This window comes from Epinephelus lanceolatus, chromosome 3, assembly GCF_041903045.1.
Source record: "Epinephelus lanceolatus isolate andai-2023 chromosome 3, ASM4190304v1, whole genome shotgun sequence".
NCBI classification, from domain to species: domain Eukaryota; kingdom Metazoa; phylum Chordata; class Actinopteri; order Perciformes; family Serranidae; genus Epinephelus; species Epinephelus lanceolatus.
The window spans coordinates 14,995,565-15,065,412 of NC_135736.1; the positions used below are offsets into that span (position 1 = coordinate 14,995,565).

At 39.2% G+C, this 69,848-nt stretch overlaps 7 protein-coding genes across 13 annotated transcripts in view; 4 read left to right on the forward strand and 3 right to left on the reverse strand.

Annotated features, from left to right (window-relative positions):
• The first annotated feature begins 1,806 nt into the window (after positions 1–1,806).
• Positions 1,807–5,952, forward strand: LOC144461869 (uncharacterized). The gene is made up of 7 exons (XM_078165548.1): positions 1,807–2,042; positions 2,656–2,745; positions 3,028–3,102; positions 4,408–4,476; positions 4,717–4,859; positions 5,014–5,114; positions 5,315–5,952. Exons 1-7 carry the CDS (start codon positions 1,925–1,927, stop codon positions 5,457–5,459), a joined length of 741 nt encoding a protein of 246 aa, XP_078021674.1. The 5' UTR covers positions 1,807–1,924; the 3' UTR covers positions 5,460–5,952.
• A 4,516-nt stretch (positions 5,953–10,468) lies between these two features.
• Positions 10,469–15,876, reverse strand: LOC144461870 (CD209 antigen-like protein C). Its single transcript, XM_078165555.1, has 7 exons — positions 15,692–15,876; positions 13,958–15,086; positions 13,620–13,709; positions 12,807–12,890; positions 12,474–12,616; positions 12,128–12,228; positions 10,469–11,682 (listed from the first exon to the last, which is right to left on the reverse strand). Exons 2-7 carry the CDS (start codon positions 13,998–14,000, stop codon positions 11,535–11,537), a joined length of 609 nt encoding a protein of 202 aa, XP_078021681.1. The 5' UTR covers positions 14,001–15,086; positions 15,692–15,876; the 3' UTR covers positions 10,469–11,534.
• Positions 15,877–23,132: 7,256 nt separating this feature from the next.
• On the forward strand, positions 23,133–27,290 carry LOC117254720 (uncharacterized). The gene is made up of 7 exons (XM_033623113.2): positions 23,133–23,368; positions 23,982–24,071; positions 24,354–24,428; positions 25,734–25,802; positions 26,043–26,185; positions 26,352–26,452; positions 26,653–27,290. The coding sequence occupies exons 1-7, from the start codon at positions 23,251–23,253 to the stop codon at positions 26,795–26,797; spliced, it is 741 nt and encodes a 246-aa protein (XP_033479004.1). The 5' UTR covers positions 23,133–23,250; the 3' UTR covers positions 26,798–27,290.
• Positions 27,291–38,180: 10,890 nt separating this feature from the next.
• Positions 38,181–42,770, forward strand: LOC117255867 (C-type lectin domain family 4 member K-like). Its single transcript, XM_033625098.2, has 7 exons — positions 38,181–39,068; positions 39,766–39,855; positions 40,144–40,218; positions 41,273–41,341; positions 41,632–41,774; positions 41,872–41,972; positions 42,139–42,770. The coding sequence occupies exons 1-7, from the start codon at positions 38,951–38,953 to the stop codon at positions 42,290–42,292; spliced, it is 750 nt and encodes a 249-aa protein (XP_033480989.1). The 5' UTR covers positions 38,181–38,950; the 3' UTR covers positions 42,293–42,770.
• A 4,747-nt stretch (positions 42,771–47,517) lies between these two features.
• LOC117255235 (CD209 antigen-like protein C) lies at positions 47,518–51,148 on the reverse strand. Its single transcript, XM_033623923.2, has 6 exons — positions 50,983–51,148; positions 50,645–50,734; positions 49,652–49,735; positions 49,320–49,462; positions 49,087–49,187; positions 47,518–48,633 (listed from the first exon to the last, which is right to left on the reverse strand). The coding sequence occupies exons 1-6, from the start codon at positions 51,023–51,025 to the stop codon at positions 48,486–48,488; spliced, it is 609 nt and encodes a 202-aa protein (XP_033479814.2). The 5' UTR covers positions 51,026–51,148; the 3' UTR covers positions 47,518–48,485.
• Positions 51,149–52,429: 1,281 nt separating this feature from the next.
• LOC117255233 (centrosomal protein of 95 kDa-like) overlaps positions 52,430–69,848 on the forward strand; it is a 21,620-nt gene continuing 4,201 nt past the window's right edge. Inside the window, exons 1-18 of one of the 2 annotated variants that reach the window (XM_033623919.2) lie at positions 52,430–52,648; positions 53,375–53,503; positions 54,157–54,264; positions 54,470–54,580; positions 55,759–55,879; positions 57,347–57,465; positions 58,394–58,626; positions 59,619–59,688; positions 59,946–60,013; positions 60,520–60,716; positions 61,003–61,129; positions 61,362–61,479; positions 61,583–61,782; positions 62,443–62,538; positions 63,535–63,685; positions 68,635–68,804; positions 68,942–69,016; positions 69,190–69,342. In XM_033623919.2, the coding sequence (XP_033479810.2) occupies positions 52,462–52,648; positions 53,375–53,503; positions 54,157–54,264; positions 54,470–54,580; positions 55,759–55,879; positions 57,347–57,465; positions 58,394–58,626; positions 59,619–59,688; positions 59,946–60,013; positions 60,520–60,716; positions 61,003–61,129; positions 61,362–61,479; positions 61,583–61,782; positions 62,443–62,538; positions 63,535–63,685; positions 68,635–68,804; positions 68,942–69,016; positions 69,190–69,342 (2,433 nt within the window). In that variant the 5' untranslated portion in view covers positions 52,430–52,461. Of the gene's footprint in view, positions 52,649–53,374; positions 53,504–54,156; positions 54,265–54,469; positions 54,581–55,758; positions 55,880–57,346; positions 57,466–58,393; positions 58,627–59,618; positions 59,689–59,945; positions 60,014–60,519; positions 60,717–61,002; positions 61,130–61,361; positions 61,480–61,576; positions 61,783–62,442; positions 62,539–63,534; positions 63,686–68,634; positions 68,805–68,941; positions 69,017–69,189; positions 69,343–69,848 lie in introns of both variants that reach the window. The other variant, XM_033623918.2, reaches the window with a different exon arrangement.
• Positions 62,871–68,271, reverse strand: LOC117255234 (uncharacterized). Of its 6 annotated transcripts, none has more exons than XR_013490459.1 (4): positions 66,796–67,446; positions 65,600–65,621; positions 65,143–65,191; positions 62,871–64,391 (listed from the first exon to the last, which is right to left on the reverse strand). XR_013490459.1 is itself a non-coding variant. In XM_033623922.2 (4 exons), exons 1-4 carry the CDS (start codon positions 68,080–68,082, stop codon positions 64,028–64,030), a joined length of 441 nt encoding a protein of 146 aa, XP_033479813.1. In that variant the 5' UTR covers positions 68,083–68,271; the 3' UTR covers positions 62,871–64,027. The 6 variants fall into 6 exon arrangements, 4 of the variants coding, with proteins under 4 accessions (XP_033479813.1, XP_078021702.1, XP_078021698.1 ...); XR_013490458.1 differs by lacking the exon at positions 66,796–67,446 and adding an exon at positions 65,813–66,777; XM_033623922.2 differs by lacking the exon at positions 66,796–67,446 and adding an exon at positions 68,077–68,271.

Here is a 69,848-nt window from a genome sequence, read left to right on the forward strand (position 1 = left end):
TTATTGTAGGCTTAATGTATTTTGTTCAAAAATGAGGCAAATACGTACATAAGAACATGAAATGACGGTAAAACACATTGATTTCCGATCGCAGTGACAGCTGACTGGACAGATAAGGCACCAGGCTAAACTAAGCCTGGTTGTTAGCCTGGTCAGGACCAGGCTAAGTGCACAGAATAAATCTCCATGGCAACATATGTGCCTCTGCTTTCGAACAACCGAATCAACGCTAAATTAAACCAGGATAACCAACATATCCCGGCTCAATCCCTTATCTAGGTTTCGCACAACAGGCCACTGATACTCAGGCAAGCCCAGACTATAGCTCTCCTGGTCCAAAGGACACCCCTGATGGACTGTCTCAAACTAGGTCTGGTAAAGTTGTTAAACCTGTTCAGAGACTTGATCTGTGAAGGACATTATGGTCAAGCTGTTAAAATAAACAACCAAACAAACAAAAGAGGTTTAACTGTTTAGTGAAATAAGTTAATTATTATCTGTTTGATAAATGAATAACAAATAACTTTGTGTTTTGTTTTTTTTCTTGGAAAAAAGAGGAGTTTTGTTTAAGAATACAAAATTATATATGGTTGTTTTGAAGGGAAATACTATACAGAGTTGTTTGATGATAAGACACTCTATGGTTGGTGAATATCTGTTTGTAGACCACAATGAGAAGCTGCTGTTATTCACAATTCATGATCTATGTTTCTAAGCATCAGCATGGATGCTGTTTAAAAGGGGGAGATGCCAGAGAATATGTTTTACGACATGCGTTGCGACAGTTACGGCAGTTTTTGATAGTTGCATGTTTTTGACGGCAGTTCGTGTGTGTGGGGAGATCTGTTAAGAGAGTATGGTGTCAATAAAGAGTCAACGTGCTGAAACTACAAGAACTCTCTTTACTTTAAAATAAACCAACACGTTTATTAGCCTACACAAACGAAGACTGTGTGGCAGTAAACTACCATGGTAACAAAAAAAGCTGGAATGATTTAGAATGTTTTACTGAAAACTTCTGGATCTGTGAAAAGAAAATGACTCTGTAAATCTGGACAAAACCAAACTGGTGTTGTTACATCATTTTCAACTGTGATTTGTAAAAATGTTTAAGACACAAACATGTTTTGATCTTTAATTTAAAGGACTTGTTGCACTTTTCAGTGTGAAATGTGTAGGCCTACATATATTTTCAGTGTGTCTGTACATGTTTCCTTGGTTTCTGTTGTGTCTTCTCACAGTCCAAACAGACCCCAGGTTAAAATCAACAAGGGTTTTGGGTTTTTGCTCGTGCTTGCTATCTTTGAATCCCTCTTGTATTATCTGGTGATACAGATGCAGTTTTTGTTTTCCTTTGGGCCTTAATATGGTTGTGTTTGTGGGTTTTTGTGTTGTTCTTGTTTGTCTTTTTTTGCATTTCACATGTTTTTTTTTTAAAGTAGCATTTATTGCTCAAAGAGTGCCATGTAAATGATAGTATGATATTGTTGTTTTACCATTGTTGTTTTCTTCTTTTCACTTTAAATCTTATTTCCCTGTGTTAGAACAACAGCTTCAAAAGTTGGTGTTCTCAGAATTCAGAATAACCTGGTTAAAACTTCTTGATTAAGAATATGCCATTTAGTAGCTACTGATACAAATTAGAGGCACTTTTGTTTTTTAAGATACGCTTGTATGAAACTGAGAAAAGATCTGATTGATAAAATTTCTATATATAGGAGGAAGTTTATTTTTGTGGCCACTTTTCTACTTTCTCACCTCTGTAGAAAGAAAAACATGATGTCAATGAAATAAGTGTGGGGAAAAAAAACATTTACTCTTAAATCAGGAAGTACATGAGTGCTTTGCAGTTTAAGCAGCGTACAATAGAAGAAGCAGATCACAGAAACCATCAGTAAGACATCCATCACACTCTGAGTGAAATATGGCCGTCTATGAAAATGCATCAGAGATCACTGTGGAGATGATGAACCTCTCTGATGCTTCAGCCAGGACTGCTGCCTCCAAAAGTCACAGTGATGAAGATGGTACCACAGTGCCTGGTGAGACAGAATTGCTATCAATGTTTGGCTGTTTGAAACATCAAAGTAACATCACAAGGTCACACAGGGTATACTGTCATTTAGAGATTTAAGAAAATATCATCCAGAGAATCTGTGTTTGTAGGTTAAGTGTAGAAGTGGAAACGTCCTTTTAGTTTCCTGGTCTCTTATTTATTTATATTTATCAACTCTGTGACCATTTAAACATTGTTGTATTTTCATTTATTTTGTATGAATGTCATGTTTACCTTTTGACGGACAGTTTACCCATTTCAAAGATGATATTTAATACTAGAATTTCGATCACATGGCTGTGACATTATACCAACGAAACCTGTTTGATGTCTGACAGAAAGTCAAAAAAGAGTCTGACAACCAGCAGTCGTCCCTTTTTATTCTTCTCGCCTTATTGTGATAGTTGTATATGGTTAGTGTTTCAAGTCCTGCCAGAACGGTGCTTTGGTATTCTTATTATTATTTAGGCTTCAAGGACTTTGAGTGAAGGAAATAGAACACAGTCAAGAAAACTGTTAATCAGGCAAAGCACTGAGTGTGTGTGTGTGTGTGCGTGCGTGCGTGCGTGCGTGTGTTTGTGTGTGTTTTCCATACACAGGAGGAAAACTGCTCAGACGTGTTGCCGTGAGCTTTTGTCTCCTGTGTGTCCTACAAGCTGCTCTAAACATTTCCCTCCGTCTTGCTCTCTGTGAGTTTTATTAAATTATTACATCATATATTAATTAATAAGAATTAATTTTCTAACAGCAGAGTTGAAGTTTGTCACTACAGGCGTTGCCATTTCCTGTGTGATACCATGGTTGTGTGGTTTGTCGCTGTATGACAGAATTGTTTTGTTTAACAGATACATTTAACTTATAAAAATACCTACAGCTTTATGGAAAGATTCATGTTATATGGAAATTCTGTGTTAAAGTGAATTGTCTCTTTAGTTGTGAACATAATCTGATTCTGTTGCAAATGATGTTAGCCCCTCCACCAGGGATTGATGCCAATATTAAAAATCTGACTGAGGAGAGAGACGAGTTGAGGAGCATCAACCTTCGTAAGTACGATGATGAAACTACTTCAGTAATTTGGATTTAATGGATCCAATACTGTGCATATAATACAGTGTTACAAGTGTTACATGCCATCAGAATAATCCCAGTTAAATCTTCTCCCAAGAGGACTGTTATGATGATCCACTGTTATAAATTACACCTGTAAGTTATTGTTGGACATCTCACTCTAAAACCATGGGTATGAATATGCTGCTCTAACAGCCTCCATAGGGAAATTTGGAAACTGGCTGAAGAGATTTTCTTCAATTCAGTGAGAAGATTAACTGAATGAGTAAATACTGGTTTAGTAGGTGGTCAAAAAGACCGCTCCAAATCAATGCTTACTTACACAGGAGCATTCAAAACATTTAAAGGCTACAGGAAAGAAAGAAGAAAGCTCACATCATACTAGAAGAGAGGATGGGCCTTTCTATGGTTGAATTCATGATTTATTATCATGCAGTGTTTTCAACAGGTAAACCTTCCTGAAGTCTAGTGTACATTAGGTGACAGTTTGCGTCTCTGGTCTGTAGCTGTCTGAGAGAATAGTTCTTTAAATGCTGTAGTTAGTAACTTAAAAAAAATACATTGTGTAATATTTGCTGAAACTGTCACTTATCCACAGTGTTACATAAGACAGATAGTCTGTAAATAATATCAATGCTCTCTGCTTCCTCATATTGCTTCTAATGGCAGTACCACACAGTATCATGAAAACAACCAATCAGAATTGAAGGGCCTCTAACGCAGCTGTCAATCATGGCTGTTGAGCTGCTGTCAAACTTTCCAACTAGGCAGCGCAGATCAAATGTGAATCAAGATTCTGTCACTGCATTGTCTCATTTTCACATCAGATGTTTTCAGAAACATATTTTAGTGTGCTGTTTAGCTGTAAAATGAGAAAGATAGTTTGTGACCTGGCTGCTATGTTGGAAATAGCCAAGTCAAAAACAAAGCACAGCCCAGGAGCTGGAGCAAATTTTCCATTTTACAGCTAAACACTGAAGCACAAAAACTTCAGAAAACATCTGTGGCAAGAAATAGGCAATGCGGTGACAAAAACGTGGTTCATATTTTATCAGCGCTGTCTGAACCTGATTAGATCATGTGTCTTATCTACTTCTGTGTGGACGCAGTTACATTTTCAGTGAATATGACAATAAGTTATTTTTACTAAAGTTACAAACTGTAGCTTTAATGACTAACTGTCATTAATAGATCAGTTTAATGTGGACATTCTGTTTGAAAGTAAACTTTCTCTTTAGTTGTGAACATTCTGGTGTAAGTGACGATAACCTCTCCACTAGGTATTGAGGAGAATTATAAAACCCTGACTGAAGAGAGAGATGAGCTGAAGAGGAAGCTGAGTAACTTTGGTGAGTGTCATAAGGAAACAAAAAAATAGTCACATGCTTTTACAGAGTATGTGGTCAGGCCTCAGAATGTTCTAAATAATGTGTTTCCAATACGTTCGAGACAAGCTTTCATCAGCTTGTGACTAAAATTGTTTTGTTTTCAGCAGGTAAATGTGCACACGTGCATTCAAAGTAGTTTTTCAACGTATTTTGTTTGTTTATTGAATAATAAGAAATGTCTGTTCTTTCCTCTAACAACAGATCATTATTTGAACCAAGGATGGGTGTATTTCAGTGGTAGTTTCTACTATATTTCTTCAATCGAGAAAACCTGGCAAGACAGCAGAGATGACTGCGTGCAAAGAGGTGCAGACCTAATGATTATCAACAGCGAAGAGGAACAGGTGTGTGTGTGGTGTGTGTGTGTGTGTGTGTGTGTGTGTGTGTGTGTGTGTGTGTGCGTGCGTGCGTGTGTGCGTGTGCGTGTGCGCGCACTTACATGCATGAGACATTGTTTAAATATGAATTTACTATTGTGTGTTTCTCTTGTAAAACAAGAATTTCACAAGACAATACCAAAAGATAATGTGGATTGGACTGACTGACAGAGAGACAGAGGGGGTATGGAAATGGGTGGATGGCACTCTAGTGACAACAAGGTACACACATTACTCTTTTATTTATGTTCAAGCACAATAGTACCTGGGTAGACCCTGGAGTTTTAAGAGATTATGATTTCACTGTCAACAAAACTTAATATTTAATTGTTGTATTAACTTTAACTTGTCCACATTCTGTGTGTTGCTGTTCATGAAATGCTTGTGTTTTGTGTTAAAAGCATATTTGTGTTTACTTTCAGCTTCTGGAGATCTGGGGAACCCAACAATAATGACGGAAATGAAGACTGTGTAGAAACAAATGACAGTGATCACCGAAAAATGTGGAATGATGCAACATGTGAAACAAAGAAATTCTGGATATGCGAAAACAAAATGGCTGTATAACTCAGAGCATAACCAAACCCTTATGATGTTGTCTCAACATAAAACAGATTTATATTCCACTGTGATTTAAAAAAAAACAAAAAAACTGAAGGCACAAACAAATGACATCGTCCCACACAGGCGGGTGTCAGATTAGAAAATGCTTCTTTGTGTACAAACAACATATTGTGTTCTTTAATTTCAGGGGCTGATGTGCCTTTCAGTGTGAGATTTGTACATATATTTTTAATGTGTCTGTATTTGTTTCTTTGAGTGCTATTGTGTCCAGATAGACTCCATCAGGTGATTGTGTTTTTGCTCATGCTTGCTATCTTTTAAACCCCCTTGTTTTATCTGGAGATACAGATGCATTTTTATTTCTTTGGGTCTAAATGTTGTTGGATTTACTACTTTGATGTTGGACTGTCTTGCTTCTGCATTTCATTTATTTCTTTAAAGGTACTTTGCATTTGATGCTAGAAAAGTTCTGTGTAAATAAATGTATGAAATTATTGCTGTTTGGTTCTTCTTTACACTTTATGTGCATACATTTTATTTCCCTGAATTAAAACAACAGCTTCAATTCACCTTGATGTTCTCATGGTTCAGAATAACCCCATCAGTTATTGTGGATCCTAAATGATATTGACAAATTTCACCAGAACACTTTTTTTATGAAGAGAAATTAAATACATACATATATTATAATCATAACCTGGCTGCAATTCTCCCACAACAGAAGAGAATATTTTATTTTTTTATACACTCAACAAGCAAGTTTTCTAACAAAATACTGACATACAAAGACGTAGACCATTTTTTATTGAGATATGAAAATATGTTTTAATCCATTACCCCCAAAAAATTAAAGTTATGTAGAGAAACCTCGTATACTGAGTCCAGTGTATTTTATGATTCTATTCACAGCAAAATTCATAATACGAGACAAAATGGAAAGGCACCTTTGTTCCCTTGGCACTACACTGTTTTGATGTCTTCCAGTAAGGTTTCTGACCACACAGCACTCAGACTGTTCTTGTTAAGGTCTTCAGTGACATCCACATAAACACAGACAGTGGCATAATTTTATTTACAGTATTACTGGATCTCAGTGCTGCATTTGATACGGCTGACCACCAATGTTCCCTCTAATTTTGAAAACTCCTGAGCAGACATTCAGCTCCTCTGATCACCTACTTGAGTGACTGTGTGCGACATCTGACGGGTACACACACTGCATCCACATAGCGGTGCCATGGCATCACCTCTCCAACCCCAAATATCATTACAAGTGAATATTACTATAAAGATTAATAATAAGATTATTTTAACAACATGAACTACTGAATATCTACTACTGAAAATGTGCTCCATAAAAGTCACTTGGAGACAATACACAAACATTTAAGAGTTATGGCAACACAAAGAGCAAACAACTCTTTGGAATACAAAATAAGTAACACTCTTTAATAGTAATTGCCAACTACTCTAGGCCTCTAAACTGCAACAAATGTAATATGCTAGATCAAAAACTAAATGTAAACTTAAATTGTAGTTGTACTACTAAATACAGTGCCACTGTACTGGATGAAAACATTTTCCTGGCAAAAAATATTAGTGGCCAGGCAGCGCAATGAGTGCATGTAAACATACATTGTAAACAAAAATTGTAGGAGCGCTACTACTACATACAGTGCTGTACTGGATGAAGTTTTTACTGGTAAAAACATATTGCTGGCCTGGACAGGTAGTGCAGAAAAATATCAGAATATGTTTATGTTGTGTTTGTGTGCATACATATTCTGTGTGTGTGTATGTGTAAACTCGCCTTGTACTTTTGCTTCACGTCTTGCACATCTCGCAAACAACTCCATTCTCGCTTGAAAAAGAAAAAATATCGCAGCGTTTCACCGTTGGCGTTCGCTCGTCTGTTTGTATATACTCCAACAGACACTCCACCTTAAACGACACGTTTTTTCTTTAGATTTCCAGAGGACGAAGCGCCACAGCCCACACATTTAGCCATAGCTACGATGCTATGGCTAACGGCTAATAACAAATACGACAGCAGCGAATACCCAGCATAATGCCATTCATTGGCTGTCATGCTGAACAACTGTTGCAGGTATTGGCTGGGCAGCGCCTGGTGGGTGTGTTTTTTTAATCATCACTGACTGACAGTTCACTCTCATCTGTCATTCATTGCACAGACAAACACCCACAGTGGAGTACGTATTTACTGTTCAAGTCACAAGACAGCGCATATTAGAAAAAATAAATAAAAATAAAAAACAGTAGAAGCTGGTCAGGGATATTTGAGCACACAACTTTTTTGTTGCTCCTGGGGGATCCTGAAGTGTCAGCAGGGCCAGATAAGGTATAATCCCTCCAGCATGTTCTGGGTCTACCCCAGGGCCTCCTACCAGTTCGACCTGCAGGAGACATCCATGAGACATCCTGTTTGATGGCCAAACCACCTCAACTGGCTCCTTTTGACACAAAGGAGCAGCGGCTCTATGCTGAGCTCCCCTACGGATGTCTGAGCTCCTCACCCTATCTCTGAGGCTGAGCCTCAGGAAGCTCATTTCTGCTGCTTGAATCTGCAATCTCATTCTTTCTGTAACTACCCAAATCTCATGACCATAGGTGAGGGTTGAGACTCAGATGGACTAGTAAATCAAAAGCTTCGCTCTCTGGCAAAGGTGAGGAAATAAAACAAAATGTTACCATAATTATGCAGATGACACACAAATTTACATAACCATATTACCAGGGACTTTGGTCCAATACAAGCTCTGACTGAGTGCATTGAACAGATCAATTATTGAATGTGTGACATTTTTCTCCAATTAAACAAAGGCAAAACTGAGTTAACTGTTCTTGGAGCCAAGAAGCAACAATTAAAAGTCAGTGCTCAGTTGACGGACCAAGCCAGAAATCTTCATTTAGTCATGGACTCAGACCTGAATCTCAATAGCCACATTAAGACAATTGCAAAGTCAGTCTATTATCACCTTAACAACATATCAAGGATAGAACGACTTGTGTCTCGGCCAGATTTGGGAAAAAAAAACACTGTCCATGCATTTATTTTCACTAGACTTGACTACCGTAATTGTCTTTGCTGATCTCCCTAAAAAAAACTGATCAGACAGCTGCAGCTGATTCAAAACGCTCCTGCTTGAGTTCTCACTAAGACCAAGAAACTGGATCACATCTGTCCAGTTCTGTTCTATCAGTTTCAAAATACTACTGTTGGTTTACAAAAGCACTGGATGGTTAAGGTCCGATTCAATTTGAAATCAAAAGCTGCATTTAAGTCTGCCTTGAGAGATGTGGGGGAGCATTTGATGACTGTGATAATGAGACCAATTTCTCAAGAATAAACATTTGTTTCCCAACCACAGAAGTGTAGATTTAAATGTCATGATTCTCTACATGCAGGATACCTGATTACAGACTGAACTTTACAGTCTTTCACAGTTATGAGATACAAATCTGCATGTTTCCAAATTTCTTGTGATAACGTCAACACAGCAGCAAAAAATGCGCTGCCTGAGGAAATCAAAGGAAGTGGAGGTTTGTCACTGAGAGTGATGAACATGATACTTTAATGATGGAACTCACTAACACTAGAAAAGAAGTTGGATGTCGACCTGGTGTTTAGACGAGGACACATATGAGCACACATATGTATTATATTACATCATAAACCTATGGCAGTAAGGGTAAGGACATCCTTATGTTGCTGTGTCATTTTAAAAACACACACCTAGTGTCAACAACAACAACAACAACAACAACAAAAACCTGACTTCATCAGTCTCTATTTCTTAGGCTAGATCTCCTTCTTTTCTATACTTTGACAAGAGAAATCACATTTATTCAGGGAAATCATTAAGGGATGATGGCTTTTAGACATCATTTTGTTATCTGTTTCTCTGAACACTGAAGGTACAGACGACAACTTGATCAAGAAGTTAATAGAAGGACATCATCAAAACACACAGACAAATAGTGTTTTCAGATAGATCAATTAAACAAACTACAAAAAAGATGGAATAGGCTTTCCAAGACCTACCAAAGAATAACAAAATGATAATGTATTGGACACCAGGGACAGTGGTGACAGGGGCAGTTGAATTCCTTTCAATAAGAAACAAGTTGGAGTGATTACATCACTCTGCACATATTCAGTGAGATTGTCTTCTTGTTTACAAAAAAGCAGCCACATTTAAAAATTCCCAGAGAAAATAATTGGCAAATGTTTTGTGAATGGGTTTGTTTGTTTTTTGGTGTTATTTGTTTTTGTTGGGTTTAGTTTTTTGTTTTGTTTTTTTCTTTTTTTCTTTGTTTGTTTTGGTGTTGTTGTTTGTTTGTTTGTTTTTAGGTAAAATTTTAACTTTGGATACTGTGCTGAGATCAAATGTCAAGGAGTCCAAACAAGTCTCATCAGAATCAGCGTCTTTCAAGCTAAAAATAAAAATGATACACATTTGTTAAACTAACAGTCAGGGTAGTTTACAGTAGGTGAGGCTGGGGATACTGGGACAGTTTTAACGCCTTGTTACAACCATCTCTGAACCAAGTACCTCCATTTGTATTTAAAAAACCTGAAGACCTGAACAGACTTGATTACATGCTAAGTTAATGATGATCAGTTGCATGCTAAGTCAGTGGAAAAGCAGGTCATAAGATAACAGGAAAAAAACAGCAAGAGGCAGAACATTTCCTGAGGATGGCACAGATGGAAAAAAAATCAGTGCCAAATAATTTTAACTGTGCTGATAATATTCAGTATAACAGCACGACCTCCAGTGTGATATTGCTTTTATACAACAATTCTACAAGCACCATTTTAACGATAAAAAGCCGCAACAGCTTATGATTTGTTTGTTTATTTAATGATATATTTAGCTCCACCAACACACATAGTCCAGCAACTGGAACAATACTGTTGCCAAGCAACACACACAACACTCCTGCGCACAAGCTTGCTACTTAGTGTAAGCTAGGTCTACACTTTACCACAGACCAGCTACTTTGTATCATGTAAGCTACATCTGTGTGTTTCCATTTATTTTGCGACCAATGAATGAATAGTCACAGTAACATGAACAATAAATAATCTTTTCATTTTGAGTATTTGTTTGATTAATTATGTTTATTTATAGACATGTTACAACCATCCCTGGCATATGTGACAACTGTCTCTGTACACTGGGAACAGTGGAGTACACAGTTGTAACAGTGGAGTGACTGTATTTAAAACAATTTTGCAAACTGTGCATAGCTCAGAAATCCAATAACTCCATTGTTTTAGTAGCTGATGCTTCAAAGCTTATAATATAGCAAAATTGGCTCTTTCAGGATAAACGGTTTTTGATTTATTTTCTGAATAAATCAAAAACCATTTATCCTGAAATAGCCAATTATAATATAAATGCAAAATCAACTTCTAACCTATCATAAAATAGATACAATTTATTCATAAATACACAATGTGTTGGGCTGTACACAAAGCAGTGAGTAAAGCAATCATAGATTTACAAAAGCTCCTCTTGACACTGCTGATGAGTCATTAAAGGGTCTACCGAAGGTTAGACAATTAAACAAATGAAATGTATCTGCACTCTGATGTGATTATATACACTTTAAAGACTTGATGTTGTCAGAAGTGATTGCAGAGTTGAACTTGTGACGATTGCAATATAATCAGGTTTTATATGAAGATGATAATGATGGCTACTGACAAAATAATTAATTTAGTAATGAATCGATCAATATATTAATGATATATTTCTGTCTTCACTAATTTTTTGAACAATAGCAGACATTTTGACTTGTCAGGAAAGCACAGTGTAACACTAATGGCTCTGTTCTATTCAAGTGTCCCAACAAATGGTGACACTGTGACAGTGAGCCAACACACCAGGACCCTGAAAGTGAAGCAGTTACATGGACTTTAGCCATCATTCATTTTATTATTGACACCTGTGTTTTTCCTGTGGTGACATGTTGGTGTTCGTACATGATGATGAGACACTTCCCCTGCAGCTTATCGATCGCCAGTCTAGGGCAGATTTGGATGCTGAGTCATGGAGCCACCACCTTCTCACAGATCCAGAAGTTTTGCTGTTTACATGGTGAATCATTCCAGTTGTATTCCCTGTCATAAAGCCTTATTTCTCCACAGTCTTCATCAATGCCTTGATAGCTGTTGGGCTCCCCAGCGTTCCAGTAGCTGAAAACAAACATCAAAGAATGTTCTTAGCAGGAAACACAACCAAAGAAGCTGGAGTGAAGTCTTGGCGGGTCGCCTGAGTGTTTCAGCATTACAAAAAATAATTTTAGTTTTTTGGTGACCCAAGGTGTAAAAGAGTTTATTTGAACAGTGGTGCAACAGCTTGGCCTAAAGAAAGTTAAACTGCTCAAATCTTTGATCAGCCCTGAATGAAACACCTAGAAGAAGCTGAGTGATTCATAATTTCCACCTCTGCAACACATAAAATCAAAGGTGGTGCAGGACTTCCTCCCCACTCACCTACTGGAGTGCTGCTCAGCGGCAGTGCACTCAGTACTGCCACCAGCTGGAAGTACTGGTGGCAGTAGTAGGAAGACCAGTTCCTTAATATATAGCAATACTACATATTAATCATTATCTTTAATAAAAAAAGGAATTTATGAACCTTGTGTTCAGTGCAGTCCCATCCACCCATGTCCATGTCCCCTCTGTCTCACTGTCAGTCAGTCCAATCCACCTGAGCCCTTTGAACTTTCTTGCAAATTCCTTGTTTACAGTAAGAGCGAGAGAAAGAGAGAAAAAAAAAAAAACAATATAAAACATAAATGAAATATTACAATTTTAGCCACTCTCCACCCAATCTGGAAATACATCGGTAAAACAAAAAAAAAAAAAAAAAAAAAAAAGGATTTTTTTTCTTCCTTTACAATGTAAATTGCAGAATCTGTCTTGAGAGATTACTTGACCTTTGATTTGACTTCCCCTTTTTCTCTCACAGCCAAATTACTCACCTGTTCTTCTCTGCTGTTGATAATGATCAGGTCTGCACCTCTTTGCAGACAGTCGTCTCTACTGTCTTGCCAGGACTTGTTAATAGAAGAAATGTAATAAAAACTGTGGTTGAAATACACCCATCCTTGTTGGGAGTGATTATCTGTTGAAGAAAGCAAAATAATAATAATGATAAATAAAAATGATGCTAATAAAGTTCACATAGGAAGTAGTATAAGAATATAAGAACAAAAAAACATGTTGGCCTAACAGGAGGTAGAAAAACATTTTTATAATGCATCTTTTTATTCCCATGTTAATGAGAATGTATTTGGTTTCTTCCTCGTACTCACCAAAGGTGATCATCTTCCTCTTCAAATCTTCTCCCTCTTCAGTCAGATTTTTGATAATGGCCTCATAATCTAGCATTTTTGCATCTGTAAGAGCAGAAAGATACATTTGTTCTACTGTAGTTAACCCTCCGTAATAAATGCTGTGTTTTAGTTGGGTGCCTCAACACACATGAATAAACCTGAGCTCACTGAATAAAAGAGAGTCTCAGATTTCCATTCATACCCAATTTATTCAATACCAAGACTGTTTAGGGACCCAGGATGCAGAAATTAGGCAGAACATAACATGTTTATACTGCATGATTTTTGCCCCAAACTGCATCATATCAATATAAAGGGAACATGTCTGTAAAGAGGAGACTCGTGGGTACCCACAGCTCCCATTTTTATTCAGATATCCTGAGGTGAGAGGTCGAGGGACCTCCATGAAAATGGTCACGCCCATCTTCCTCTTTGCCGAGAAGGTGGCGTGATATGGTCGATAACACTGGATTCCTTAGGTACCTATAGTCCCATATATCCCATATATCAACACTGAGGTTAGGGTGTCATGGGAAAAGACACCTACTCTTGTGTTAATTCTAGTTTATGTACACACCATACAGTATGCATGTGTATGTTTGGTGTGGGGCTGTGTTCATTTCATCTGCAATTCATTACTCCTGAAACTAAGTTGGCTCCACACTATACAGTATGTCACATAATCATCATAGCTGGTAAGTGTGTTTGTAGTTCCAAGCTTTGGTCTTGTAATGTTGAGATGGTGAATTTAAGTCTCAGGGTGAAATTACAGAGAAATGTAAGATCACTCACAGAGAGCAAGACGCAGGGAAATGTTGGCAGCAGCTTGTAGGATACACAGGAGTCCAAAGCTCAGAGCAACCAGTCTGAAGAGTCTGTCCTCTGTGTGCGGAAAATCAAACATGCAAAACCACCATAATTATTATTAGGCAGTCAGGTGTGATATTGTGTTCTCTGATCTGCTTTCATTTCACTTCTTGTACACCCTCTCCTCATTAAATAGATTAAAAATTAACTTCATATGTAGCTTGTTGCCTAATTATGATATTTTCTGAATCAAAACCCCCACACCTGACTCTGATAAAAATGATGCCCTCCAAACTCACGCTCTGTTACTGAAAATGACTTACTCCTGGATGAAGCATCAGGCACGCTGTCATGGTCCAAAGTCATCTCAGCCTCCTCTTTGAGACAAAACTCAAAATATTTAACACACCAAAATATGACAAAGATGTGTAACAGTGTCTTCTGAGAACTGCGCTGAACTGCTTCTTCTTCTTCTTCTTCTTCTTCTCTGTTTCTGATTACCCCAGAGATAACACATTTATCACCTCCGCCCTTCAGCAACCTCACTATCTCTTACACTTGCACATTCAAGACGATTTCCTCCATAGATTCATATCAAATAAAAACATCACAAGGTCATCAGGACGCACACACATCCATAACTTATTTATAGGTGCTTTAATTAGGTAAAAGTTAACTTTAATTTAATTTAATTTATGGATACATTTATATACTGTAGGTAGAATAAGTATTATTCGAATTACAACCTGCAGGAACTGAATCAGAGTAGCAATAATATTATCACAATCTTGTAATGATTCTCAGTGATCGAAGCAGTGAAACCAGCAGTAAATGAATGTGTGTGTTTGTCGAGGCTTATCTGTTTGTGTCTGTGTTAATGAGCCACTTTATGAGCAGCTTGTTTATAATCAGTGTTTCAGTTGTCTTGGAGTTTGGTGGCCAAGTTTTAAGACCACTGTCTTTTCATAGATCCAAAGCCGTTCATTATTTTAGCTTTTTTAATCATCATAGAACTTTATTTCTCTTCATGTCTGCCTTCATGACTGTTGGTGCCCCAATAGCTGACATCTTTAACATCTTTGACCTGTCTTTTTTTATGATCTTTCAAAGGTTCATATGATTTAACTACACACTTTCTGACAAACTGTTTCTATAAAGGTTAAGTCACTTCAAATTACATTATAACACATTCATAATTTCATCAGAGTAGAAATGTCAATTTTAAAAAAATCCTTCATAGGTTATATGAAATTTTAGAAGCAGGGCCGTGCCTGACCAATTTGGCACCCTACGCAAGATATTTGCTGCACTTTTCTCCACTGGCAGTTTGTGTGTGGGAGGGAGATCCACTTGAGGCTGCATCACTTGGTGCTGAGGTGGATGAGGTGGCTGCAGTTACATTAGTAGGCCCAGGATTTGCAGAGGTGGGGGACAAATACTTCAGAAGTGCATCTAAAAAGAGGTGATACATATTTTTGACAAACTGGGCTTTTACAATATATTAATCAAATAGCTGTTGATTGTGAAACCATCATGGCATAACCATAATAGCACCTAACATTACAGCCTGCCTCGATCTAATGACATTTTAAACACAGCAAACAGCCAAAATATAAAAAATGGAACTGTAACATCACAAATTGGACAAATCTGAAAATTGGAAAACATAAATATACAGTATATGAATATATGCCTGGTTGGTAAACAGTGAGTGGTTTGTGCAGCAGCACACTAAACATTAAAAGAAAAGATAGGCCAATATATTCAATTATGTTGCTTATTCATTCCATCAAACACTTTGAGTCTTTCTTTCCAGCTTTCTCTAAGATGGGAGCAACATTAACTGACATTAACTCTAGATGAATGCTTAAAGTATTCCTCAAACAAGTGGCTAATGAAGTCGCAGTAACACTGACGTTACGTAGTAACGTTAGTAGCCTAACCGCTAACCATTAGCGGCTAATGAGCTGATGTTAGCTTGCAAGTGCTTAAGTAACTGTAACTTACGTTGTGTTTCTACCATTTTAAATGAAGTGTTCATCACATCACATCATTACCTCGGTCTCGTTCACGTTTCTCCTCCTCTTCTTGTATTTGTTTTTGTACTGCGCCCCAGAGAGCTTCTGCCTCTTCATGACGATGGCACCCGGCTGTCAGTTTGTCACTCAGCAGCATCACATTACAGAAGACGGCAGGTAGCGGGGGGAGGAGGAAAGGGGCGCGGTTAGGGACCGTGGCGAAATTGATGCTGCCTGCCAGAGAGGTAGAAGGATGCCAAGCAGGCAGAAATTTAAATTAGAAATATTATTTCATCATTACTTAAAGACGTATGGCTATATGTACTGTTGTTGTTTTGTAGGGTATTCTTGTCTATTTTTTCGAATAGAATGGGAAAGAACAAAAAACACCTCACTCCCTGGCGCCCTCTGGCATGCTGGCGCCTATAGCATTTGCCTGACCTGCCCTATGGGCGGTACGGCCCTGTTTAAAAGGAGTCCTGCTCAGGATGACCCTGACAATGTGCATGTCAAATTCCATATGATTTTACTGTAATTTTAATTTGAATTACAGTATTTTTAAAGGGAAAGGCAACTTAAATGACACTAGAGCAGTCATAATTTCCTCATGTTCATTTATCATAATCCCCCTCTGATTACATCAGGTGCAGGACAATGACAACAGCATGACTCTGTTTGTTGTAAGGTTCCAATATGAGTTGCTCAACAGGTCATGTTAAAGATTATGTGTATGTATATTGTTTTAAAATAGTGTTTTATGTACCCCTTAACTTTGGGCACCTGCCCCTCTGAGGGTGTCTGCATGGGCCTGTTATACACAGTGTCACCAGCAGAGGGCGGTACGCACCCATCTAAGGGAACTTCCAGAAACAAATGGGAACGTCCAATCAAACAAGACTTCAGTTTTAAATGAGAGACAATAGTTCCTTCTCCCTGTTACTGAAACCCACAACAAACACCAAAACTGACCCAACGGTGTAGGAAAACAAACTTTCTGTTGAGGGCGTCGAAGGAGAGGATTGAGAGTGAATCACCTTATCATCTTACTTCATCTTTGGTTGTTGGATTCAGTAGTTTTGGAATAATCTGATTTGTGACTGAATCAGAATGGCAAGTAGTAGGCTAGTGGTTCATTGGTGGATGATGAAACGGAGGCTGAATGGACACAAATTGTGAGTAATGGGAGAGAAAGTAGGTACAGAAATAGCCAGATGACACAGTCAGGAAAAAGGGCATTAGAAGAGGACGAGGAAAGGTGAATTGTGAGAAAAAGATTATGATGGAAGAATTTAAGGTAATTCTTATATAGAAGGTGGGAAATGAGATAACATCGGTCAGCCCAATTACTCTGACGAACGGTTTGAGGAAGGCATTTGGAGATACTGGCCTACTGAAAACACAACCTGTGAAAATTGCACTACAAGAAGATGTTCAGCCCTATGTAGTGGCCACGGCACGCCGAGTCCCTATACCCCTGTTAAAGGCAGTGAAGGAGGAGCTGGACAGGATGGAGGCCAACGACATCATTGAGGCTATAACAGAACCAACTGAGTGGTGTGCGCCGATGGTGGCTGTCCTGAAAAAGACTGGAAAATCATGCATATGTGTTGACTTAAAGAGACTGAATAAAGCTGTCAAGAGAGGTTCATTCTGCCGACATCTGAAGAGATGATAGCTCAGCTGAGTGGCTCCACAGTTTTCTCTTCCTTGGACACAGCTTCTGGATTCTGGCAAATCCCTCTGGATAAGGATAGCCACAGGCTAACCACGTTCATAACACCTTATGAAAGGTACTGCTTCAAACGTCTCCCATTTGGGATTACCAGCACCCTAGAGATCTTTCAAAGAAAAATGGTGGAGACACTGGAAGGGTTGCAGGGAGTTGCAGTCTACATGGATGACATTGTTATCCATGGGAGGGATATGGGTGAGCACAATGAGGGGCTGCAGAAAGTCATGGACTGTCTAGAGTCAGCAGGCCTGAGGTTAAACACAGAGAAGTGCATGCTGAGAAAGACTGAGTTACACCAAAGAGCATGGATACCAAGAGGCGACGCTCCGTTACATTTCTGCTAACAGCCACTAGGGGCGCTACCCGCCATTTTGGGCTGTTGAGCTTGGACTGTTGCGCCCAGACAACATGGAAGATGTCAAGGAGAGAGGAGAAAAAAAGTAAAAGAAAACAGTGTAGTGCAATTAACTGCAACAACTATCGGTGGAACACTCCGCACCTGGCCTTCCACCGTTTCCCGAAGGATCCCGACAGAGGTGTACGTTTTAAAGTGTTTTAATATCAATTTAATATGCCAGTTTTGGTGGGAAGATATATGTATATATATATATATATATATATATATATATATATATATATATATATACATATATCTTATATCATATATCTATATATATATATATATATATATATATAGGTCTATATATGGCCTCTTGGACCATTTATATCAGAACTGATTGCTGCTTTAGCATTAAAATATATCATATTAAAATAGCTTATATATTATTATTATTATTATTATTATCATTATTATTATTATTACTGTCCCCTTACTGTACAAACTGTAAATAAATCTTTATTCCTGACTATGTGACGTCACCATTAATGTGTTTCTAGTTAAAATATTGATTTTTTTTTTTTTTATTGATTTTTTTTTTGGTAGATTGGCTTATGGGGTGATTTTGAAGGAGTAATTAAGTTAATCTTCTCATAAGTGGATGTAATATGTAGAGATGCCATCTCGGCCGTTTTTCCTCATTTTGTTTTTTTTTAAAGTCTATATTTTGCTGTGAAAAAGCAGCTGTGACCAAGCTATCACGAGATGAGTAGCATTGTAAACATAATTAATAGCAATATTCTTCAGTTTGTCTGTGTGTTTTTGTATGCAAGTGGGTCTGCTGCGGTCTGCTGACGGTCCAAAATGGCGGCGGTAGGACGAAACCATGGGCGAGTCTGTTGCTATGGGGTGTTCTATTGAGCTTCGCCTTTTGGTATCCATGCTCTTTGGTTACACTTCCTGGGTCAGGTGATCAACAAAGATGGCGTGCGACCTGACCCAGTTAAAGTGTCAGCAATCAATAAGCTCACCCCGCCTGAAAATGTCCAAGAGCTAAGGAGAGCCCTTGGAATGATAAACTACCTGTGGAAATATATTCCTGACCTCGCCACAGTTGGTCAACCACTGTATGAACTGTTAAGATCAAAATCAGTTTGGATGTGGGGTCCCGTGCAGCAGGCAGCCTTCGATAAAATCAAAGCGCTTCTCACAACGTCACCTACCTTAGTGTATTATGTTATGCTAACAGGAGCACAGTGGTCTCAGCTGATACTAGCAGCTATGGGATTGGGGGCATGCTGTTGCAGCTCCATGGTGAAGATTGGAGACCAGTCTGTTCGAGGCGACTGAGTGATGCTGAGACAAGGTACGCTCAAATAGAAAAAGAGTGCCTGGCATCTGTGTGGGCATGTGAGAGATTTAAGAAATACCTTTATGGCCTGCCTGCATTCAAACTGATCACTGACCACAAACCATTCATTCCACTAATTAACTCCTGAGACCTTGATAACACACCAGTCCGCTGCCAGAGACTCCTCATACGGCTGATGAGGTTCAACCTGGAGGCTGAATACGCTCCGGGGAAAACACTTGTTGTGGCGGACATGCCATACAGGAGCCCGTGGATGGCATCTGAGCATAGACAGCCACTGATGAACAACTCCAAGAGGTAATCAGGTACATTAGGAATGGCTAGCCTGAACACATAACACACACACAGAGCTGTGTAAGAGAGTATTTTCCTGTGAGAAATGAACTATCTGTGCATGATGGGTTGGTACTCAGAGGGAGCAGGATAGTGATACCTGGGTCCATGAGGTCAGAAATGCTAGAACGAATACATGATGGTCATCAAGGGCTTAACAAATTCAGAATGAGAGCAGACACTTCAGTGTGGTGGCCTGGTATCGCTTCACAAATCACACACAAAGTGGAGAACTGCATGTACGGGAGCATAGGAGAGCACAGAACAAGGAGCCTCCCCTGTCAACACCTCTCCCAGACAGGCTGTGGAAGAAAATTGACATAGATCTATGTGAAGATGACAAAGAAAACTTTCTTGTCATAGCAGACTACATCTCCAGATACCTGGAGATACTCCACATGCCAACCACAGGTAACTGCACTGTAACTGTAAGTGCACAGGTAACTTTAAAGCTTAAAGCTACATTTGCCTGGTATGGAATACCGGAAGAGGTTGTCAGTGATAATGGGCCGCAGTTCAGCAGTGATGCTTTCAGAGACTTTGCCTGTGAGATGGACTTTAAGCATGTGACCTCTAGCCCCCACAACCCACAGGGCAATGGATATGCTGAACCTGTAGTACAAACAGCCAAGAGAATACTGAGACAAAAAGATCCTCTACTGGCCCTTATGCTTTACAGATCCTCACCACACAGCAGCACTGGTGTCAGTCCGGCTGAACTGTTTTCACAGAATTCACAAACTGTCAGACAGCTATATGCTACTCATCTGAGGAAGCAAATAGCCCTGGCAGATGTCAAGCTCCAGTGTGAGAAGAGGAAGCTGCAGGACATGGAGCTTGATAAATTAAAAGAAAAACCTTAAGGAAATTGGACTTAGAAATTAAGAAACTAGAGAAAGAAGTAAGTGATTTTAATGCACATTGTAAGCATGAAGCAATGTATTAATCAATGTTATTTCTCTCTTTCTCTCCCCAGCTCCAATCAGACAGTGACTGATCACATTATTTCTCATTTAATAACTGCTACACTTTTATAGCTCGTTTTTAGTTAAAATAGCTGCCTTTATAACGTGTTTTGTTAAAATAGCTGCCTTTATAAGGTGTTGTTAAAATAGCTGCCTTTATAAGGTGTTTTGTTAAAATAACTGCCTTTTAATGAGTTTTTTTTGTTGTTGTTGTTAAAATAGCTGCCTTTTATAGCAGGGTTTTTGTTAAAATAGCTGCTTTTTTTGCAGTTCTTATTAAATAGCTGCTCATAGCAGGGTTGTTCAAAAAAGCTCCTTTTTGCAGTTTCATTAAATAGCTGCTTATAGCAGGAATGTATTCATGTTTTGATTTTTTAAAAAGTATAAATCGCTTAAGATAAAAGCAAGTAATCTGAGGAAGCAGATAGCACTGGCAGATGTCAAGCTCCAGTGTGAAAAGAGAAAGCTGCAGGACGTGGAGCTTGACAGACAAAAGAAAGACCTTAAGGAAACTGGACTTGGAAATTAATAAACTAGAGAAAGAAGTAAGTGACTTTAATGCACATTGTAAGCATGACTGTGATGCAATGTATTAATCAATATTATTTCTCTCTTTCTCTCCACAGCTCAAAGCAGACAGTGACTGATTTTAGTATTTTTCATTTAAATAAAATGAGGTCACAGAATATTGTGGTTTCATCTTCATGTTTTCATTCATTAATGTAAAGTACACTGGAGTTATTGGTCCAGTTAACTGGGAATATAATTTGGGAAGGTCATACAGTTATGACACCTAACCACTAATTGTGTTAATGCCAAATACACCTACCTGTATGTTTATTCCAACAATTAATCCTTATATTGGTAAGGATATGTGCATGTCAATGTATGCTTGGGCAATGACAAAAAGAATGTTTTAAATGTTAAATTTTTTATTATTGTAGGCTTAATGTATTTTGTTCAAAAATGAGGCAAATACGTACATAAGAACATGAAATGACGGTAAAACACATTGATTTCCGATCGCAGTGACAGCTGACTGGACAGATAAGGCACCAGGCTAAACTAAGCCTGGTTGTTAGCCTGGTCAGGACCAGGCTAAGTGCACAGAATAAATCTCCATGGCAACATATGTGCCTCTGCTTTCGAACAACCGAATCAACGCTAAATTAAACCAGGATAACCAACATATCCCGGCTCAATCCCTTATCTAGGTTTCGCACAACAGGCCACTGATACTCAGGCAAGCCCAGACTATAGCTCTCCTGGTCCAAAGGACACCCCTGATGGACTGTCTCAAACTAGGTCTGGTAAAGTTGTTAAACCTGTTCAGAGACTTGATCTGTGAAGGACATTATGGTCAAGCTGTTAAAATAAACAACCAAACAAACAAAAGAGGTTTAACTGTTTAGTGAAATAAGTTAATTATTATCTGTTTGATAAATGAATAACAAATAACTTTGTGTTTTGTTTTTTTTCTTGGAAAAAAGAGGAGTTTTGTTTAAGAATACAAAATTATATATGGTTGTTTTGAAGGGAAATACTATACAGAGTTGTTTGATGATAAGACACTCTATGGTTGGTGAATATCTGTTTGTAGACCACAATGAGAAGCTGCTGTTATTCACAATTCATGATCTATGTTTCTAAGCATCAGCATGGATGCTGTTTAAAAGGGGGAGATGCCAGAGAATATGTTTTACGACATGCGTTGCGACAGTTACGGCAGTTTTTGATAGTTGCATGTTTTTGACGGCAGTTCGTGTGTGTGGGGAGATCTGTTAAGAGAGTATGGTGTCAATAAAGAGTCAACGTGCTGAAACTACAAGAACTCTCTTTACTTTAAAATAAACCAACACGTTTATTAGCCTACACAAACGAAGACTGTGTGGCAGTAAACTACCATGGTAACAAAAAAAGCTGGAATGATTTAGAATGTTTTACTGAAAACTTCTGGATCTGTGAAAAGAAAATGACTCTGTAAATCTGGACAAAACCAAACTGGTGTTGTTACATCATTTTCAACTGTGATTTGTAAAAATGTTTAAGACACAAACATGTTTTGATCTTTAATTTAAAGGACTTGTTGCACTTTTCAGTGTGAAATGTGTAGGCCTACATATATTTTCAGTGTGTCTGTACATGTTTCCTTGGTTTCTGTTGTGTCTTCTCACAGTCCAAACAGACCCCAGGTTAAAATCAACAAGGGTTTTGGGTTTTTGCTCGTGCTTGCTATCTTTGAATCCCTCTTGTATTATCTGGTGATACAGATGCAGTTTTTGTTTTCCTTTGGGCCTTAATATGGTTGTGTTTGTGGGTTTTTGTGTTGTTCTTGTTTGTCTTTTTTTGCATTTCACATGTTTTTTTTTTAAAGTAGCATTTATTGCTCAAAGAGTGCCATGTAAATGATAGTATGATATTGTTGTTTTACCATTGTTGTTTTCTTCTTTTCACTTTAAATCTTATTTCCCTGTGTTAGAACAACAGCTTCAAAAGTTGGTGTTCTCAGAATTCAGAATAACCTGGTTAAAACTTCTTGATTAAGAATATGCCATTTAGTAGCTACTGATACAAATTAGAGGCACTTTTGTTTTTTAAGATACGCTTGTATGAAACTGAGAAAAGATCTGATTGATAAAATTTCTATATATAGGAGGAAGTTTATTTTTGTGGCCACTTTTCTACTTTCTCACCTCTGTAGAAAGAAAAACATGATGTCAATGAAATAAGTGTGGGGAAAAAAAACATTTACTCTTAAATCAGGAAGTACATGAGTGCTTTGCAGTTTAAGCAGCGTACAATAGAAGAAGCAGATCACAGAAACCATCAGTAAGACATCCATCACACTCTGAGTGAAATATGGCCGTCTATGAAAATGCATCAGAGATCACTGTGGAGATGATGAACCTCTCTGATGCTTCAGCCAGGACTGCTGCCTCCAAAAGTCACAGTGATGAAGATGGTACCACAGTGCCTGGTGAGACAGAATTGCTATCAATGTTTGGCTGTTTGAAACATCAAAGTAACATCACAAGGTCACACAGGGTATACTGTCATTTAGAGATTTAAGAAAATATCATCCAGAGAATCTGTGTTTGTAGGTTAAGTGTAGAAGTGGAAACGTCCTTTTAGTTTCCTGGTCTCTTATTTATTTATATTTATCAACTCTGTGACCATTTAAACATTGTTGTATTTTCATTTATTTTGTATGAATGTCATGTTTACCTTTTGACGGACAGTTTACCCATTTCAAAGATGATATTTAATACTAGAATTTCGATCACATGGCTGTGACATTATACCAACGAAACCTGTTTGATGTCTGACAGAAAGTCAAAAAAGAGTCTGACAACCAGCAGTCGTCCCTTTTTATTCTTCTCGCCTTATTGTGATAGTTGTATATGGTTAGTGTTTCAAGTCCTGCCAGAACGGTGCTTTGGTATTCTTATTATTATTTAGGCTTCAAGGACTTTGAGTGAAGGAAATAGAACACAGTCAAGAAAACTGTTAATCAGGCAAAGCACTGAGTGTGTGTGTGTGTGTGCGTGCGTGCGTGCGTGCGTGTGTTTGTGTGTGTTTTCCATACACAGGAGGAAAACTGCTCAGACGTGTTGCCGTGAGCTTTTGTCTCCTGTGTGTCCTACAAGCTGCTCTAAACATTTCCCTCCGTCTTGCTCTCTGTGAGTTTTATTAAATTATTACATCATATATTAATTAATAAGAATTAATTTTCTAACAGCAGAGTTGAAGTTTGTCACTACAGGCGTTGCCATTTCCTGTGTGATACCATGGTTGTGTGGTTTGTCGCTGTATGACAGAATTGTTTTGTTTAACAGATACATTTAACTTATAAAAATACCTACAGCTTTATGGAAAGATTCATGTTATATGGAAATTCTGTGTTAAAGTGAATTGTCTCTTTAGTTGTGAACATAATCTGATTCTGTTGCAAATGATGTTAGCCCCTCCACCAGGGATTGATGCCAATATTAAAAATCTGACTGAGGAGAGAGACGAGTTGAGGAGCATCAACCTTCGTAAGTACGATGATGAAACTACTTCAGTAATTTGGATTTAATGGATCCAATACTGTGCATATAATACAGTGTTACAAGTGTTACATGCCATCAGAATAATCCCAGTTAAATCTTCTCCCAAGAGGACTGTTATGATGATCCACTGTTATAAATTACACCTGTAAGTTATTGTTGGACATCTCACTCTAAAACCATGGGTATGAATATGCTGCTCTAACAGCCTCCATAGGGAAATTTGGAAACTGGCTGAAGAGATTTTCTTCAATTCAGTGAGAAGATTAACTGAATGAGTAAATACTGGTTTAGTAGGTGGTCAAAAAGACCGCTCCAAATCAATGCTTACTTACACAGGAGCATTCAAAACATTTAAAGGCTACAGGAAAGAAAGAAGAAAGCTCACATCATACTAGAAGAGAGGATGGGCCTTTCTATGGTTGAATTCATGATTTATTATCATGCAGTGTTTTCAACAGGTAAACCTTCCTGAAGTCTAGTGTACATTAGGTGACAGTTTGCGTCTCTGGTCTGTAGCTGTCTGAGAGAATAGTTCTTTAAATGCTGTAGTTAGTAACTTAAAAAAAATACATTGTGTAATATTTGCTGAAACTGTCACTTATCCACAGTGTTACATAAGACAGATAGTCTGTAAATAATATCAATGCTCTCTGCTTCCTCATATTGCTTCTAATGGCAGTACCACACAGTATCATGAAAACAACCAATCAGAATTGAAGGGCCTCTAACGCAGCTGTCAATCATGGCTGTTGAGCTGCTGTCAAACTTTCCAACTAGGCAGCGCAGATCAAATGTGAATCAAGATTCTGTCACTGCATTGTCTCATTTTCACATCAGATGTTTTCAGAAACATATTTTAGTGTGCTGTTTAGCTGTAAAATGAGAAAGATAGTTTGTGACCTGGCTGCTATGTTGGAAATAGCCAAGTCAAAAACAAAGCACAGCCCAGGAGCTGGAGCAAATTTTCCATTTTACAGCTAAACACTGAAGCACAAAAACTTCAGAAAACATCTGTGGCAAGAAATAGGCAATGCGGTGACAAAAACGTGGTTCATATTTTATCAGCGCTGTCTGAACCTGATTAGATCATGTGTCTTATCTACTTCTGTGTGGACGCAGTTACATTTTCAGTGAATATGACAATAAGTTATTTTTACTAAAGTTACAAACTGTAGCTTTAATGACTAACTGTCATTAATAGATCAGTTTAATGTGGACATTCTGTTTGAAAGTAAACTTTCTCTTTAGTTGTGAACATTCTGGTGTAAGTGACGATAACCTCTCCACTAGGTATTGAGGAGAATTATAAAACCCTGACTGAAGAGAGAGATGAGCTGAAGAGGAAGCTGAGTAACTTTGGTGAGTGTCATAAGGAAACAAAAAAATAGTCACATGCTTTTACAGAGTATGTGGTCAGGCCTCAGAATGTTCTAAATAATGTGTTTCCAATACGTTCGAGACAAGCTTTCATCAGCTTGTGACTAAAATTGTTTTGTTTTCAGCAGGTAAATGTGCACACGTGCATTCAAAGTAGTTTTTCAACGTATTTTGTTTGTTTATTGAATAATAAGAAATGTCTGTTCTTTCCTCTAACAACAGATCATTATTTGAACCAAGGATGGGTGTATTTCAGTGGTAGTTTCTACTATATTTCTTCAATCGAGAAAACCTGGCAAGACAGCAGAGATGACTGCGTGCAAAGAGGTGCAGACCTAATGATTATCAACAGCGAAGAGGAACAGGTGTGTGTGTGGTGTGTGTGTGTGTGTGTGTGTGTGTGTGTGTGTGTGTGTGTGTGCGTGCGTGCGTGCGTGCGTGCGTGTGTGCGTGTGCGTGTGCGCGCACTTACATGCATGAGACATTGTTTAAATATGAATTTACTATTGTGTGTTTCTCTTGTAAAACAAGAATTTCACAAGACAATACCAAAAGATAATGTGGATTGGACTGACTGACAGAGAGACAGAGGGGGTATGGAAATGGGTGGATGGCACTCTAGTGACAACAAGGTACACACATTACTCTTTTATTTATGTTCAAGCACAATAGTACCTGGGTAGACCCTGGAGTTTTAAGAGATTATGATTTCACTGTCAACAAAACTTAATATTTAATTGTTGTATTAACTTTAACTTGTCCACATTCTGTGTGTTGCTGTTCATGAAATGCTTGTGTTTTGTGTTAAAAGCATATTTGTGTTTACTTTCAGCTTCTGGAGATCTGGGGAACCCAACAATAATGACGGAAATGAAGACTGTGTAGAAACAAATGACAGTGATCACCGAAAAATGTGGAATGATGCAACATGTGAAACAAAGAAATTCTGGATATGCGAAAACAAAATGGCTGTATAACTCAGAGCATAACCAAACCCTTATGATGTTGTCTCAACATAAAACAGATTTATATTCCACTGTGATTTAAAAAAAAACAAAAAAACTGAAGGCACAAACAAATGACATCGTCCCACACAGGCGGGTGTCAGATTAGAAAATGCTTCTTTGTGTACAAACAACATATTGTGTTCTTTAATTTCAGGGGCTGATGTGCCTTTCAGTGTGAGATTTGTACATATATTTTTAATGTGTCTGTATTTGTTTCTTTGAGTGCTATTGTGTCCAGATAGACTCCATCAGGTGATTGTGTTTTTGCTCATGCTTGCTATCTTTTAAACCCCCTTGTTTTATCTGGAGATACAGATGCATTTTTATTTCTTTGGGTCTAAATGTTGTTGGATTTACTACTTTGATGTTGGACTGTCTTGCTTCTGCATTTCATTTATTTCTTTAAAGGTACTTTGCATTTGATGCTAGAAAAGTTCTGTGTAAATAAATGTATGAAATTATTGCTGTTTGGTTCTTCTTTACACTTTATGTGCATACATTTTATTTCCCTGAATTAAAACAACAGCTTCAATTCACCTTGATGTTCTCATGGTTCAGAATAACCCCATCAGTTATTGTGGATCCTAAATGATATTGACAAATTTCACCAGAACACTTTTTTTATGAAGAGAAATTAAATACATACATATATTATAATCATAACCTGGCTGCAATTCTCCCACAACAGAAGAGAATATTTTATTTTTTTATACACTCAACAAGCAAGTTTTCTAACAAAATACTGACATACAAAGACGTAGACCATTTTTTATTGAGATATGAAAATATGTTTTAATCCATTACCCCCAAAAAATTAAAGTTATGTAGAGAAACCTCGTATACTGAGTCCAGTGTATTTTATGATTCTATTCACAGCAAAATTCATAATACGAGACAAAATGGAAAGGCACCTTTGTTCCCTTGGCACTACACTGTTTTGATGTCTTCCAGTAAGGTTTCTGACCACACAGCACTCAGACTGTTCTTGTTAAGGTCTTCAGTGACATCCACATAAACACAGACAGTGGCATAATTTTATTTACAGTATTACTGGATCTCAGTGCTGCATTTGATACGGCTGACCACCAATGTTCCCTCTAATTTTGAAAACTCCTGAGCAGACATTCAGCTCCTCTGATCACCTACTTGAGTGACTGTGTGCGACATCTGACGGGTACACACACTGCATCCACATAGCGGATCCATGGCATCACCTCTCCAACCCCAAATATCATTACAAGTGAATATTACTATAAAGATTAATAATAAGATTATTTTAACAACATGAACTACTGAATATCTACTACTGAAAATGTGCTCCATAAAAGTCACTTGGAGACAATACACAAACATTTAAGAGTTATGGCAACACAAAGAGCAAACAACTCTTTGGAATACAAAATAAGTAACACTCTTTAATAGTAATTGCCAACTACTCTAGGCCTCTAAACTGCAACAAATGTAATATGCTAGATCAAAAACTAAATGTAAACTTAAATTGTAGTTGTACTACTAAATACAGTGCCACTGTACTGGATGAAAACATTTTCCTGGCAAAAAATATTAGTGGCCAGGCAGCGCAATGAGTGCATGTAAACATACATTGTAAACAAAAATTGTAGGAGCGCTACTACTACATACAGTGCTGTACTGGATGAAGTTTTTACTGGTAAAAACATATTGCTGGCCTGGACAGGTAGTGCAGAAAAATATCAGAATATGTTTATGTTGTGTTTGTGTGCATACATATTCTGTGTGTGTGTATGTGTAAACTCGCCTTGTACTTTTGCTTCACGTCTTGCACATCTCGCAAACAACTCCATTCTCGCTTGAAAAAGAAAAAATATCGCAGCGTTTCACCGTTGGCGTTCGCTCGTCTGTTTGTATATACTCCAACAGACACTCCACCTTAAACGACACGTTTTTTCTTTAGATTTCCAGAGGACGAAGCGCCACAGCCCACACATTTAGCCATAGCTACGATGCTATGGCTAACGGCTAATAACAAATACGACAGCAGCGAATACCCAGCATAATGCCATTCATTGGCTGTCATGCTGAACAACTGTTGCAGGTATTGGCTGGGCAGCGCCTGGTGGGTGTGTTTTTTTAATCATCACTGACTGACAGTTCACTCTCATCTGTCATTCATTGCACAGACAAACACCCACAGTGGAGTACGTATTTACTGTTCAAGTCACAAGACAGCGCATATTAGAAAAAATAAATAAAAATAAAAAACAGTAGAAGCTGGTCAGGGATATTTGAGCACACAACTTTTTTGTTGCTCCTGGGGGATCCTGAAGTGTCAGCAGGGCCAGATAAGGTATAATCCCTCCAGCATGTTCTGGGTCTACCCCAGGGCCTCCTACCAGTTCGACCTGCAGGAGACATCCATGAGACATCCTGTTTGATGGCCAAACCACCTCAACTGGCTCCTTTTGACACAAAGGAGCAGCGGCTCTATGCTGAGCTCCCCTACGGATGTCTGAGCTCCTCACCCTATCTCTGAGGCTGAGCCTCAGGAAGCTCATTTCTGCTGCTTGAATCTGCAATCTCATTCTTTCTGTAACTACCCAAATCTCATGACCATAGGTGAGGGTTGAGACTCAGATGGACTAGTAAATCAAAAGCTTCGCTCTCTGGCAAAGGTGAGGAAATAAAACAAAATGTTACCATAATTATGCAGATGACACACAAATTTACATAACCATATTACCAGGGACTTTGGTCCAATACAAGCTCTGACTGAGTGCATTGAACAGATCAATTATTGAATGTGTGACATTTTTCTCCAATTAAACAAAGGCAAAACTGAGTTAACTGTTCTTGGAGCCAAGAAGCAACAATTAAAAGTCAGTGCTCAGTTGACGGACCAAGCCAGAAATCTTCATTTAGTCATGGACTCAGACCTGAATCTCAATAGCCACATTAAGACAATTGCAAAGTCAGTCTATTATCACCTTAACAACATATCAAGGATAGAACGACTTGTGTCTCGGCCAGATTTGGGAAAAAAAAACACTGTCCATGCATTTATTTTCACTAGACTTGACTACCGTAATTGTCTTTGCTGATCTCCCTAAAAAAAACTGATCAGACAGCTGCAGCTGATTCAAAACGCTCCTGCTTGAGTTCTCACTAAGACCAAGAAACTGGATCACATCTGTCCAGTTCTGTTCTATCAGTTTCAAAATACTACTGTTGGTTTACAAAAGCACTGGATGGTTAAGGTCCGATTCAATTTGAAATCAAAAGCTGCATTTAAGTCTGCCTTGAGAGATGTGGGGGAGCATTTGATGACTGTGATAATGAGACCAATTTCTCAAGAATAAACATTTGTTTCCCAACCACAGAAGTGTAGATTTAAACGTCATGATTCTCTACATGCAGGATACCTGATTACAGACTGAACTTTACAGTCTTTCACAGTTATGAGATACAAATCTGCATGTTTCCAAATTTCTTGTGATAACGTCAACACAGCAGCAAAAAGTGTGCTGCCTGAGGAAATCAGAGGAAGTGGAGGTTTGTCACTGAGGGTGATGAACATGATACTTTAATGATGGAACTCACTAACACTAGAAAAGAAGTTGGATGTCGACCTGGTGTTTAGACGAGGACACATATAAGCAATATATTATATTACATTATAAACCTATGGCAGTAAGGGTAAGGACATCCTTCTTATGTTGCTTCTTATGTTGTGTCATTTTAAAAAGACACACCTAGTGTCAACAGTAACAGCAACAAAACAAAAAACCTGACTTCATCAGTCTCTATTTCTTAGGCTAGATCTCCTTCTTTTCTATACTTTGACACAAGAAATCACATTTATTCAGGGAAATCATTAAGGGATGATGGCTTTTAGATATCATTTTGTTATCTGTTTCTCTGAACACTGAAGGTACAGACGACAACTTGATCAAGAAGTTAATAGAAGGACATCATCAAAACACACAGACAAATAGTGTTTTCAGATAGATCAATTGATCAAACTACAAAAAAGATGGAATAGGCTTTCCAAGACCTACCAAAGAATAACAAAATGATAATGTATTGGACACCAGGGACAGTGGTGACAGGGGCAGTTGAATTCCTCCAATAAGAAACAAGTTGGAGTGATTACATCACTCTGCACATATTCAGTGAGATTGTCTTCTTGTTTACAAAAAAAAGCAGCCACATTTAAAAATTCCAGGCAGGAGTCAAACCCAGGCCGCTGTGGCAACAGCCTTGTTCATGAGGCGCCAGCTCTACCACTAAAGGCCAAAACACACCGGCGCCAGACGACGTGCATCAAAACAGCCGCTCCCATTATTTTCTATTTACAAACCCACACCGGCGGCGGCTCGACGCGTGTCGACGTGCCGCACCGCGGCACTTTACGCTATTGTCCTATTTTTCCAGCGTTGCCACCCTTGAAAAAGCGCTATTTTGTACTTCCCAGCTCCCGCGGACTGGAGTGTGCAATAGACATCCGGTTGACGCCCCGCAGCGTGACGCTTTTTGTGTGTGTTGGGGGCGGCACTTGACTCGCGTCAATGATGCCACCGTCATATGACGCCGCCGGTGTGTTTTGGCCTTGAGCCACCAATGCCCCAAGGGTTTGCTCGTTTTTTTGGTGTTATTTGTTTTTGTTGGGTTTAGTTGTTTGTTTGTTTCTTTTTTTTCTTGGTTTGTTTTGGTGTTGTTGTTGTTTGTTTGTTTCTTTCTTTCTTTTTAGGTAAAATTTTAACTTTGGATACTGTGCTGAGATCAAATGTCAAGGAGTCCAAACAAGTCTCATCAGAATCAGCGTCTTTCAAGCTAAAAATAAAAATGATACACATTTGTTAAACTAACAGTCAGGGTAGTTTACAGTAGGTGAGGCTGGGGATACTGGGACAGTTTTAAAAACCTGAAGACCTGAACAGACTTGATTACATGCTAAGTTAATGATGATCAGTTGCATGCTAAGTCAGTGGAAAAGCAGGCCGTAAGATAACAGGAACAAAAACAGCAAGAGGCAGAACATTTCCTGAGGATGGCACAGATGGAAAAAAAAATCTGTGCCAAAGATAATTATAACTGTGCTGATAATATTCAGTATAACAGCACGACCTCCAGTGTGATATTGCGTTTATACAACAATTCTACAAGCACCATTTATTAACGATAAAAAGCCGCAACAGGTTATGATTTGTTTGTTTATTTAATGATATATTTAGCTCCACCAACACACATAGTCCAGCAACTGGAACAATACTGTTGCCAAGCAACACACATAACACTCCTGCGCACAAGCTTGCTACTTAGTGTAAGCTAGGTCTACACTTTACCACAGACCAGCTACTTTGTATCATGTAAGCTACATCTGTGTGTTTCCATTTATTTTGCGACCAATGAATGAATAGTCACAGTAACATGAACAATAAATAATCTTTTCATTTTGAGTATTTGTTTGATTAATTATGTTTATTTATAGACATGTTACAACCATCCCTGGCATATGTGACAACTGTCTCTGTACACTGGGAACAGTGGAGTACACAGTTGTAACAGTGGAGTGACTGTATTTAAAACAATTTTGCAAACTGTGCATAGCTCAGAAATCCAATATCTACATTGTTTTAGTAGCTGATGCTTCAAAGCTTATAATATAGCAAAATTGGCTCTTTCAGGATAAACAGCTTTTGATTTATTTTCTGAATAAATCAAAAACCGTTCATCATGAAATAGCCAATTATAATATAAATCTGGGTTTACAGCATGTCACATATGCAAATGAATGTACGATGGCCCTGTTAAAATGCAAAATCAACTTCATAAAATGGATACAATTAATTCATAAATACACAATGTGTTGTGCTGTACACAAAGCAGTGAGTAAAGCAATCATAGATTTACAAAAGCTCCTCGACAGTGAATGAATCGATCAATATATTAATGATATATTTCTGTCTTCACTAATTTTTTGAACAATAGCAGACATTTTGACTTGTCAGGAAAGCACAGTGTAACACTAATGGCTCTGTTCTATTCAAGTGTCCCAACAAATGGTGACACTGTGACAGTGAGCCAACACACCAGGACCCTGAAAGTGAAGCAGTTACATGGACTTTAGCCATCATTCATTTTATTATTGACACCTGTGTTTTTCCTGTGGTGACATGTTGGTGTTCGTACATGATGATGAGACACTTCCCCTGCAGCTTATCGATCGCCAGTCTAGGGCAGATTTGGATGCTGAGTCATGGAGCCACCACCTTCTCACAGATCCAGAAGTTTAGCTTTTTACATGGTGAATCATTCCAGTTGTATTCCCTGTCATAAAGCCTTATTTCTCCACAGTCTTCATCAATGCCTTGATAGCTGTTGGGCTCCCCAGCGTTCCAGTAGCTGAAAACAAACATCAAAGAATGTTCTTAGCAGGAAACACAACCAAAGAAGCTGGAGTGAAGTCTCGGTGGGTCGCCTGAGTGTTTCAGCATTACAAAAAATAATTTTATATTTTTGGTGACCCACGGTTTAAACCAGCAGCAGTAGAAAGGCTGAACTAAAGTGCATTTGAACAGTGGTGCAACAGCTTGGCCTAAAAAAAGTTCAACTGCTCAAATCTTTGATCAGCCCTGAATGAAACACCTAGAAGAAGCTGAGTGATTCATAATTTCCACCTCTGCAACACATAACACATAAAATCAAAGGTGGTGCAGGACTTCCTCCTCACTCACCTACTGGAGTGCTGCTCAGCAGCAGTGCACTCAGTACTGCTACCAGCTGGTGGCTGGAGGGTCAATCAATGAAGTGATGAAAATACAAACTGTGTGTTAAAGTTACAATGTGTAATTTACGTGGTTGTTTATTAGCAAATATCAACTATTGCTTTCATAAATATATATTTACTAAAGTGTAATGCAATTCACATACAAATGGAAGCTTTCTCATAGGCTTAGAATGATTTCTCTACATATACACAAGCAGGGCGCGGTCTGCTGGAGGCTGCCCTCTTGCGTCGCCATATTTGAATACGGTGGTCGAAAGGGATGTACGTGCTTCGCCTTTCGCGTTTACCTAGAACTTGCCGTCACTGGAGACAGAGAAGGTGAAGCTCCGGGGCGCTTCTGCGTGAACCTACTTTGTACTTTTATGATTCTGTCGCACTTTAAATGGAGGACCACACATATGTTTTGCCCCGTAACAGGGCAAAACATATGTGGAGATTCGATCCTGCCCACCTAAACCCAAACCTATTGGTGGCAGATCCTTTTCTTTTTAGCCTTTTCCCATCTGATCCAAATCTATTGGTAGTAGGCCCCTTGGGCCCTTGCCCAAACATGACCTAGGCCTGGAAATCCCCAAATTCTCCCACCATTAGATTTGAGCCTGGTTTCACTTTATTTTTTAAAAATATATAAAACTTGGGGACTTTCTCTATACAGTCCCCTGTGCGTTTATGCAATGTGAGCTTAGAATGTGTGTCGTGCAATACAAACATTAAAGAGTGTGTGTGTTATTATTAAACAATACATAGTTATTTAAACAATACATGGTGTGGTGTATGTGTGCTCTTCAATGTGAATGCAAAACCCTGTGTTATGAATACATAAACTTGTATAACCTTATTTTATCACATATAGATGCATAACAAACAGTTTTATAGGAACTGGTAACATAAAACATGGTTATATGAACTTCACTCTTAATCAACTTATGCAGTTTAACACTTTTATCTGATTAAAGATTAAATCTTACACTACACAAACCACTGTTTATTACTGAACAGTACAGGTTACTGTTGGCTGTAACCACGCCAAAACAACCAACAAACAAGAACTTAGCAGTAACTCCAACTGTGCACTGCTGCTCTCTCCTCCAGCTCGCTCATACACACACCAGCACGCGCACTCACACAGCCCTCATCCCCGTCACACTCACACCCCGCCCCCCTACCTATATTCATTCAATCCCAAACATGCCATTAACTCACAGAACATTGACATTATAAAAGAACATTTACTGCAGGGTCGCTACAATGTCGTAATATGATTTAGATTCCTAAATAAATATTCACCTCATCGCTAGATAGGCCTACTCCTGAAAAACTTGAAAAACTCGTGGATGATGCCATCTCTGTCTGCGCAAGGCTTTTTGTCCTACGAGGCCACCGTCACTTACCCAACGGGAGGGGTGAGCGAGTGAGCGCGAGCGAGCCCTGCAATCTAGAATTTGATCGCTGATGTCACTGTTACTCACCATTTTTACACACTGAGGCTTTAAAAAAAAGAAATTTTGGAAAGAAGGATTATTGGTGAGCAGAAACGAGCTGGGGGAGTGATAACAGGCATCCCCACAGGAGAAAACCTAGACGAACTCAGAAAAGTGTTGAAAGGAGGGAAAGTAACAGGAATCAAAGATCAAGATACTGTAAATGTGAGAGGTATGGTCATACTGCTCATGTATGCAGAGGAAAACAGATGCGGATGATGTGGAGGTGAGCATTCGGACGGAAAATGTAGTAGCAATGATGAGATTAAATGTGTAACTGCGGAGGAAACCACACAGCAGCTTATGGAGGGTGCACACTCAGGTAGCAGGCAGAAGAGATGCAGCAACTGAAATCAGAGTGGAAAATAACATGCAGAGCAGTATAGATCTACAACACTAAAGGAGGAGAAAGTGGGGTCAACCAAACCAAGGCCGATACAACAGCAGGATCAGGACAAGCTCAGAACAACAACACAAGAATATCAATGGACAGGTTAGTGCTATTTTTAGCTTACGTCATCAACTGCTCAGAACAAGCAAAAACCAAGACAGAAAAAAATCTAAATCATAGTTACAGCAGCAGCCAAATCCTAAATATGAAAGACCTATCATTGGAAAAGGAAATGGATCAGATTTCAATGGAAATGGAGGGGGGGGTGCAATATTTGCTTAAGACAGTATAAAGTGTAGAGTTTTAAAGATAAATCAAGAATTAGAGCGAGTAGTTATTGAAGTGTGGGATAGGTGGGAAAGTGTGGAGGTAATACATTGTTATAACCCGTGCATAGATTAGAGAAAAGACAACTATAGAAGCAATATTGGATCACTGGAGAGGAAATATCATCTGGTATGTTTAAATGATGGGTCAGGTACAAGGATGAATTTGGTGAAGGGATCAGAAATAGCAATAGAGCTCACCGCGGTATCACAATCTTTAGCTGGGAAAACTAGGTGGGAAGTACACAAAGGAAGCACTATAGGAAGTGATCATTACCCAATATTAATAAACACAGGAGTGGAATGGGAAAAAGCACAGGATGAGAGAGAGGGAAGATGGATATTTCATAAAGCGAACTGGAATAAATTTAGAATAATAACTGAAAGAATTTTAGGAAAGGTAAATATAAACCAAGGAGCAGCAAGGGAATCAATACCAAAGAGCAATGAGAATAAAAGGAAAAAGATAGTTCCATACTGGACTCAAGAACGCACTGCTGTAATTAAAAGTCGTAATAAGGCATTTAAGGTCCTGAAGAAAACACATCATTTCCAGAATTTAATTGAAAATGAAAGAAAGCAAGTGGAGGTCAGGATAATAATAAAAAAGTTACAAGAGATTATTGGAAGACTTATTGTAAATCTCTAGGCAGAACTGCATTGTTAGATCATGTGTGGGGTACGGTTATGGAGATGTTTGGCAACAGGAAAGAATATGGGTATGTTACAATGAAAGATGGAGAAAACACTGTGATCTGTGAAAAGAAAATGGCTCTGTAAATCTGGACAAAACCAAACCCAGTGTTGTTACATCATAAAACAGATTTATTTTTAACTGTGATTTGTAAAAATGTTAAAGACACAAACATGTTTCGACCTTTAATTTAAAGGACTTGCTGCACTTTTCAGTGTGAAAATTTTCCGTGGTTGCTGTTGTGTCTTCCAATGGCGGATTGGCCGGGGTCTATCCATTGGTCCGACATCCCATTGTTCCGACCATATTAAACCCATTGTTCCAAAGTCCCGTTGTTCCGAAATCATCATGATGCCCTGTGGTTAAGGTCTTTTTAGGTTTAGGCACAAAAATCACTTGGTTAGGGTCAGGAAAAGATCATGGTGTGGGTTAAAATGAAAAAGAAAGTGGCAAACACATAAGCCGTGACCCTGCTCCGCCTCAAGCCTTTCCCAGCTGACCCAGAGCCGGTCGCAGTGCACCATCAAGGTAGAAATACGCCCGCCAGGAGCCGTTCAGCACCGCGACGAGCTCCCTACACAACCCAGACCCCAGAGTTAATAACAGGAGGTTATGGTGTTTCATTCTCTCCTCTCTATGACACTTGTATCTCGACCAGTAGCCTACTTTTGTTGCGTTTGCTGATCCTCTATGGTACACAAATACAGTATAGCCTAGTATAATCACATATCGGAACAACGGGCTGTCGGACCAATGACATGGACCCAATTGGCCATCAGAACATTCGGGACGAATCCCAATGGGCCAGTCACTAAGTGGGCCGGTGTGGACCAGACTAGGTTAAAAAAAGAAAGGGTGTTGCGGTCATATCTTTACAAGAAGAGGCAGCAAAGTGCTCCAAAATAACCGACCTGTTGGGCCGTGGCGTTGGTTGACGGGCTGAGGCTGCTGGTGTTGCTAACGACAGAGATGGAGCTGAAGCCGACAGTGCCATAGCAGGTGCATTAACGTTAGCTAACGTTCGTGAGTGTGTAATGTGCAAGGTTGGCTTTGGCAAATTGCATATTTCTTCTAGGTGTCTGGTTCAAGAGGCCAACTAGCCTACTAGGTATTGCATTAAGTCATTATAATTTAAACCTGTATTAAAATAAAATATGTGCTTGCTTTTTTCCTGTGGATGCATGTAATTAACGTTAGGTGGTGCTCCCAGTCTCAAGGACAGTGAAGCTGAGGGACAGACTAACCCCAGTTGTGATGAGGAGGAAGAGGATGAGACCAGCAATATGACAGGTGCAATGTGAAGGCATAGTCTACTATGCATTACATTTTAGCCAGAGGAAAACCTTTTAAGTAGTACGAAGTGGGATTTTTTTGTTGTAGTAATAAGTTGACTAAAAGTTGACTATAGGGCCTATTGCCCAATTTATACCTCCTTAGTTCATGGCTGTGAGCCATGGAGATATAAATTGGGCTTATGTAATACAAGAGCAGGGCTGTGCAGGGCAGACAGTTATTTTGTGCATAAAATTAGATGCATTAGGACAGAGTCATATGCTCTTATTTTAAGTTAAATAATAAGCACATCGCCATTTGTGGCCAATTCATTATTGCATTTATTTTATAGTCTGGAATTAAACAATAACTGCTGATTTTCTTACGCAGTTGATTCTGAGGACAGCGTTTGTGTAGTGTGTACAAGCATATTGAGGACTTTAGGTAGAAACGTGTGGGCCAGTGTGTGGGCCAGTGTGTGGGCCAGTGTGCCTGAATGTCTCGGGCTGAATTTGTGTCCCAGTCCGCCCCTGGTGTCTTCTCACAGTCCAGATATGTTGTTCTTGTTTGTCTTTTTTTGCATTTCATGTTTTTAAAAATATGGCATTTATTGCTTGAAAAGTGCCATGTAAATAAAAGAATGATATTATTGTTGTTTTGCCGCTGTTTTCTTATTTTCACTTTGCATACATAAATCTTATTTCCCAAAACAGCTCCAAAAGTTGGTGCTCTCAGAATTCAGAATAACCTGGTTAAAGCGTCTTGATTGAGAATATGTTATTTAGTAGCTACTAATACAAATTAGAGGCAGTTTTTTCTTCTTTTTTTTTAAGATACGCTTGTATGAAAATGAAAAAGGTCTGATTGGTAAAAATTTCAATAGGAGGAAGTCTATTTTTGTGACCACATTCTGCTTCTGTAGAACAAGAAGAAGAAGAAGAAAAAGACATGAGCTCCAGCTGCGAGGCTTCCAAACCACCTGGAGATCCCCACCCAGCCTCTGCCAAAAAAAAAGGACACAGAACACACCTCCCCACAGCACACAGAGATGACATCTCTCAAACCACAACAAAAACAACATTCAACTTTAAAATGAGGAAGTACATGAGTGCTTTGCAGTTTATGCAACATACAAAAGAAGAAGCAGATCACAGAAACCACCAGTAAGACATCCATCACACTCTGAGTGAAATATGGCCGTCTATGAAAATGCATCAGAGATCACTGTGGAGATGATGAACCTCTCTGATGCTTCAGCCAGCACTGCTGCCTCCAAGAGTCACAGTGATGAAGATGGTACCACAGTGCCTGGTGAGACAGAATTGCTATCAATGTTTGGCTGTTTGAAACATCAAAGTAACATCATCAACAACACTGTGAGTTATAGTTCAGTGTAGAAGTGAAAAAGTCCTTTTGGCTTTATGGTCTTTGTTTATTTACATTATCTCCATGACCATTTAAACACTGTTGACTTTTAATTTATTTTTGTGTTTACCTTTTGACAGACTGTTAAACTACTTTAAAGATTTTTATTTTTTTTATGGTGTCGTGTTTTAAATTGTGTTTTTGTTTTTTACTAGTGTTGTGCATGTTTTTACTAAATTCACCTGTACAGCACTTTGATGTAAAGTGCTCTATAAATAAATTTATTATTATTATTATTATTATTATCATTATCTAATACTAGAATTTCAGTAACATGGCTGTGACTGAAAGTTGAAAAACAGACAAAAAAGTCATCCTTCTTTCAGCTTCTCACCTTTTTGTGCTGGTTGTATATGGTTAGTGTTTTAAGTCCTGCCAGAACGGTGCTTTGGTATTCTTATTATCATTTAGGCTTCAAGGACTTTGAGTGAATGAATTTATTAATGTAGACTTGAAGTGAATGAAATACAACACGTCCAAGAAAACTGCTAATCAGTCAATGCACTGTGTGTGTGTGTGTGTGTGTGTGTGTGTGTGTGTGCGTGCGTGCGTGCGTGTGTTTGTGTGTGTTTTCCATACACAGGAGGAAAACTGCTCAGATGTGTTGCCGTGAGCTTTTGTCTCCTGTGTGTCCTACAAGCTGCTCTAAACATTTCCCTCCGTCTTGCTCTCTGTGAGTTTTATTAAATTATTATTATTACATCATATATTAATTAATATGAATTAATTTTCTAACAGCAGAGTTTGAAGCTTGTCACTACAGACGTTGTCATTTCCTGTGTGATACCATGGGTGTGTGGTTTGTCGCTGTATGACAGAATTGTTTGTTTAACAGATACATTTAACTTATAAAAATACCTACAGCTTTATGGAAAGATTCATGTTATATGGAAATTCTGTGTTAAAGTGAATTGTCTCTTTAGTTGTGAACATAATCTGATTCTGTTGCAAATGATGTTAGCCCCTCCACCAGGGATTGATGCCAATATTAAAAATCTGACTGAGGAGAGAGACGAGTTGAGGAGCATCAACCTTCGTAAGTACGATAATGAAACTACTCCAATAATCTGGAAGAGAGGATGGGACTTTCTATGGTTGAATTCATGATTTATTATCATGCATTATCATGCAGTATTTTCAACTTCCTGAAGTCTAGTGTACATTAGGTGACAGTTTGGGTCTCTGATCTGTATTTGTTTGAGAGAATAGTTCTTTTAAAGGCTGTAGTTAAAAAAAAAATACATTGTGTAATATTTGCTGAAACTGTCACTTATCCACAGTGTTACATGAGACAGATATTCTGTAAAAAATAAAAAACACGTACTCTTTCTCCTCGTATTGCTTCTAATGGCAGTACCACACAGTAAATGAAAACAACCAATCAGAATCGAGGAGCCTCTAACGCAGCTGTCAATCATGGCTGGTGAGCTGCTGTCAAACTTTCCAACTAGGCAGCGCAGATCAAATATGAATCAAGATTCCATCACTGCATTGTCTCATTTTCACATCAGATGTTTTCAGAAACATATATACTGTTTAGCTGTAGAATGAGAAAGTGAGTTTGTGACCTGGCCACCACGTTGGAAACAGTTGAGCTGAAAACAAAGCACAGCCCAGGAGCTGGAGCAAATTTTCCATTTTACAGCTAAACAGTGCACTAAAACTTCTGAAAACAATTGTGGCAAGAAATACGTGACGCAATAATAGAATCTGGATTCATATTTGATCAGCGCTGCTTAGTTTGACAGTATGACCAACATTCATATCTTATCAGCTTGATCAGGTTGCTGGCTGAGACTCCTCGGTTCTGATTGGTTGTTTTCTGTGAGCCGCAGCAGATTCTAACAAATGCTTTTAGAAGCACTGTGAGGAGGAACCTGGTTAGATCATGTGTTTTATCTACTTCTGTGTGGAAGTAGTTACAGTTTCAGTGAATATGACAAGAAGTTATTTTTACTAAAGTTACAAACTGTAGCTTTAATGACTAACTGTCATTAATAGATCAGTTTAATGTGGACATTCTGTTTGAAAGTAAACTTTCTCTTTAGTTGTGAACATTCTGGTGTAAGTGACGATAACCTCTCCACTAGGTATTGAGGAGAATTATAAAACCCTGACTGAAGAGAGAGATGAGCTGAAGAGGAAGCTGAGTAACTTTGGTGAGTGTCGTAAGGAAACAAAAAAAGGAACATATTGTGCATAAAAAATGCTTTTACAGAGTATGTGGTCAGGCCTCACAACGTTCTAAATAATGTGTTTCCAATACGTTCGAGACAAGCGTTCATCAGCTTGTGACTAAAATTACTTGTCCTAACGTTTTTGTTTGTTTGTTTTGTGTTGTTTTGTTTTCAGCAGGTAAATGTGCACACGTGCATTCAAAATAGCTTTTCAACGTATTTTTGTTGTTTGTTGAATAATAAGAAATGTCTGTTCTTTCCTCTAACAACAGATCACTATTCAAACCAAGGATGGGTGTATTTCAGTGGTAGTTTCTACTATATTTCTTCAATCGAGAAAACCTGGCAAGACAGCAGAGATGACTGTGTGCAAAGAGGTGCAGACCTAATGATTATCAACAGCGAAGAGGAACAGGTGTGTGTGTGTGTGTGTGTGTGTGTGTGTGCACTTGGATGCATGAGACATTGTTTAAATATGAATTTACTATTGTGTGTTTCTCTTTTAAAACAAGAATTTCACAAGACAATACCAAAAGATAATGTGGATTGGACTGACTGACAGAGAGACAGAGGGGGTATGGAAATGGGTGGATGACACTCTGCTGACAACAAGGTACACACATTACTCTGGAGTTTTAAGAGATTATGGTTTCACTGTCAACAAAAAATAATATTTAATTGTTGTATTAACTTTAACTTCCACATTCTGTGTGTTGCTGTTCATTAAATGCAAGTTGGCTTGTGTTTTGTGTTAAAAGCATATTTGTTTTTACTTTCAGCTTCTGGAGATCTGGGGAACCCAACAATAATGGCGGAAATGAAGACTGTGTAGAAAATATCCATATGAACCAAAATCGCTGGAATGATGTACCATGTGAAACTAACAACTTCTGGATCTGCGAAAACAAAATGGCTGTATATCTCAGAGCATAACCAAACCCTTATGATGTTGTCTCATTATAAAACAGATTTATTTTCCACTGTGATTTTAAAAAAAGAATTTGAAGGCACAAACAAATGACATCATCCCACAGATAGGGGCATCAGATTAGAAAATGCTTTGTGTACAAACAATATATTTTGTCCTTTAATTTCAGGGACTGTTGTGCCTTTTATTGTGACATTTGTACATATATTTTTAATGTGTCTGTATTTGTTTCTTTGAGTGCGATTGTGTCCAGACAGACTCCAGGTAAAGATCATCAGGTGACTGGGTTTTTGCTCATGCTTGCTGTCTTTTAAGCCCCCTTGTTTTATCTGGAGATATAGATGCATTTTTATTTCTTTGGGTCTAAATGTTGTTGCATTAACTACTTTTATGTTGGACTGTCTTGCTTTTGCATTTCATTTATTTCTTTAAATGTACTTTGCATTTGATGCTAGAAAAGTTCTAAATAAATGTATGACATTATTGCTGTTTGGTTCTTCTTTACACTTTATGTACATACATTTTATTTCCCTGGGTTAAAACAACAGCTTCAACTCACCTTGATGTTCTCATGGTTCAGAATAACCCCATCAGTCAGGGGCGGCTGGCCAATAGAGGGCGATAGGGTGCCGCCCCTCCTTGAGCCACAAAAGAAAAGAAAAGAAAGATGATGATAATAAATGTATGATTATCATCATCATTATTGTCATATATACACACAATACATTAATTATTCTGATAATTTTCACTTGAAACAGCTCGTCCTGCCTCTGAATATCCAATCAGAGGCAGTGTGAAGTCACGTTCCGGCCCTTTGGGGCGATATCAGCCTGGCTGGAAATCGCCCCGACTCACTCTCATAGACTTCCATGTAAAATGCTTTTTTTTCTAAATGCAGGCACTCCATTGCAATCTCTATGTGTTCCGGGAGGGCTTGCCCCAACGTGTTTTCGTCATACGTAAACCACCAAGTATAATTCATGTGCTCCTCCGATGGTCCAATTTCCCATGTCGGGAAGTCGTTCTTACTTCATTGTGTGTTCACGAGCGTTTAAGTCCTCATGTGGAGACAACATGGACATTACAAAGAAGATGTGTTGTATTTTATCACTCAAAATGTTTAAAAAACACGTCGTCAACCGTTTCCACTAAAATATTGCTTTACGGTCGGAAACTCATTTTTCCGATTACTCCGACATCACATGAGGCAGCGCCACTGCGCAGCGGTCACATTCAAGATCAACATGGCTAACGTCTCCAGCTGATCCAAGAGGTTTTTTAACCATATAGGTTATAAAGTAACGACGCATAGTGCGTCCAAATTCACACCCATTCTTCTCTATGGATATTCTCCGCGACCATTAGCGAGAAGCCACACATCACGTGAAACAGCTTTCCAGTGATGCCACACACATCATTGTGCTGTCATCCCATCACGCTATAAATCCAGATCAATTTGTCTACAAATAAAAACCTGACGAATTTCTTTACAATCCATTATACAGATCTTGTTATCAGTCACTTCATATAGTGAGGAATATCGTATCTTACCACGTCTTAGGCTTGCATGTCTTTCTCCCTGTCTATCCACATTTGTAGTCCAGCTTTCAAGATGCAAGTATCTCCATATTGTCCAGTTGACACTCCATCAAACTTTGTATGACAAGACCAGCCACTTCACCTTTGCGCACCCAGACAACTGAGGCCTAATTATGCATGCATGACAGGGCCGTAGTCACCATATACATTGAGGGGGACACGTTCCCCAATGCCCAAAATGCCCCCCCAATATATAACTGAAACTGAAAAACAACAACAAAAAAACGTTCAGGTCAGGTCAAAGAGCAGTGATACTATGTGATGTGCATTGTATTAAGTTGTAGGGTATGCCTGCATTTAATCAGAACTGATTAAGACTGACAGTGACTCAGTGAATACCTTACTCAGTTTTATTTGATTAATGGTAAAACAGGTCTCTGTTTACATTCAAAGTAGGGCTGCGCGGTATATGTGGTAGACGGTAGAAATGATATAAATTTGGCCCACGGTAGAGATTTGCGCTCTACCGTCCTATCGTTGATGACGTCATCGCACCTGCCTCAGTGTGAAAATGGCTGCGAGCACAGAGACAGCGGAGCAAGAGGAGCTGATTCACGTCCGTGATTTAGCGTAGCACGTGCAACATGTGTTGCTGGAGAACTTGTGAGTGAGTGAGTTAATGTTTTATGAACGGCCCCGGACTTCTCAGACTCTTTTAACAACTTACCGCTCAGAGGGAACTCATTCAGTGTCTCCTCTGGCAGCAGCAAAGCGTCTCTCCCTCTCCTCTCTCGCCGTGCGCACACGGGAGTTGGTTTTCGGCAAGAGAGTTTGTCATAAACCTTTGGTAATGTAAACCTATGTGACGCTAGGGGCTCCACAAAAAACTCCATATGTGAATGTGTGATAGTTGTGGTATCATAACAGCCTGTCACAGGTTACAGCGTGATGATTAGAGGAGAAATGGCAGAGCATAAAGGTCCAGGTGGAAAAAACACAACTCAGTCATTTAGGATTTTGCTAAAAGAAGGAAATTACCTTTTGATATAGATCCCAGGGGACATTTTGCACCATAGAGTGAGTACTGGGTTTTAATTTTGAGTTTTGAGATCTGCATTCTGCACAATAAATGCTCTAAAAAATACATTATATCTTTGCTTTTGTTGTTGTTGTTTTTTTTTATCAATTTAGCTTTGCTAAGGGACTACAAAACCCATTCAGAAACACTTCTATTATAATTTTTACGCTTAAATTTATACCGCGATATATACCGTTACCGTGAAGGGATTCGATTTATACCGTGATATAAATTTTAGGTCATACCGCCCAGCCCTAATTCAAAGGTATTTATGTGGGCAAACTGATGAAAAGTAGTCTGTTGATGACCACTGTGGATTGTTCAGTCATTGTAGAGCCAAATTAATTCAAATTTACCCATTGAACGGGTCACCTCAGCCATCATCACAACAATTGCCCAACAGGAGCCGCCACTGCCATCAGTTATTGTGGATCTTAAACGATATTGACAAATTTCACCAGAACACTTTTTTATGAAGAGAAATCAAATACAAACATATATTATAATAATCATAACCTGCAATTCTCCCACAACAGAAGAGAAGATTTTATATTTTTATACACTCAACCAGCAAGTTTTCTAACAAAATACTGACATATAAAGACTTAGCCCTTTGCACACTAAGACCATTTTTTATTGAGATATGAAAAGATTTTTTAATCCGTTACCCCAAAAAGATTAATGTAGAGAAACCTCGTATACTGGGTACTGGATACTTCCGCAAGGTTCTGTGCTCGGACCAATCCTATTTACTCTATATATGCTTCCTTTAGGTAACATCATTAGAAATCACTCTATAAATTTCCATTGTTATGCAGATGATACACAGTTGTATTTATCGATGAAGCCAGAAGAAAATAATCAATTAACTAAACTCCATAACTGCCTTAAAGACATAAAAACTTGGATGAGCACCAATTTCCTGATGTTAAATTCAGACAAAACTGAAGTTATTGTTCTTGGCCCCAAACAACTCAGAGACTCTTTATCTGATGACATAGTTTCTCTAGATGGCATTGCTCTGGCCTCTAGCACTACCGTAAGAAACCTCGGAGTAATATTTGATCAAGATTTGTCTTTTAATTCTCATTTAAAACAAACCTCACGGACTGCATTTTTTCATCTGTGCAATATTGCGAAAATTAGGCCTATCCTGACCCGAAAAGATGCAGAAAAATTGGTCCACGCTTTTGTTACCTCTAGGCTGGATTACTGTAACTCTCTATTATGAGGTAGCTCTAGTAAGTCCTTAAAAACTCTCCAGCTAATTCAAAATGCAGCAGCACGTGTACTAACAGGAACTAAGAAACGAGATCATATTTCTCCTGTTTTAGCTTCTCTGCACTGGCTCCCTGTAAAATCCAGAATTGAATTTAAAATCCTACTGTTAACTTATAAAGCTCTAAATGGTCAAGCTCCGTCATATCTTAGAGAGCTCATAGTGCCATATTATCCCACCAGAACACTGCGCTCTGAGAATGCAGGGTTACTCGTGGTCCCTAAAGTCTCCAAAAGTAGATCAGGAGCCAGAGCCTTCAGCTATCAGGCTCCTCTCCTGTGGAATCATCTTCCTGTTACGGTCTGGGAGGCAGACACCGTCTCCACATTTAAGACTAGACTTAAGACTTTCCTCTTTGATAAAGCTTATTAGTTAGGCTTATAAGCTTATAAGCTAGTTAGGGCTGGCTCAGGCTTGCCATGTACCAGCCCCTAGTTAGGCTGACTTAGGCCTAGTCTGCCGGAGGACCCCCCTATAATACACCGGGCACCTTCTCTCTTTCTCTCTCTCTCTCTCTCTCTCTCTCTCTCTCTCTCTCTCTCTCGTATTCTATTACTGCATCTTGCTAATTCGGCCATTCTGGATGTCACTAACTCGGCTTCTTCTCCGGAGCCTTTGTGCTCCACTGTCTCTCAGATTAACTCATATCACAGCGGTGCCTGGACAGCGTGACGTGTGTGGTTGTGCTGCTGCCGTGGTCCTGCCAGATGCCTCCTGCTGCTGCTGCCATCATTAGTCATACTTCTACTGTTATTATACACATATGACTATTGTCACACATGTATACTGCCAGATATTAATACATACTTTCAACATATTGTACCACAGTAGCCAGAACTATAACTATAATATTATTACTTTCAATAATGTTGTTGTAAGCTACTGTCATTACCTGCATATCTCTCTCTCTCTCTCTCTCTCTCTGTCTCATTGTGTCATGCGGATTACTGTTAATTTATTATGCTGATCTGTTCTGTACGACATCTATTGCACGTCTGTCCGTCCTGGAAGAGGGATCCCTCCTCAGTTGCTCTTCCTGAGGTTTCTACCGTTTTTTTTCCCCGTTAAAGGGGTTTTTTGGGGAGTTTTTCCTTATCCGCTGTGAGGGTCCTAAGGACAGAGGGATGTCGTATGCTGTAAAGTCCTGTGAGGCAAATTGTGATATGTGATATTGGGCTTTATAAATAAAATTGATTGATTGATTGAATTGATCTGTGTGTTTCCATTTATTTTGCGACCAATGAATGAATAGTCACAGTAACATGAACGATAAATAATCTTTTCATTTTGAGTATTTGTTTGATTAATTATGTTTATTTATAGACATGTTACAACCATCCCTGGCATATGTGACAACTGTCTCTGTACACTGGGAACAGTGGAGTACACAGTTGTAACAGTGGAGTGACTGTATTTAAAACAATTTTGCAAACTGTGCATAGCTCAGAAATCCAATATCTACATTGTTTAAGTAGCTGATGCTTCAAAGCTTATAATATAGCAAAATTGGCTCTTTCAGGATAAACGGGTTTTGATTTATTTTCTGAATAAATCAAAAACCGTTTATCCTGAAATAGCCAATTATAATATAAATCTGGGTTTACAGCATGTCACATATGCAAATGAATGTACGATGGCCCCGTTAAAATGCAAAATCGACATCTAACCTATCATAAAATGGATACACTTTATTCATAAATACACAATGTGTTGTGCTGTACACAAAGCAGTGTGTAAAGCAATCATAGATTTACAAAAGCTCCTCTTGACACTGCTGATGAGTCATTAAAGGGTCTACCGAAGGTTAGACAATTAAACAAATGAAATGAAAATCTGCACTCTGATGTGATTATATACACTTTAAAGACTTGATGTTGTCAGAAGTGATTGCAGAGTTGAAACTGTGATGATTGCAATATAATCAGGTTTTATATGAAGATGATAATGATGACTACTGACAAAATAATTAATTTAGTAATGAATCGATCAATAAATTAATGATATAATTCTGTCTTCACTAATTTTTTGAACAATAGCAGACATTTTGACTTGTCAGGAAAGCACAGTGTAACACTAATGGCTCTGTTCTATTCAAGTGTCCCAACAAATGGTGACACTGTGACAGTGAGCCAACACACCAGGACCCTGAAAGTGAAGCAGTTACATGGACTTTAGCCATCATTCATTTTATTATTGACACCTGTGTTTTTCCTGTGGTGACATGTTGGTGTTCGTACATGATGATGAGACACTTCCCCTGCAGCTTATCGATTGCCAGTCTAGGGCAGATTTGGATGCTGAGTCATGGAGCCACCACCTTCTCACAGATCCAGAAGTTTAGCTTTTTACATGGTGAATCATTCCAGTTGTATTCCCTGTCATAAAGCCTTATTTCTCCACAGTCTTCATCAATGCCTTGGTGGCTGTTGGGCTCCCCAGCGTTCCAGTAGCTGAAAACAAACATCAAAGAATGTTCTTAGCAGGAAACACAACCAAAGAAGCTGGAGTGAAGTCTCAGTGGGTCGCCTGAGTGTTTCAGCATTACAAAAAATAATTTTAGTTTTTTGGTGACCCAAGGTGTACTAAAGTTTATTTGAACAGTGGTGCAACAGCTTGGCCTAAAGAAAGTTAAACTGCTCAAATCTTTGATCAGCCCTGAATGAAACACCTAGAAGAAGCTGAGTGATTCATAATTTCCACCTCTGCAACACATAAAATCAAAGGTGGTGCAGGACTTCCTCCCCACTCACCTACTGGAGTGCTGCTCAGCGGCAGTGCACTCAGTACTGCCACCAGCTGGTGGCTGGAGGGTCAATCAGGAAGACTAGTTCCTTAATATATAGCAATACTACATTATTAATCATTATTAATCATTATCTTTAATAAAAAAGGAATTTATGAACCTTGTGTTCAGTGCAGTCCCATCCACCCATGTCCATGTCCCCTCTGTCTCACTGTCAGTCAGTCCAATCCACCTGAGCCCTTTGAACTTTCTTGCAAATTCCTTGTTTACAGTAAGAGAGACAGAGAGAAAAACAATATAAAAAATAAATGAAATATTACAATTTTAGCCACTCTCCACCTCAGTGACCTTTGATTTGACCTCCCCTTTTTCTCTCACAGCCAAATTACTCACCTGTTCTTCTCTGCTGTTGATAATGATCAGGTCTGCACCTCTTTGCAGACAGTCGTCTCTACTGTCTTGCCAGGTCTTGTTAATAGAAGAAATGTAATAAAAACTGTGGTAGAAATACACCCATCCTTGTTGGGAGTGATTATCTGTTGAAGAAAGCAAAATAATAATAATGATGAATAAAAATGATGCTAATAAAGTTCACATAAGAAGTAGTATACGAATATAAGAAAAAAAAACATGTTGGCCTAACAGGAGGTAGAAAAACATTTTTATAATGCATCTTTTTATTCCCATGTTAATGAGAATGTATTCGGTTTCTTCCTCGTACTCACCAAAGGTGATCATCTTCCTCTTCAAATCTTCTCCCTCTTCAGTCAGATTTTTGATAATGGCCTCATAATCTAGCATTTTTGCATCTGTAAGAGCAGAAAGATACGTTTGTCCTACTGTAGTTAACCCTCCGGGACCCATTTTTGTCTTTTTTAGGTGGGGGACAAAGGATCTTTTTGGGGAGATTGCAGGTCAACAGTATATGCCTCATATAAGTGGTATACATCTTTCTCAAGCAGGGAACATGAGGATGAATTTGAGATGCAGCTCAGCACTGTGTGCCGAGTTTTTCTAGTTAAAAATCTGTAATAAATGCTGTGTTTTAGTTGGGTGCCTCATCACACATGAATAAACCTGAGCTCACTGAATAAAAGAGAGTCTCACATTTCCATTCATACCCAATTTATTCAATACCAAGACTGTTTAGGGACCCAAGATGCAGAAATTAGGCAGAACGTTCGAATGTTTATACTGCATGATTTTTGCCCCAAACTGCATCATATCAATATAAAGGGAACATGTCTGTAAAGAGGAGACTCGTGGGTACCCACAGCTCCCATTTTTATTCAGATATCCTGAGGTGAGAGGTCGAGGGACCTCCATGAAAATGGTCACGCCCATCTTCGTCTTTGCCAAGAAGGTGGCGTGATATGGTCGATAACACTGGATTCCTTAGGTACCTATAGTCCCATATGACACCACCCTGCAGGTCAACACTGAGGTTAGGGTGTCATGGGAAAAGACACCTACTCTTGTGTTAATTCTAGTTTATGTACACACCATACAGTATGCATGTGTACGTTTGGTGTGGGGCTGTGTTCATTTCATCTGCAATTCATTACTCCTGAAACTAAGTTGGCTCCACACTATACAGTATGTCACATAATCATCATAGCTGGTAAGTGTGTTTGTAGTTCCAAGCTTTGGTCTTGTAATGTTGAGATGGTGAATTTAAGTCTCAGGGTGAAATTACAGAGAAGTGTAAGATCACTCACAGAGAGCAAGACGCAGGGAAATGTTGGCAGCAGCTTGTAGGATACACAGGAGTCCGAAGCTCAGAGCAACCAGTCTGAAGAGTCTGTCCTCTGTGTGCGGAAAATTAAACATGCAAAACCACCATAATTATTATTAGGCAGTCAGATGTGATATTGTGTTCTCTGATCTGCTTTCATTTCACTTCTTGTACATCGTCTCCTCATTAAGTAGATTAAAAATTAACTTCATATGTAGCTTGTTGCCTAATTATGATATTTTCTGAATCAAAACCCCCACACCTGACTCTGATAAAAATGATGCCCTCCAAACTCAAGCTCTGTTACTGAAAATGACTTACTCCTGGATGAAGCATCAGGCACGCTGTCATGGTCCAAAGTCATCTCAGCCTCCTCTTTGAAGACAAAACTCAAAATATTTAACACACCAAAATATGACAAAGATGTGTAACAGTGTCTTCTGAGAACTGTACTGAACTGCTTCTTCTTCTTCTTCTTCTCTGTTTCTGATTACCCCAGAGATGACACATTTATCACCTCCGCCCTTCAGCAACCTCACTATCTCTTACACTTGCACACCCAAGACGATTTCCTCTATAGATTCATATCAAATAAAATGTGTGTGTTTGTCGAGGCTTATCTGTTTGTGTCTGTGTTAATGAGCCACTTTATGAGCAGCTTGTTTATAATCAGTGTTTCAGTTGTTGTCTTAGAGTTTGGTGGCCAAGTTTTAAGACCGCTGTCTTTTCATAGATCCAAAGCCGTTCATTATTTTAGCTTTTTTAATCATCATAGAACTTTATTTCTCTTCATGTCTGCCTTCATGACTGTTGGTGCCCTAATAGCTGAAACCCTCCACGGCAGAAGGCTTTCTTTAATAAAGAAAACAATCAACAGTAACACATAGGTGTAGCAAGGTTAAACTTCAACATTAGTTCAGAATCAACATGTTACTTTTTAACATTAATGCAGATTTATTAGAGAGTGAGTTGAAAAAATAATTTGTGAACTAGGTGACATCCAGTTATAATGTAATTTGAAGTTATTCTACTGTGCTGTTTTTATTTAAAAGGGGGGTATAAAATAAGCTGAAAGGATGACCCTGACCATGATCATACAAAGGCTCATATGATTTAACTGTACAGTTTTCAGCAAATATAAAGGTTAAGTCACTTCAAATTACATTATAACTCATTCATAATTTCATTATATTAGAATGTCAATTTAAATAAAAATAAGGCCATTTGTTGTAAAGTTCTGATGTGGGTTGCTCAACAGGTTATGTTGTGCCTGCAATCTGCTGGAGCCACCCTCGCAGTCTGGGGGTCACAGCCCCAAGTGCTCCGATTTGCTGTTTCTCAGGATTGCTACATCTATCACCACTACCTTCTTCTGTTGTTTGTCGATCAACAGAGACTTCCATCCGTTTGTCAGTCTGGATCTGGAAGTCCCACAGGATCTTAGCTTGGTCATTTTCAACCACCTTAGGAGGTGTCTTCCATTCTGACCTTGGGACTTCCAGCCCATACTCAGTGCAGAATATGTACCTGTATACTATGCCAGTCACTTGGTTAAGGCGTTCCATGTACGCTGGTGTTATGTGCTCAACTGTTCGGGACAGTATATATTTAGATATATTTATTTATAGTTTTAAAACATTGTTACATGTGCTCCTTTTTAACTTTGGGCACCTGCCCCTCTGAGAGTGTCTGCACAAGCCTGTAATACGCAGTGCCACCAGCAGGGGGCGGTACGCACCCATCTAAGGGAACTTCCGGAAACAAAGCGTAACGTCCAATCACACAAGACTTCAATTTTAAATGAGAGACGATAGTTCCTTCTCCCTGTTACTGAAACCCACAACAAACACCAAAACTGACCCAACTCCTCAGGCCAGGGTTGAGGCTGTGGGTTGTACGAGACATTTTTCCAGCCAGTCGGTACATTTTGAGCTCCAACCGCCTCTCGTCGACAGCTGTTTGATGGGCACCCAGGAGGGAGAAAGAGGTAAGGCAGCCCAGACTCTGAGCTCCAGTCCGGAGAAAGCTAGCGACACGTAACGCTAACTCAAAGCTAACGTTAGCTGCCAGGTTATCCTTGCTTTCCTGGGGTCACTGAGCCTGTCATTGTATGAACATGTATATATTTTAGAGATATATTTTTATTTTAGGATTAGGGCTCTCAGTTTAACGTTTTCTGACAATGTTCCTCTTAGCAAACAGACCGAAGTAGCAACGTTAGCTAGCTACTTTTGAGTTAACTCAACCGGTACAGTTGCGGTGAAACACGTCAGAGGTGACTTAAGGGGGCAGGTAACTTTGGACAGTAGTTTGCTTGTTGTTTTGTCAACCCAAAGTCATGGCCGGTGATATTATATTATGTAAACGTAATGTAACGCTCTGTCATCTAAACCGCCAGTCTGTAATAACGGTAGCTAGTGTGTGTATGAGACTGAGATGACTCCCCGCTCTCACACTTAAGTTTGCCGCGGATGGGCATTCACGATTGAATTAACATGATTACCCCTAGAGGAAGAACCTGGTTTGTGAATATATAACCAGTGGATGTCACTGTGATGGGCTCACTAGAAGTAAAACCATTCTTCATACATGGTACACTGATGTCTCCTTTACTGAGCACTCTGTTTAACTCTTTCACCAGATGCTAAACTCAAACTTCAGCTTAAAGACTTTACTTTGGACATGACCAAGACCATTGGCTTTTTTTCTACAGATTGGGTAGATGTGGCAAATGATCTACTCAGCAAGTGTCACATAAGCCTAAGGCTGAGGAAATTGACAGACTGTGATGCAAATGTTTTCATTGCGCTGTATGAAAACATCCTGGGGGAGAAAGTTCCAGGTAAGAACAAGCAGCAGATCTACCACATGTCGACACAATAGGTTGATCAATAGATTGGTCAATCAGAAGAATAACAGGCAACTGTTTTGATTAGCAAATCGTTGCCTTGGTTATTTTTCAGGCAGTATTGCCAGCTATTCTGTTTTCAGCTTCTCAGTTGTGACTCTTCTTTTTTATGCGATAATAAACTGAATATCTGAAGACTGTGAAGTATTTGTTACTGACAACACAAGCAGTTTCACTGAATACAGTTTTATGTTTCATCATCTGACATCAATAGACCAAGCGATTAATTGATTCATAAAGCAAATGATCAACAGAGTAAGTAATGATGAAAAATAACCATTATTTGGTCACCTAACAACGTCATTTAAATTCCAAGCATAAGGACAAAACATTGAAGGTTAACAAGCTATGAGGTTTGGGTTTAGGACATGATCTCCCGAGTGTGCTTAGTATGTCAGGAATGTTTCCTAAGACCATTAAACATGCCATCATGAGACTGTTAATGTCGCTGAGCCCTTTCCTGCATTGTTAGGTAAAGGAAAGCGCTAAAGTGAAGGGCCAAAGTGTTCAAGGAAATGTGTGAATGCATATTGTTGTGTTCATTTCACTGTTTGTATTGTGCTGAATTCACGTGTGTGTGTGTTTAGATTACATTGCAGCACCATGCAGTCAAGAAGATGACGTCCATAATGTTCAGTCTGTGATTGATTCACTGTCCCTGGATTACCTTCAGATCAGTCTCTCACACATTACAGGTATGATAAACATTTCCACTCTTCACAGCAAAATCGATTAAGTCCTGTGCATGTATACTTTGATGTGTATGCTTTGTAGAATTTCTTTATTTCCTGAAGGGGGTATGCAGAAAACACAAGCATAATTACAGTGCCCCTTTCTCTTTAGCAATAACAGTGATGAGTAATTTTGAGTGCAATGCTGAGGGTGGCTGTGTGTTCACAGGAGAAAATGTTGTCAGAGGGGACAAAGAGTCCACTAAGAACCTCCTGGAAATCTTCGATGGCCTCCTGGAATATCTCAAGGAGGAGATAAGCGAGGAGTCACAGAATGGAGGTAGGCAGATTCATTTGTCACTTTCTTTAACTTGACAGATAATATGCATTTCTATCTTTAACAAAGTTGTTTATGTACTGTATTTTTACAAACAGACAGCCTGTGGTTCATGTTGATTGGTAACTTGTAATTTTTAATCACATGTTTTAAGGCTTGATAATGTATCAAAACTTTCCAAAATGATTTTCAGGAAGATTTCTCTTTCAGTAACTCAAAAAGTCAGTGCCATGGTAATGTTAATTAAAGAATATTAACACAGGTGCACACCAAAATAGTTGCTTAACGGTATTTTATATTACCAGATATACAAAACATTAGATTATCAGAACTGGTGTCAACATTAAACATATTAAAAACCGTCCTCATCATTAATGGATTTGCAGAGCTGTGACCTGAGGGCCATTTTCATGAAAGCTGGTGTTCTCAGTTTGCCTGAAACTGCTACTTCTCCTTTTTTACTGACAGAGTCTCTGTTGAGGTGAGATTGCCTGTCTGTCCTTCAGCATGAACTAGACATTATGTGTCCTAAACCCAGTTTAAGACCAGCTTCTGGTGCAGGACTTCATAGAGAACAGTCAGCCCTCTTCATGTGGCAGAGCTGAACATGCCTTTGTGTGAGTGGGCCGTCCCTAACACTGCTGCCAAACAGCAATTAGTAGTTAATGACCACTGTGCCTGCACTTCCAAATGATGTGAAAAGAACTAATTCAAACGTCCTGGATGTGCAATACTGTAATTGGTATTGAGTACAATAGAAGCTAACAGTGGTCTGTCAGTGGTTGTTTGCGGCTGAAATGTTTATTAATCTGAACAGTGGTGATGTTAATAGTGTGTGGTGTCCATCTTCAGTGTCTAACAATGACAAACTGGGCTTCTGCTTGTAGTGCTTAGTTTATATACTAGTTGCTGTATTCAGCTTTTGAATTACAAACTCCAAGATGGCCTCTGTTGTTTGTCACACTTTTTTTTGGCTGAATCTTTTAGGTTTGTCTTTAAGGTTTTTGAACAGTGACTTTACAGAGCAGTTCACCACTGACATTTGTCAGTCACATTTTTTAATTAAAGGTCAATGTGTTTGTTCCTCTCTGAAATTCCACAGAGGTCATTATATGTTGAAATCATTTCCTTGCCGTTGGTTGTGGTTTTTACAGTTTGTTATTGGTCATCTTCTTTTTCAGAGGAACTGAATGACAGTCTCAATGAGGACCTCCCTGGTGCAGCCAAGGAGCCGACAAGCTGCAATGACACAGAGCATAAGAAGACTGAACTGGATGGAGCATCTGAGTCTTCCAGTGGAGAGTAAGAGCTTCTCCTAGATGCACTGCACACACTTCGCAAACACTAAGCAACACATGTTGCACACAATATGAGTTCCATTGGAGGTACAATATGGAGGTTTTTTTTTAGGTTTTTATCATGGTGATATTTTTACTCAGTGGGCTCCAGTTGGCAAAGTCAACTATGATTTTGAAACAAGTGTAGGTTATCATTGTAAGGAAAAGAAAAGGGAGTGCATCAGAGTCTTAGAAACTTGTGTTTAAGTAGGTTAATACTAATAACCATCTACATTTATATACATACAGTACATCTTTATGTGAACATATTCATACTAACATGTTTTTTTTACTATGTTCAAAAAGAATATTCATATGGAAATTTGGCTTTTCTTTAATAATCGACAGTAGAAATTAAAATGGGGAGAGAGAGAGAGGATCATAAGTCATAGAAGTATTTGTCTGACTCAAACTTGGGACGTCACAGTTATACAATGCTTGCTCTTTTATGAAGAAAGGGCAATGCATGGTAAAAATTTATAAAAATTCTCCAAAATAGCAAAAGAATAATAACTCTTCTGTTTGTTTTGAGCACTCCCATAAACCAGGACATTGCTGACAGTCAGGTTTGTCCCACATGACTGCGACCATGCCATTATTACACGCCCCATGGCCCAGGGGATAAGGGAGTAACAACAAAATCAAGCTGGGATGAAAAATATTCCAAAAGGATTTTTTTTTTTAGGGTGGAAAAATGCAATGTTTACAACACACAATACCACAGCATGTAACAGTCATTCAGCTTTGGAGCAGATCCGGGCTGTACTTCCTGTTGACACAACAGCCTGTTAAGCTAACTTTGCAGTGCTAGTGTAAATATTAAGAGGTTAGTGGGTCTATGTCAAACATACTGACTCAAACAGGGATGTTTGTGCAGCTCAGTGTGATTACCAGTTTAATTTTTTTTTACTTTTCCGGGGGGGGGGGGTGAAAGTTGTGGCACTGCTGGTGTATTTATTTATACATTTATTTCATTCATGATGTGGAGAACACTTGAAGCTATTGAAATATAAAATGTATGCACTGTTGTAATGAAAGTACCAGAAGAATCACTGATACAGTCTGTGTCTTATTAGAGGTAAGCAGCTGGTAAATACTCAGTGAATCAGTGCTCCCGCTGTGAAGATTTTAACTTTATGCTGTGTCTGTGTACAAGCATACACTGCATGGCTTCTAACAGCAACACTACCATGACTGACCCAATCTTAGACAAGGCTTAGATAAAGTAAAGTCACATTTTAACGCACAAGACTAATGGTTTTTATGTATTTGGTGCCGTTTACTCATCGACTTAAAAATCTGCCAACTCCACTGTTTGAATCAGTTGTGGTTTGATGAATTCAGACCAAGTATATTAAAGTAAATGTATATCATTTTAATGTAAAGTACTCTTGTGAATTTGTTGTAAATATTTTCATGTCTTATTGTTCAGGTCTGCTGTCCATTCCAGTAAACATTCCCTCCATACCTGGAATACTGAGGAGATGGGATCAACTAATGAGCTCATCGGGCTGGGAGTCTCGGCACGCACATTCAACCCCAAACAAGAAGGTAAGACAGGCAAACACAACTCATCTGTGCCCAGTGACTCTAACTGCGTATGGGCAAAATGCCTTGTTGTCTTTAGGTATACATGTTTTTTGTTTTTGTTTTTTCCCAGATGGTTTGTGACCAGAATGTGACATTAAAATTTGTCAGGAATTCATGTTCCCTTAACGGAGGATTTTTTGAAAATGTTGGTGCATATGTTGTATTATGCTCTGATTAAAGTTGTTGGTTTAGTTGTCACAATATACAGTAGTTACCTAACCGGTTGTGTGGCTTTGCTGTAAACCACAAAGATATTCGCATACAATGAAGTATCAACAGTCAGTGTTTGGCAGACAATGCATAACATTGTCCACTTAAAGCAGATGAATAGCAGTCATGTTTCTACTGTCACATCATGTTGCTTTCAGGTATCATTTATATTTTGATTTGTTAATATTGTTAAATTAAAGGCTTTCAATTTGTCATTTGGGCCGCAACGAAGAATGATTTTCTGTATCAAATAATCTGTCCATTATTTTCTTGAATACTTGTTTTGCCAATAAAATGTGAAATAGTGAACCATTCCCTGTGTAATTTCCCACAGCCCAAGATTACGTCTTCCAAAATGATGTTTTATCTGACCAAGAGCCCAAAAATCCAAAGCTATTTAGTTTATTATCATGTGAGACAAAGAAAATCATCCAATCCTCACATTTAAAAAGCCTAAACCCAGCAAATATTTAGCTTTTTTTGCTTAAAAACGTACTCAAACAACTACTTGATTGTCAAAATGGTTGCCCATTAATTTTTTGTTATTGACCAATAGATTAATCAACTAATCGTTGTAGGTCTAGCAGTAATCCTTTGGCTGCCAAGACACCCTATTATCAAATATTTTTAACTTGTAACTGTGACATTCTTTCAATAAATCTCATGTGTAATCTCGAAGGACCGGCTGTCCCTCCCCAAACTTCAGAGGTAGTCACCACCTCTGGTCCTCTGGATGCTCAGGATGTTCCACTGACTGAACCGCTGCCCTCAGCCATCGCCCTGCAGCCACCCAACCAGAGCGACACCCCCCACCGACCTGACACAGAGCCACATTCACCCAGCCACTCCCAAACAGCTGCTGGCCTTAGCCAGGGGAATGCAGGAGAAGAAGCCGCTCCTGTCACCACAGAGGTAGCTTTACAATGCAGTATGATGAGGTTCAATTGCAACTGTTTTAGAGTCACCTTACCTCTTATTTGCATGCAGTGAAAAGACATGCAAACTTTGTTATCTCTCCAAAGTTATAGAGGCAATACAAGACCGCCTCTCTGTCACACACAAACACTTTCACTTACACTTCCTATTTTAGTGATTGCAGTGCTCTGTAGGAGCAATAAGAGTATGCTGACTCAATGAAAATGACAGAGAGAAGGACTTCGTACTTAGCAATAAGCTCATGTGTTTTGCTCTTCAGACTTCCAAACTTTTCACAGTAACAGTACCGTACTGACAATCACTTACATAACCTCTAACGGACAATTTAAAGTGAAAGTCTTTTAAATATCTACAGTCCATTTGCTTGAAAGACACATATGGGTTTGTTTTATGGGTCAGCTCCTGTTCTGGCCTACAGCCACGACCAGCCGCACCCTCACTGTGTATGAGTAAGCCTATGCCTAAGCTTTTTTTTAAATGTTTTTTTAGATTGTTTAATGTACCTAAACCAAACCCTGATCTTTGTATATTTAAAGAAAGGTTTGCTACCAAGGGAAGGCAACACCCTGTTAAAAATGATGCATTGTTTTTTAAAATATTTTTTGTTGAAAACACAACAAATGTGTATTGAATCCAAGAAAATTTGTCATTTTAAAGACAACTGTCCTTTTCTAGCAGACACAGACATACACATATTTAGCACTTTTTTAAGTAAATAACTTTAACCGTTAAGTGGCGTCTGATTGACACCTCAGCGTGCGTACTTAATGGCAGGTTCTCCTCTTGTGACAAGCACAAGAGCCCGATGTTGTGTGGCTGCTTGCACACACAAACAGCTTAACCTATGGCCTGATTCTGTAACTGAGTACACAACAACAGCCACCAGATTTTCCTCTTCTCTCTTTGGAGTGACTTAACCCATCACAAGTGACAATATGTTCTGAAAGCCTCGTGTCTTTCTCACACAGAGCTCTAAACCTGTACCTGAGACAGTAGTTACCAATGGACTACAGTCCCCTCCTCTTATCCAGTCTCCTGGTAAGTAAAACAAAATTTTACCTTCGTTCTTACTCAGACCAAAATATCAAGTGGTTTAACTGTTTGATTTCTTGGACTCTGCATCACAAATCATGGGATTAAATAAGACTGGTAGCACGTGATTGAGTTGATAGTTATGGCTGAATGAATTATGACTGTTAAACTGTGATGCCAGTGTGATGGCTAATATGTAAAAATCTCCCCATCAGATTGAAGTGTAACTCAGGTCTTGACGTCATGTTTTGCTCTTTTTCCAGCTGCAAGTGAGAAATCTTTGTCAAGTCAGCAAAGAGCTGGGACAGAAGTGGAGGGAGAGACAATAGAGGTGAGAGAGCAACAAACCCTCACTTGCATCAGTTTAACCACGCAGACATGTTTGGTACTTATTGTTTAAGTATTATGTCATCTCCAGCAACCCTTATAAACAACCCAGCTGAGGGTCAGGTTTGGATCTGTGTGTGTTCACACTGGCTGCTCTGTTAAAAAGGGAGGACACAGGATGATAAACTGACATGCATTGACATACAGTATTAGTTATGTCCAATGTTAACTTGGAAAATAAACTTGAATTTCTTGCCAGTGGCTCATTTACAGTCTCTCTAAAGTGACTGATGAGCAGATTTTCTGTGCATAACTTATAATGTAATAAATGTTGGGGACATCTAGGCAGAAAGCTTTTAAACTTCTTCCTGAAAAAAAAGTACAGAAGGACCTGAAATTATTTTTGATACACCAATACTGCATATTTTTGTTGCTTTATTTATTTATTTTCTTTTATGTGTTACTTTACGTTAACCGAGTTAACTTGATTCTCTTTTTGTCTAATTTCAGCCAACTAATGGGGGCCCTAGGCGGGTTTTATTTCGCACAAAGCCAGATGTGCTCTTCCTCAACCTGCAGGATGAGATGGCGGTCACAACCCCTTCTCCACCAGACACTGAGGAGGAAGAGTTCAATGAGGAGGATCTGAGTTATCCACGAAGACAACCAGACAGAAGGGTAGTCCACAGAGACAGGAGAGGCATCAGGTAAGACAGGTGGAGTTCAAGGTTTATGTATTGTCATTGTAGAATACAGGGTTGCACAACGACATGCCCTTTATGTTACACAAGACAACGATTCCATGGGCAGTGATTGTCTCAAGGTCCCAATCCATGCGCTTCCATATCCGATACTGCGTGTACAAGTGTGTTTGTCATAGGCCAAATGTGAATGGCCAGAGAACAGTAGGAAGCTACAGAATAAGGAATAAAATGTCCTCACTGACATTATGCAGAGACAATGTGGTAATGTGGTATTTGTCTCCCTGAGCAGTAGCAGGTTGGAGGAGGAAGATTTAGAGGAGCCTCTGTCGTATCGCAGACAGAGGAACAAGAAAGCAGAAGAGGAGCTGCATCACTTATCTGAGAACCTCTCCCATCGACTCGAGGAACTTGATCAGGTGTGTGTATTTTACATAAGGTCCCAGCATACTGCCATGATTGTTTTGTATCCAGGCAAATGTCATTATGATCTTTTCTGCGTGTGTGTTTGCTTGCTTTGTTGCCTCCTCTTTATTTTGTAAATGTATGTCCATGTGGTTATGGTCAATTGATTTTACAGCCATCAGAAAATGTAGTGAGTGCACTTATGACGTTTTCTTTTACACTTGCAACATTGTGTAATTTCTGTAGATGCTCAAACGAGTTCTGGGTGAAAGTGGAGAGTCCAGTGACGTCAGAGAAGAGGACAAGCAGTCCCACCACAGTGACAGCATCATGGAGTGTCGCAGGACTCCGAGACAACACACGAGTAAATTAGCATTTTGCCTTATTTAACATACCAATACAACATTAATCTAATCTAATCTAAACTAAACATGAATGTGTTGAATTGTGACATTTATTAGTTTCAGGAACACCCGACGTTGAATCCCCCCACCGGACACGCTCCTTGTCCCCCTCCCCTCCACGTGTCCGTCACTCCATGCAGGGACAGTTGGAAGGTGCCACAGCCTTGAGTCTGGATGATGGGAGACAAACCAACCTTGCCGTTTCGGATTCTTCGAGGCGAGGAGAGCTACACCACAGACAGTCTCACAGAAAACATCGAAAGGTATTACCATAGTATTTTTAGTGCTTTCCTTTTAAATGCAGTCTGAATATACTGATATAAGAGATCAGTTGTCATGAATTTGCTTTTAGTGTTTTTCTTGTATTTTAAATAAATTAACAGCATTTTACTTGAATATGATTTGGCTTTAGTTTGCAGACTGCTCAGTAGATTTTAATGTTACATTGATACCTGACTGGGAGGATTGTAGCAATAGTTCAGGGTAGTTTAGGGAATCAAGTCGAAGTTAGTCAGTCTAAAAACTGTCTGTAAATTTGAACAGTTTAAAAAATTAAAAACATCTACAACATCTTTGATTTAAAGCTGAAGTAATTAATTTCTATTTGTCTGATTTTGTATCCTGATTTGAGACATAATTATTCCAACCAATATCATGTTTGCTCACCAAATTGCCTTCTTTTTTTTTTTTTAACCTGGATTGAACAGGGCCTTGCAAATTTTAAACAGGAGCAAGGAGATTCATCAAGACTTTGTGTATTTGCCTGCTTTTTTCAGTCGTTTCTGCTCTTTCATTACTCAGATATTTAAAATCTATGCTTAAAAAAATATCTTCAGATATACTGCTGCTTTTGATCTGTTCATCATGTCATATACATAAACAAAATTAAAATGCATCTCTCTCTTTCTCTCTCTCTTATTCAGTATCTGGAAAATAAGGCTTATGAAGAGGAGTTGAAAAGATATGAAGACAAAAAACGGGCAGATGTAGACAAGGCACGCCTCAAAGCTCAGGAAGCCGTAAGTCTGATGTAGTATGATGTCTAGTGTAGTAGGAGTACGATAAAGATCCCACTCACAGTCCTCCCCCTCCTGTCTCTATATCAAATCACTATTTTAGTCATTAAAGTTGAACTTATTGTTTCTCATATTGATTTAATATTCATCACGATTTTAAAAAAAGTCGTTAAACAGTATATTAGTCGAGGAAATTATTTTGTTGGTTACATTTCTGTACTGCAGCTGCTGCTTAAAAGAACAGTTCAGTTGTGCTGTTTGCCTCTACTAGCTCTGTGCTTGCCCATGGTTGTTTTATTTACTTCCCTTAAATTAGTGACTTTAACACTTTAAGAGAAAGAACACACTGACCAATTGATCAGATTTTACTCTAAATAAGTTGTTATACAGGCAGAAATTAAGAAATTCATGATTATCAAACAGTTAACTTCACAATGAGTTACATCACTCTATTATAAAACAACACCTCCACATAAAACAAGTCAAACACAATCTTATTATATCTGCTTGTGCAGCCTATGATGCACTAATACAGTCAATGAAAGCACATTTGTTCAGACAGAATGCAAGGTTTTAATGTATTTATAGAAAATGCAGTGCATCATAACATGGTAAAGACTTTAGGATGCATTCCAACAAAAATAACATTTCCTGAATCAACTTTAACTGCAATAATATAAAGTGAACCTCATTTGTTGATATGTTCCAGTGGAAACTGAAGATCTTTCTTCTTTCAATTTAACTTTTAATCTGTAAACACCAATTTACCTCCAAAAACTGGCATAAACTTTGTATAAAATGGCAAAGGGGAGACGACTACTGCTTTACAGACAACTATTAAATGGACATTGTAACAACAACAACAAAAAAAAAAAAAAAAAAAAGGCAGTCAACTTAGAGTAAAATGTGGAAAATGCAAATTACTTACATTATTGAGTGCTTGTGATTGTTGGCCATTTGTCCCACTTTACTAACAGTTCGGTGTGTCTGTGTGTGCAGGAGCGCCAGTACAGAGAAGCAATACTGAGGGATGTTTCTGACGCTCCCAGACTGTCCCCAGCTGGAACGAAGGCCCAGCATAGGTCACAACGTACCACACAAACCACACCAGGACGGAGATGGCAGGAGGCCCCTAGAAAAGCTCCATCAAGTAGGTTAAGTCTTTTATATTTTCCACATGGACCTTTCTTTTGTATTTCTAGATAATATAATTATGATTAGTATTCAAATGTTCTTTTTCCACAACACAATGGCATCTTAGCATATTTCTGGTGTAGTATTTCTTCCTACTAGCGAGCTTACTACTACTCTGCTCTAAATGTGTCCCTTGTTAGCAATATAAACATTATTACTTTGGACTGAAGCTTCATATCCACAGACAGCTTTACAGAATTGTATGTCATCATCATCAAGCATCTACAACTGCATGACAATGATCCACCATAAGGCACATCTGAAACTGTGATCATGCCCAATTTCAGACTCATGTAAGTCAGTCATGGTCAAGACAGAGTTGACACGGGACTCCTTTGGTCTTTACTGGGTCCTGAGACTCTGAGACTGAGGAAGTGCGTGTCTTAACAAGCTTTGATGATGCAGCTTTGGCATTTCCAGACGCCTTGTCCTTTGGCTGCTGTTTCCTCTTGGGTGTTACTTGTGCCTTATGAATGTTTAGATCTCTAGCTTCTGGCTGGCTGGCCCACTTGCGTTGATAATTGCAAAAGTAACAGCTCTGGTAGACTATGAAGTAAGGGCCACGAGTGAATTTGGTACAGCGGCACCTTCTGTCGCACATTGGGCAGTCCTTTATCAGCTGCAGGATGGCCTCCTCATCAACAATGTGCTGCAGAGCTGGTCTGTTACAGGGCAGAAAGGAAGCCAAGAAATGATAATGACACTATGGGTTGTAGAGGCAGAAACGTATAACATACAACAGTGACTATAGATGGACCGACTACATTAACATACACAGTGATGTTCTACTATTATTCCTGATGGATGCACTGCACACAAACCATTTAGCCATCAGTTTGCAAGGCTGGGGTGTAAATGCATGCCCAAAAGAAAATCCCACATTTCTGGTCGGAGGAAGAAACACACCTACTTTTAAACAGTATGAAAGTCTTGGATATCAGCAGGTTTTTGGATATGTGCAAATATCGCAACACAAACCCTTACAAGAAGGTGGTCGAAGGAATGAAAGAGGGAGGCTGTGTTTGCATGGTCAAACATGTCTGCCGCTGGTAGAAAAGTTTGAAAAAAATCCTATTTTGAAGAAAAGAAGCAAAATGGTACAAGTGGCCCTAGCTGTTCCACATTTTCATATTTTGATGCGATTAACACTATGTTAGGGGCACGTCAATCAGAATATGCAGGGCTGCATCTAAACTGGAATATTAGTGAAATACTTATTTTCATTAGCTGTGTAAACAGCTCAGTAGGACTGTTCTTTTTTTTTTTTTTTTTTAAGCTGCATCACTGTAACTGAATGGGCTATAGTGAAGCTCTACTACAGAACTATACTGAATCACAGAGCTGCCTTTATTTAAACTACATGGTTTACTTAGCACAGTAGGGGTAGATGATCAAAGTTATTTGCTGACTTACTTCTCCCTGGTTGCAGAGCCTGTCGCCTCTGGTGTGTTTTCTTGAATGTCTGTGAATCAATATCAGTAGGGTCAGTCAAAACTGTGTCAAGTTGAAGTAGTGAGTTATCTTTACAACCACACAGAAAACAAAATTTATGATAAAGTGGACTCAAATGGACAACTTTCATTACATCAGCAGCCAACGATGGCCGGACAAACTGTCTTCACCAGAATAAGGAACATCAGAAACTTCCATACAAGACATTGTGTGATTGATCAACTGTTTGCACATGAATACATCCGTCTCTTCCATATATCTAAAGACCAGTCAACAAAATGCGTTGTACTGATCGTCTGTGTTTCATCAACAAGGCCGTCCCATGCACACCACAGCAACCAGCACCAACAGTGTTATCTGTTAATCCCACATGCACCTGTAAACCACAATAGATAGTGAGGATCATTGACTGACTCACCTGCTGCCCCGGTGTCATGCAGCTGTAAGAGGACAGAACACAGACAAACATCAGACACCTGGTTGATGACAATGACTTGAAGTAATACACTACTACACACAGAGTTAACACCCCCTCCATGTCCCTCAGGGCCACCATTATAAATCCAGTGTGCATGTTTCAATCTAAAAGCACACTCCACCGCTAAATAAAAAATTTATTTTTTCATCTTACCTATAAATCTAGACTGCCGTGGTGTGAGTCGCCGACTGTTGGAATATTATGCTAGCTATCTAGCTACAAAAGGTAGCTTACCGGTGATGTGGTCATGTTAGCGCTTCCACCAGCGGTCTGGTCCGCGGTATGACTGTTGACAGGAATGGCAGTGGGCTTCGGATGGGTACTGCTTTTATAGTGGACCAAGTCATCGGGCGAAAAATGGTCGCTGCATACATATATACAACGACGCTGGAGGATATTCCTCGGAGTGTTTGGGTCTATATCTAGAGCACGGAGCCATAGCTTGTAGCGGCTCGGTTCATTTAACGGTAGCTTGTGGAAACTAACCGCAGACCAAGTTTTCTGTCGATTTCTGCAGTTGGGAAATGCACATTGTCGACCCATACTTGCTTGTCCATCCGCTACCAAACTAACAATTAATATTCTAACTAATAGTTTGATGCTTCTAGCACCACTGAGCTAACTGGCTACCGTTGCAGCTGAAGCGAGGAGGACGCCATTAATGTTTACATCCCGCACTATTACGAGCCCAGATGCACGCTTCCTCCTGCGCGGTGATACGGTTGGCAGGAGTAGTTCGGTAGAAAGAAAATAGTTCCGACATGAAACTGCTCACAACAAGGTCTGTGGATTATCTTGAGTAACCGAGTCATGATTTTTGGAGACAGACACTGCTGTTGAGTTTTTCCAAATGTACTTTTCTGGTCCTTTTAGCACCACAAGCCGAGTTACAGCTAGTTGCATTGTATTTGAGAGAAGGCAGACATCTTTACAGCGGATAGCTCCAACACTCAGCAGCACACACCAAAACAAGCTAGACGGAAACTATGTATTTTAGATTTTGGAGTGACACTGCTACAAACACAGATGGCATGGGTGCAAACAGACACAATTTAGCTGTGCACTCAATGTAACCAACATTAGCTTTAGCGAGATTAGCTCAGTTAGGACCTCCTTCTCCCGGGACTCCTCCTCACCGTGGTCGCTGTCACCCATAAAGAGGTCGGGTACAGCGGTTGACTTAAAGGGATAGTTCGACATTTTGGCAAATTCGCCTATTGCCGTAATCCCTATAGTCATATGGGTAGGTACATTACCTTTAATTATCAGTGCCTGTTCTGAAATCGGTGAGGCAGACATACAGTACTTGCTGGGCGGAGTGATTTCACTTTCTAGACAATGTCAACAATAACTGAAAATATATACATTTTGGGGGGAAAAATCATGGTATAGCTGTTCTACTGGACTGCATTAGATTACACAGGTGTAACGTTACCTAACAAAGTGGCCAGTGACTGTATGTTACATGCATATTTTGCTGGTGGGATGGGACGAGAGTACGCCTCAAAATAATCACCGGAACACGGGGAGAACATGCTAACTCCACACTCATAAATCACCACAACTCCTGAGGGAACAACAACATAAAATGTTCCCTAGCAGTCTGTTTATTCCCAACAATGAGAAGTAATGCCAGTCACTTCACTATATGCTCTGGGCAAGCACTTATCCATAATATAACCACAACAACATTTGCATTTTAGCCTTATTTACCATGCTTGGGTTGTAGGCTAATGTTACTCAACATGGAGGTAACAACGTTAACGTTACAGCAGAGAGATTGGTAAGCAAAATACACAACGATCACTTACCACGTCTGCTCGTTTTGTGATGCCGACAGATGGTATAGCAGTGTCTCTCAAGAAACGCGTTTTAACCATTCCTGAGCTTCTGCGCTCCATCCTTTCACTGTAGTCCTCCGGCAAAAAATGTTTGGAGCACACGAACATTTTCCGGACCATTTCCACAGGCGTGTTGGGGTCGATGTCCAGCACAAATAGCCATTGTTTCATCCTGTCCGTATTATTGGTTGGTACTACGTGAAACTTCACTCTGCTCCATGTCTTCGGCTTGTTACCGCAATCTTTTACAATACATGTGTAAACCATGATTTACAAAAACACTCTGTAAACTTTTCTCAAACTTTCTGCTGCGTCCAGCTGACGATACCGCAAATGCAAGGCTGCAAGCAATAACAACGGCACTGTCTCAGGTGCGCACTGTCACTCCGCCCAGTGGTTTACTCAAGAAAGTAGTTCCGAGTATTCGCTTCATGTGTCGTAATGTTACTTAATTATACATTATTATTTCATAGCGTGGGGAATGCGCAAGCCATGTGTTGTCCACAAGAGCGTTTTGGAGTCATTTGATGGTGTATTTGATTAGTTTTGAGGGAGAGAGGGGGCCGTACCACTCACCTCCATTTTGTGCGCTGAGCAGTAGGCAGCTCTGTCCCACCGATCTCAGAACAGCAGGCACTGACAATTAAAGGTAATGTACCTACTCATATGACTATAGGGATTACGGCAATAGGCGAATTTGCCAAAATGTCCAACTATCCAGCGACTTCATGAAGGTGCCCTCCATCAGCTCTGACCGCATGTCCCTGTTGTAGTCGTCTAGGGATGGTTTGGGGGCTGGGCGTCAGAACCTTGAGTGCAATGCACCCTGGTTGATGTAGGCACTGCCAGCACAGCCTATACAGCACGTACTAAGGAATTTATTGCTTCAATTGACTACATTTACCTTCAACACTGATCGATCATCCATAAAAAAGATGACAGCTTTGGTGACATCCCTACCTGCAGCTACATTAATGTCAGTTGCCGCTATAAATATGCAAACAGAGTTTCTGATATTCCTCCCAAGACAACATCTGGCACTAAAGTTATTGTTTTTGTTGTCACAACCAAATAAAAAAAGTCTGTGATGTCAATGCGTTTTAATCATACTGGTGTTTCCCTCTCTCTCACCAGTGAAGGTGAAGGAGAATGAGCTTCTCCCTGTGCTCCTGGAGGAGTGGCCTTACCTTCACATCTCCCCCCACACACTGGGTCGGATGTGGGAGCAGCAGATGCAGCAGGTGGACAGACTCCACGCCCTGTCATCCTCTGATAGCAGGCGTCGCAGCAAACTCTCCAGCCAGGTAGGACTGTGGCCATTAGAGGTCTGTCAAGTGCATTGGATGACTGACTTTGTTAGCTCTACCCTTTTAAAAGCTGGAATGTACCAATTGGTGGATGGATTAATGGATGAATATGTAAACGTCTGCTCATCTGCCAGGTGGAGGAAGCTCAGAGGAAGCACGACCTGCTGGTGGAGATCATTCGCAAAGAGCAAGACCACAACAGGCGTCTGGTGAGCATCAACATCTAAACACACATCCAGTAGGTCCCTTTACATTTAGTGACCTTCTTAACAACAAGTTACACAGGATGTATAGAATGCGATTACAGCTCAGAGCACAACATGCAGGCAGACTTAACCACACCAAGCTGGACAGCTGCAAGCTAAAAATTTTTATCTTCCAGAGGGACTTCAAAGAGCGTATCCAGCAGCAGAAGTCGACCCAGAACAGACTGAGGGAACAGAGGCAGCAGATAGCACGTGCCAAGAAGTACCACAACGACTACCACGTCCAGCACCGTGCCCGCCTAATGAGGGCACGCACCAAGGAGGAGAGGGTGGGTAGTGAGAGCCATTCATAACTTTGCCCCCATTTCAAACCTGTTCAATTATTTTTTTGTTGACAAAATGTCAAAAGATTGAAGATGTCACAAATTGTAAAATTTTTCCACAGCTTATTGCAACAAATCAAAATTGCTTGCCAACCCGAAAAAAATAATTCAATTATATAAAACAGAGAAACGCAGCAAATCATCACATTTTAGAAGCTGAAATCAGCAGATGTTTGCCAATTTTGATGTTTCCCACAAACTACAAGGACTCAGTGAACTCAAGGTTTTTGCCAATAATCCTTTGACATGCTGAAGTGGTATGTTTTTAGCTAGCTACAGGCATTTTGTAAGTGTTTCAGCCCATGGTTGCATATTATGGTGCTGATTGTTTTCCCCTCCAGTGGGTGTGACTTTCATAGTATGATGCACTCTGTCTCCATCTATTCTGAAACCCAAATTGATGAGGCAAGTTAAGTCCCTGTCTTACAAAGTCTCTCCATCTTCTGCATTTG

Excerpts from the sequence above, each read along its gene's own strand:
- LOC117255234 (XM_033623920.2), bottom strand. The coding sequence starts at position 66,202 with ATGGGTCGACAATGTGCATTTCCCAACTGCAGAAATCGACAGAAAACT. Across the intron at positions 65,192-65,599 it reads GCATGACACCGGGGCAGCAG|ACATTCAAGAAAACACACCA; the intron begins GTGAGTCAGTCA and ends ATTGATTCACAG. Across the intron at positions 64,392-65,142 it reads GGCTCTGCAACCAGGGAGAA|ACCAGCTCTGCAGCACATTG; the intron begins GTAAGTCAGCAA and ends GCCCTGTAACAG.
- LOC144461870 (XM_078165555.1), bottom strand. The coding sequence starts at position 14,000 with ATGACTTTGGACCATGACAGCGTGCCTGATGCTTCATCCAGGA. Across the intron at positions 12,891-13,619 it reads TTCCCTGCGTCTTGCTCTCT|ATGCAAAAATGCTAGATTAT; the intron begins GTGAGTGATCTT and ends CTGCTCTTACAG. Across the intron at positions 12,617-12,806 it reads GAGGAAGATGATCACCTTTG|ATAATCACTCCCAACAAGGA; the intron begins GTGAGTACGAGG and ends TTTCTTCAACAG.
- LOC117254720 (XM_033623113.2), top strand. The coding sequence starts at position 23,251 with ATGGCCGTCTATGAAAATGCATCAGAGATCACTGTGGAGATGATGAAC. Across the intron at positions 23,369-23,981 it reads AGATGGTACCACAGTGCCTG|GAGGAAAACTGCTCAGACGT; the intron begins GTGAGACAGAAT and ends TTCCATACACAG. Across the intron at positions 26,186-26,351 it reads TCAACAGCGAAGAGGAACAG|AATTTCACAAGACAATACCA; the intron begins GTGTGTGTGTGG and ends TTGTAAAACAAG.
- LOC144461869 (XM_078165548.1), top strand. The coding sequence starts at position 1,925 with ATGGCCGTCTATGAAAATGCATCAGAGATCACTGTGGAGATGATGAAC. Across the intron at positions 2,043-2,655 it reads AGATGGTACCACAGTGCCTG|GAGGAAAACTGCTCAGACGT; the intron begins GTGAGACAGAAT and ends TTCCATACACAG. Across the intron at positions 4,860-5,013 it reads TCAACAGCGAAGAGGAACAG|AATTTCACAAGACAATACCA; the intron begins GTGTGTGTGTGG and ends TTGTAAAACAAG.
- LOC117255235 (XM_033623923.2), bottom strand. The coding sequence starts at position 51,025 with ATGACTTTGGACCATGACAGCGTGCCTGATGCTTCATCCAGGA. Across the intron at positions 49,736-50,644 it reads TTCCCTGCGTCTTGCTCTCT|ATGCAAAAATGCTAGATTAT; the intron begins GTGAGTGATCTT and ends CTGCTCTTACAG. Across the intron at positions 49,463-49,651 it reads GAGGAAGATGATCACCTTTG|ATAATCACTCCCAACAAGGA; the intron begins GTGAGTACGAGG and ends TTTCTTCAACAG.
- LOC117255867 (XM_033625098.2), top strand. The coding sequence starts at position 38,951 with ATGGCCGTCTATGAAAATGCATCAGAGATCACTGTGGAGATGATGAAC. Across the intron at positions 39,069-39,765 it reads AGATGGTACCACAGTGCCTG|GAGGAAAACTGCTCAGATGT; the intron begins GTGAGACAGAAT and ends TTCCATACACAG. Across the intron at positions 41,342-41,631 it reads GAGGAAGCTGAGTAACTTTG|ATCACTATTCAAACCAAGGA; the intron begins GTGAGTGTCGTA and ends CTCTAACAACAG.